Raw genomic sequence first — 70,297 nt, forward strand, 5'->3', positions numbered from 1 at the left:
TAGAATGTGAGGCAGCTTGTCTTTATCGTTACAAATCCAGTAATTAGTCAAAAGACTCGATCATAGCACATGAAAGGAGACCATTATGAGCCACTTACCATGAATATCCTTTAATCATATTTATATGCATATCATTGGATTTGATTGATTTTAAATTTTATAAATAAGGTGGGTAGAATGATTTTTTTTTATTTTAAAACACATTGAAAATATTAATTATAAAATAAAATGTGATTATTGATGTTAGGAATCAGTAAGAGAGGACGTATGGAGGAAGATCTTGTGGTGCTAGTGGAGGCCAATTCACCCAATTTAGGTGGAGAGCCAAAAGAGGAAAATGAGTAAAAAGGTTGATGTTGTGAAGGAGTATGTTAAGGGCAGTAAAGAGACTTGAATACTTGAGGGTCTATCCCTTCTTTATTGTGTTGGAAGTATTTGTAGGGGAGGTTCTATGTTTGATGGTGTTGACATGATGAATTTACTATCATGCCATCATTGCAAGACACATGATTGGATGTTTGTGATGAGACACATTACGTCATTCATTCTGAACTATAGTGCAGAGTGATTAAGCTTACATACAGTTTGGTAGCTTAAAGAATCACATTCTTAAAAAAAAAAAAAAGCGAGTGCATAGTGAAAACCTTCAGTAGGCAAACAAGTAGCTATCTCACAGGGATGGCTAACTAGAATCCTCCTAGAAAGACAAAAGATTAGCAAAAGTCAAATCTTTCAGGTAATTGGTCTTCTAGCCACTGACTGATAGGTAGAAAGCGGAAAATTTCTTCCTTAATATCTTATGGTGTTGCTATATATCTTGAGTCAGGAGAGTATAACAATAATAGAATGAGTAAATATTGTAATTTATCTATTTTTTTTCCCAATAATTTCTAATATTACCATTACAATTTGATATATGATATGGATTAAATTCAATTGTATAAAATCTAGGGACAAGAATAGAACCAAAATAATTAAAGTAAAATAAAAAATCTATCCATGAATACTTGTTTTCGCTGGTCCTCGTCGCTCCACGTGCACAAGCATGTTACCAAATAGTGTGCCCCATTTTCATGCATGATAGCTTCCACATGGTTTTAGCCGCATCATGTATGATGAAGGGCCAATATGACTCTCTCTCCCTCTCTCTCTGAAATCCGAGATTTCGGAATATTGCTAAAACATTGTTTTTATTTAATTTTTTTTTATTGTTATCTATACGTTGGATTCGTTAATAATATAATTCATTTATTGACGAAGACGATTTTATCTTAAGTAAATTACCCTGAAAGTTTACAATATCTTTCTTTTATTTTGGATATTTTAAATATCGATTGTTTTTTTAATTTTGATGAAAATGAAAAGAATTATGATTAGGTGTATTTGGTACGTGTATCAGCTTGGATGTAGATTTTTCCCCTATTTTTCTGCCTTGTTTTGTCACTGATTTCGTCATTTTATAAATTTTACTTAAGAAAAAAAAAAAAATAACGTCTTAAAATTTATTTAAAATATTTCTAAGATTCAATCCAATTTTCTTCGTTGTTTTTATATTTGAAAGGTTTAATTATATCCGATGAAAAAGGTTTAATCATTTTTAAATTCCTTTAAATTAAGTTTCTTCTTATTTTAAACAATATATTTAATTTGTAAAATTTTATAATTATATACTGAAAATAATTTTAAAAATGAAACCAAACTTTCTTACTGAATAGTTTGTATTCACGATTTTAATTTTTTGTGTAGCTGATAGAATTTGTCCAATTTGATTTTGATAAAATTTAACTTCTCAAATTCTTTTTTGATATTATGTCTACAACTACTCATAATTTCTTCCTAACTCATAAACAGGAAGATAATACATTTCAACACACTCAAACACATATTCTCTTATATTGATAATAATGCTCATACTAATTTAATTAAGATTCAATCTACTTAACTTCCCAAATTCTAAATTACCAAGAGGTGGATTTTACATATTCTCTTATATTGATAATAATGCTCATGCTAATTGAATTAAGATTCAATCTACTTAACTTCCCAAATTCTAAATTACCAAGAGGTGGATTTTGTATACGGAAATGTGGAAATATGAATTCTCTATTCTTTTTCTTTATTATGCTTTTGATATTAATCTAATAATATATATATATATATATATATATATATATATATATATATTACAAGGTAAAAAGTATTTAAGAAAAGAATCCTATGTATTGGCAAGTAGCAACTCTTATTATGCAGGGCTGAAGGGAGGGGCAAGCAAGTGTCTAGTTTTAGGGGTGGGCAAAATCCAATTCGATTAAAAAATTTAGATAAAAATTTTAATTTTTGAATCAAATAGTTTGAGTTAATCGAGTTATTCAAATCAATTTGAATAAAAATCAAAATTTTTGGTTTAACTCAAATATAAATTACACAATTTAAGTTATTCGAAAATCCAAATAAGAAATAGCAAAACTACGTCGTTTTGATAAATGTTTACCCATTAAGTAAAAAGTCAAAACCATTATATTGTTTATGTAATTAAATAATCTTATACTTTGTCTACTAGTTAAATAATTGGTCCATGTAAACGTAACATTGAGTATAAATAATAGGATTTGTTAACTCGACTCGACTTAATTTAAATTTTTTTTACTCAATTCAATTTGATTTGAAAAAATTTTAAATTGAGTTTGGTTGCTAAAATAGGATTCGTCAACTCAACTAATTCGAATTTTTTTGATTCGATTCTACTCGACTCGATCAAATGCTCACTGCTACCTAGTTCCCCTAAAAATGGTGCTTTTAATCTTTGAAATTTTATAAAATTTTAAATAAATAAATGATAAATTTATAGTTTGTTCTTTCAAAAATAATAAAATTTTGATTTATTCCTTCTAAAAATTACAAAAATATATACAAATACTGTAATACCGAAAATCTTTACAATAATATATTATCCTTGATATAATAAAATAAGGAAATAAAGTGATAAAAGGGAAGTTTTGAGTTATGGCAACATTGGGAAGTAAATTATGATATCTTGATTCAGGAAAGGACTAAATTGTAAAAGTTAGAAAAGTTTTGTTGCCTAAGAGTAAATACTCAAGACTTAAAGGGTTAAAGTGTAAATATGAAAAGTTGAAGGACCAATAGTGTAAATATTTTAAGGGTAGAATGATCTAGAAACTAAGGAAAATGGATGAATTAGGACCAAATTGAATAAGTGAAGAACTATGAGGGACTAAATTGCAATTTTACCAAATTAAATGATGACTCAAGGATGGAATTCTAAAAGATCATGAAGGGCAAAATGGTCTATTAGTAAGAGAGAGAATTCTAGAATGTAATGATTATGTTAATGATATTTTAAATTAATTAATTAGATAAATATTATTTTATTAATATTTTATGAGATATTTAATATTATTTTATTATTATTTATTTAGTATATAAGGAAAGAAAGATGAAGAATTTTCATCATCTTTCCTTTCCATGCAAACTAACGTGAGAGAAAGAGAGGAAGAAAGAAAGTTTTACTTTCTTTACAATTTGGTCCTTTTACCAAAAATTCACCATTTTCACCCAAAAATCAAATGAATTTCCATAGCTACCAAGAGAGAAAATGTTAAGGAGAACATGGGGAGTTAGAATATCAAGTTGGATTCAAGAAATAGAAGCTGGAGGAGAGAAAATCAAGTTAAAGATTGGTATCAAGAGAATAAGGTAAGTACATCAAGATTTCAATATGTTTTTAAGTTTGTTATTGTTGATAAATCATGGAAATAATGTTATAGTAGAGTTTTATTACATAAGGTCCTATGTTCTTGATATGTTAGTGAAGAGAAAATAAGAGAAAGTGATGAGAAATGGTGTAGAAAAAGAAAATAAGGGTGTTATAACATGGTAATTAATATCTTGCACTAAAACAGTTATGGACAGCAGCAGTAGTTTAACTTTGAAAAATCACCATAAATTTTATAAATTGAATTAGAAGATGAAAAAATATGGAATTAAATCTTAATGAGTCTAGTTTCTCATAGAAGAAACAGTGTAAGCAATGAATTTGTAAATTTTGATATATAATGAATTTTGTGAGACAAGGTCAGAATGAATTTGGGTTCCCTGTTCAGAATTTGAAAAATAATAAAAAATGAATAAAAATAATTAGAGGCTTAAATTTATATTTATAGAATCCTGAATGAGTCTAGTTTTATTAGAAACAAACTAGAACATCATTTGAATTCTGTAAAAGGAGATAACTAATTTTTAGTGAAGAAGGGTCAGAACTGTCAGACAGCAGAACAGGGGTGACTTTAATGAATAAACTGTACTAATTGGCTAAACCAAAAATTCTGAAAATTTTATGATAAGAATACATGTGAGTCTAGTTTCAGGAAAAATTAACGGATCTTAATTTCGAGTTCTGTAGCTTAATATATAAATAATTTAGTGACTATAACGCAAATGGACAGTTTTGAATGTACATATAAGTAAATAGTGAAATTATTGATAATGTTACTTGTTGTATGTTATATAAATTAAGGATGTGGAATGGAGAGGAGGAGGAGGAAAATATGTATGAATATTCATCTAGCATGGCTAATTTGCATGTTTTAGGCTCGGGGACTAAATTGAATAAAAGTAAAATTTTATGGGCAATTTTGTAAAATGTCGAAATGACTAAATTGCATGAAATAGATTATTTTATTATTTAAATTACAAAATTTAACGAAATTATCAATTTAGTTCAAGATCGGGGAAAACATGTTTTAGGGATTAAATTGAAAAGTGTTGAAATTATGGAAAATTTTGATATTTTATAGAATTCATGGACTGTTATCAATATATATGAGAATAATAGTTGGAAATAAGGATTAAATTGCAAGAATTTTACTTTCCTCGTCCCTAAGGATGAAATCGTCATTAATTAAAGTTTAGGGGCAAAATGGTAATTTTGCCTAGAGCATTAATTAAATGTATTAGAATATGAAATGAATGAAAATGATGATCAAATTTATTTATAAAGATCCGGACGACACAAATACGAGACTTGATCATGGAAAAGAAAATATATCAGAATAATGAAATAATAAACACGAGCAATCAATGAGGTAAGTTCGTAACTTGAATTATATTCTTAAATGCTTGAGATTGTATGTTATTGATGTGAATATGATTTGAATGTTCATTGTATGAAAATTTATAAAACATTGATATATTTGATAAAATGGGAAGAAATCCGGTTGAATGAAAGGAAAATTCGATGGATCTCGAAAAGGAATTGACGGTAAAAGGATCTAGCCGGACGGTGATCCTATCTTGATATAGCCCTCCAAGAATATGTGTAAAATGGATTTAGCCGGACGGGTAATTGAATTAGGGTGCGAATTTAGCTCGGACCGTAATTCAGATCCAAGCTCATTAGAGTAATTGTCGTTGCGGGATTTAGCTCGACCGGTAATCCCGACAATACTCTATGAGTTTATATTGCGAGGATTTAGCTTGACTGGTAATCCCGCAGCAAGGTAGTCCCGCTGCAAGGATGAGGTTCGCAGATATGAAATGTGCTCTGGCAACGATATGAAATGTGTAAGACCATGGTTGAAAGATACCATGGCAACTTATGAGTGTAAGACCATGGTTGAAAGATACCATGGCAACCTGATATAAAATGTGTAAGACCATGGTTGAAAGATACCATGGCAACCTGATATGAAATGTGTAAGACCATGGTTGAAAGATACCATGGCAACGTGATATGAAATGAACAAGACCATGGTTGAAAGATACCATGGCAACATGACATGAAAATGAGTAAGACCATAGTTGAAAGACACTATGGCATCATGTCAAAGATAAATAAGACCGTGGATGGGAGACGCTCTAGCATCTGTTGAACAATTGATATTCAAGTAATATGTATCAGATGACGAATGGTTATATGAAATAATTATGAAGATAGATAAACGAAATAAGTATAAGTACATGAAATATAATTTATGTTAAGTTTGATATAAGCTATTACCTAATAAATATACATAAAATATATGGAAATGATGGAGCATGAAATATTGATATAATGAAATGAATGATATATGCTTATGAAGAAACGGTAAGAGCATGATATGTTTCATGACATGTACATATATGATTATCTTTGATATGTTGATACAAGGAAATTATGTAATTGAGACTATTATTAAACTCAAGTGCGATATATCGAGAAAATAGATATATCAGTGTTGAATTTATATGAGATATGTGCAAGTATACTAACAATGTTGCTGTTTGATGCTTATACAACTGTCAAACTGTTGATTGAATGGTAATATATTTATTTATATGATGCATTGAATCGATAAGTATTTAAATTTTTTTTAGTGATCTGTAAATGGTAGTAATGCTCCGAAACCCTGTTCTGGCAGCGGATACGGGTTAGGAGTGTTACATTTAGTGGTATCAGAGCTATGGTTTAGTTGATTCTCGGACCAAACGTAGTACATGTGAAGTCTAAAAACACATGTCATTATAATATGTGATAGTGTGATATTTTTCGACTCTGATGAGATTTGTTTTATTTATAGAAAGAGATGTTTTTCAACCAAGCTAATTCCGATAATGTTAAAAGCGATACTCAAGTATATGAGTAGAAAGTTGATTATGATGAATCGGTATAAAAAAATGGTATGAATAAATGTTTTATAATACATGTCGATGATGAATATGATGCTATATGTATTATTAAAAGCAAATTATATTACTACATGAAATATTGTCTTGATGACTAAATTACAAAATATATAAAAGTAATATATGAAGTACATGATAAGGATTATTAGAGAATTATGAATAAATAGTGAATTTTGAAATATATTACATGTATGGAAGATACGAGAAGATATAAGTATATGAATTATTGGTACAAGGATTAAATTGTAAAGCATGTAAAAGTATCATGCGAAAGGTGTAAAAGTGATATGCGTGCATGAAATAATTTGCCCAAGTAGACAAGATTAGAACTACTAGTATATTAAGGGACCTCAAGATGCTTTACGATTATTAGCACATTCAAGACATTTGTACTTTCAGATAGCACTTCAAGTTTTTCTATTTAATAGTGCATAATAATGCACCTCTATATAAGTCCCATATATCCAAGTGTTCTATCTAGTCTCTTGGGCCTCTGCTAAGTAAAAAGTAAACAATTTTCGATTCTAAGTAAAGGATTATCTCTGAGTAAAAATGTTGGTTATGATGAAGTAGAACTCGTAAAAGTACGAATAAATGTTTTATAGTACTTGAGAAAGATAAATGTTATATGAGTAAATATATGACAATTAAATTATGAGACTTTACGATCTATACCCTTTACTAGTACAATTATATGCAATGAAATTCATGAGATTTATATTGATTAAGTTCGAAGCGGAAAGTGAAAAACTCAATGGTTGAACAATTGATAATGCAATGGGCGAGAATGAGTTAATAAGTAAAGATGGGTTCGAATAAAGATATCGATTTTTCTTAAACTAGTTAAGATATACAGATATCCTTTAAAAGAAAGAAGTTATTTATGGGAAAATCGATTTATTTAAATATGGTATTTACGAAATAGTTAACTGAAAATTTCTTCCGAATTAGTTTTTTTAGTGGAGTAAATGATGTGAAATTATTGATGACTATACTAGTCAATAGATTGGTGAATAGATTGCAAAATATTTGAATATAGCCGTTATAACTGGGTATATTATAGTAAATTTTTGGGATTTTATATGGGTATCTTATATATATTGATATTTTCAGAGGCATATGGAACTGTTCATGTTTGGATGCTATAATCAATATATGAAAAGGTTGGATAAATATGCTAATAGACAGAAATTATCACAAGTCTGATTGATTCACAAGTGGTACTACTCTATCTTTCTTTGGTTTTTCAAGCCAATATATGTGATAGAACACTTGATAATAAGATTCATATGATATTATTTTCTATTTCTATTGGTAGAAGCTCTGAAAGGTAAATGTGAAATATTATATTGAAAATAAATTATGAAATGAAAAGATAGAGAATGGATATAAATGATAAACTGGGTAAATATGTACAGAAAGAAACTATAGAACTATAGAAATAATGAAATTCATGATCAAAAGAAAACAAGAAAATTTCGAGGACGAAATTTATTTTAAGGGGGAGAGAAATGTAATACCGAAAATCTTTATAGTAATATATTATCCTTGATATAATAAAATAAGGAAATAAAGTGATAAAAGGGAAGTTTTGAGTTATGGCAACATTGGGAAGTAAATTATGATATCTTGATTCGGAAAGGACTAAATTGTAAAAGTTAGAAAAGTTTTGTTGCCTAAGAGTAAATACTCAAGACTTAAAGGGTTAAAGTGTAAATATGAAAAGTTGAAGGACCAATAGTGTAAATATTTTAAGGGTAGAATGATCTAGAAACTAAGGAAAATGGATGAATTAGGACCAAATTGAATAAGTGAAGAACTATGAGGGACTAAATTGCAATTTTACCAAATTAAATGATGACTCAAGGATGGAATTCTAAAAGATCATGAAGGGCAAAATGGTCAATTAGTAAGAGAGAGAATTCTAGAATGTAATGATTATGTTAATGATATTTTAAATTAATTAATTAGATAAATATTATTTTATTAATATTTTATGAGATATTTAATATTATTTTATTATTATTTATTTAGTATATATGGAAAGAAAGATGAAGAATTTTCATCATCTTTCCTTTCCATGCAAACTAACGTGAGAGAAAGAGAGGAAGAAAGAAAGTTTTACTTTCTTTACAATTTGGTCCTTTACAAAAATTCACCATTTTCACCCAAAAATCAAATGAATTTCCATAGCTACCAAGAGAGAAAATGTTAAGGAGAACATGGGGAGTTAGAATATCAAGTTGGATTCAAGAAATAGAAGCTGGAGGAGAGAGAAAATCAAGTTAAAGATTGGTATCAAGAGAATAAGGTAAGTACATCAAGATTTCAATATGTTTTTAAGTTTGTTATTGTTGATAAATCATGGAAATAATGTTATAGTAGAGTTTTATTACATAAGGTCCTATGTTCTTGATATGTTAGTGAAGAGAAAATAAGAGAAAGTGATGAGAAATGGTGTAGAAAAAGAAAATAAGGGTGTTATAACATGGTAATTAATATCTTGCACTAAAACAGTTATGGACAGCAGCAGTAGTTTAACTTTGAAAAATCACCATAAATTTTATAAATTGAATTAGAAGATGAAAAAAATATGGAATTAAATCTTAATGAGTCTAGTTTCTCATAGAAGAAACAGTGTAAGCAATGAATTTGTAAATTTTGATATATAATGAATTTTGTGAGACAAGGTCAGAATGAATTTGGGTTCCCCTGTTCAGAATTTGAAAAATAATAAAAAAATGAATAAAAATAATTAGAGGCTTAAATTTATATTTATAGAATCCTGAATGAGTCTAGTTTTATTAGAAACAAACTAGAACATCATTTGAATTCTGTAAAAGGAGATAACTAATTTTTAGTGAAGAAGGGTCAGAACTGTCAGACAGCAGAACAGGGGTGACTTTAATGAATAAACTGTACTAATTGGCTAAACCAAAAATTCTGAAAATTTTATGATAAGAATACATGTGAGTCTAGTTTCAGGAAAAATTAACGGATCTTAATTTCGAGTTCTGTAGCTTAATATATAAATAATTTAGTGACTATAACGCAAATGGACAGTTTTGAATGTACATATAAGTAAATAGTGAAATTATTGATAATGTTACTTGTTGTATGTTATATAAATTAAGGATGTGGAATGGAGAGGAGGAGGAGGAAAATATTTATGAATATTCATCTAGCATGGCTAATTTGCATGTTTTAGGCTCAGGGACTAAATTGAATAAAAGTAAAATTTTATGGGCAATTTTGTAAAATGTCAGAAATGACTAAATTGCATGAAATAGATTATTTTATTATTTAAATTACAAAATTTAACGAAATTATCAATTTAGTTCAAGATCGGGGGAAAACATGTTTTAGGGATTAAATTGAAAAGTGTTGAAATTATGGAAAATTTTGATATTTTATAGAATTCATGGACTGTTATCAATATATATGAGAATAATAGTTGGAAATAAGGATTAAATTGCAAGAATTTTACTTTCCGTCCCTAAGGATGAAATCGTCATTAATTAAAGTTTAGGGGCAAAATGGTAATTTTGCCTAGAGCATTAATTAAATGTATTAGAATATGAAATGAATGAAAATGATGATCAAATTTATTTATAAAGATCCGGACGACACAAATACGAGACTTGATCATGGAAAAGAAAATATATCAGAATAATGAAATAATAAACACGAGCAATCAATGAGGTAAGTTCGTGTAACTTGAATTATATTCTTAAATGCTTGAGATTGTATGTTATTGATGTGAATATGATTTGAATGTTCATTGTATGAAAATTTATAAAACATTGATATATTTGATAAAATGGGAAGAAATCCCGGTTGAATGAAAGGAAAATTCGATGGATCTCTGAAAAGGAATTGACGGTAAAAAGGATCTAGCCCGGACGGGTGATCCTATCCTGATATAGCCCTCCAAAGAATATGTGTAAAATGGATTTAGCCGGACGGGTAATCCAAATTAGGGTCTGAATTTAGCTCGATGGTAATTCGATCCAAGCTCATTAGAGTAATTGTCGTTGCGGGATTTAGCCTGGACCGGTAATCCCGACAATACTCTATGAGTTTATATTGCGGTAATTTAGCTCGAAATGGTAATCCATGGTTGCAAGGATGAGGTTCATACCATGGCAACATGATATGAAATGTGCTCTCGATATGAAATGTGTAAGACCATGGTTGAAAGATACCATGGCAACTGATATGAAATGTATAAGACCATGGTTGAAAGATACCATGGCAACTGATATAAAATGTGTAAGACCATGGTTGAAAGATACCATGGCAACCTGATATAAAATGTGTAAGACCATGGTTGAAAGATACCATGGAAACCTGATATGAAATGTGTAAGACCATGGTTAAAAGATACCATGGCAACGTGATATGAAATGAACAAGACCATGGTTGAAAGATACCATGGCAACATGACAGAAAATGAGTAAGACCATAGTTGAAAGACACTATGGCATCATGTTAAAGATAAATAAGACCGTGGATGGGAGACGCTCTAGCATCTGTTGAACAATTGATATTCAGGTAATATGTATCGATGACGAATGGTTATATGAAATAATTATGAAGATAGATAAACGAAATAAGTATAAGTACATGAAATATAATTTATGTTAAGTTTGATATAAGCTATTACCGAATAAATATACATAAAATATATGGAAATGATGGAGCATGAAATATTGATATAATGAAATGAATGATATATGCTTATGAAGAAACGGTAAGAGCATGATATGTTTCATGACATGTACATATATGATTATCTTTGATATGTTGATACAAGGAAATTATGTAATTGAGACTATTATTAAACTCAAGTGCGATATGTCGAGAAAATAGATATATCGATGTTGAATTTATATGAGATATGTGCAAGTATACTAACAATGTTGTTGTTTGATGCTTATACAACTGCAAAACTGTTGATTGAATGGTAATATATTTATTTATATGATGCATTGAATCGGTAAGTATTTAAATTTTTTAGTGATCGTAAATGGTAGTAATGCTCAAACCCTTACGGCGGCGGATACGGGTTAGGGGTGTTACAAATACAATAGTGAAATTATATTTTAATTCTCATAAAAATATATAACTCAACCTTGACCCTCAAAGAAAAAGTTTCGACTTTGCCCTGCTTTTACATGACACATCATCAAAATATTAATGTTAAATATGTTGGCCATGTTTTTAATATACTTTGTTTTTATTAATTATTATTATTATTTTGTCTTATTTTATGTTATTTTTCAAATGCAATATTTCTATGTTACATAATATAATTTCAAGGGTTTCACAAATTTTATATATTACTACTATATTTATCACACGCTTTATGTATGTGAAAACGTATGTATGTGAAAACCATATATCTAAAATAGAGATATAGTGGTAATAAAGTATGCATAATATAATTAAAATGTAAATATTATGTTAAAATGAAGTTTCGCTCAATAGTAAAATTTAAATTTTATTAATGTCAATAGCATTGATTCAAATTCAAGCATATGCATTTTTTTTTTTTTTAAAATTAAACGATTAAAATACCCTCGAATAATATGACTTATTTCAATTACAGAATATCATTTTCATAATTTCCATAATTGTGCGAGTAGTTGACTCGTAACACCAACTTAGACATGTAAATAATAGTAAATATAGATAGACAAATATATAATGAATATACTTATTAAAGTTTCATATAAAAACTATCAATAAGTGTTGAGCTCAATAGCAAAACACAATGCACTCTCAAAGGAAAAATATGGTTCAAATATTGAAGACAATATTATTAAGAGGGATAGTCATAACCTCGGGCATTGACCCCATAAAGTGAGCATAAAAAATATTGAACAATTGCTTAAAAAAAATATTGGACAAGTTTTTATTGATGTGGCGTGAAAATGGGGTTTTAAAAAGATAGTCGTCCAAAGTGATAGTGTTGAAGCCATTCTATTGTTAAATGGAGAGGAAGGTTTGCAAAAGCCCCATTGCTTTGCTTCGGGACATTAAGGAGCTTATAGGCCGGCAATGAGAAATGCAGTTATCTCACGTTTACAGATCAGCAACTATGGCAGCAGATTTCTTGGCAAATCCAATCTCCTCATGTCCTATGATTTGCAGATTTTTTTGGGTTCTCCATGGGACATTTGGAGTATTTTGGCGCATGATGCGTGCGATAAAGGAGAGGAATATGTACTTGCTCCTTTGATTAATAAACTCTTTTCTATATATATATATATAATCAAATGGTTAGTTTTTTTTTTTCAATAAACTAAAAAGAATTATCAATTACGAAATAATAGTAGCAACAATAGGGTGACAACAGAAAATGTCTATCTAACCGTATTTGGTCAACAACCATTGAAGGAGCTTCATGAAATACTCGGGTACCAAAATGCAGACCTTTCATTAGTCCAACCAAGATATGAGGAGCACAATATTTGCCTCCCTTGGTATCTGCGCTTGATATCTACTCTCTATTTACGTCTACACAATTTTTGAATTTGCAACACCAAATCTCTATTGAATGCCCTCTGATGCCACCATAGATACCTTTGATAGCTAGAGTACTGTCAATTTCAACAATAACATTTTCCCAATTAGCATCTAAGGGTTAGTATTTGCTACACTTACCATATATATTTTTATTCCACAAGTAACCTTAAAAATTACCATGTGTTCCTATTCTTAAAATAATTTATTATATTCTTGTAGAACATTTGTTAATCCCTAACTTTATTTGTCCACTTACAATTTACAAAATATTTTATTCATATATAATTATGAGTTAGTATTGATACATTGGCGATAGAATTTTTTAACTCTACAAGTGAATTTAAAAGACTATCAAGTATTTTTAATTAATATTATAAAACGCCCCTCTAATTATTATTTATTATCTTTTAACAGATTTTTTATACTATATACAAAAGAAAATGCATCATGGTTGAGAAATTTTTAAAGAAATTACCAAATATTCATTCCTCAAGTGTGGCATAAAATTGAAAATATTTATTTGTATGTTTGATTAATAAATGGTTCTTAACAACATTTGCTTCTCAAGTGTTGTATAATTCTTTTTCGAAATTTATCTACCAATTTATATAGTTTTAAAACATTAACAATTCAGGGTAGTATGTATTTCATACCTGCTATTATATAAATTTTATCCTATCTAAATCGTTCCTATACATTTATCAATTTTATCAAATTCACTTTAATTAAAGTTTGATCATTCTTAAATTCATACACCTACCTATGACTATTATGGTTAGAAGATTTATCATTTAAAAATTATAATTTTTTGAGTTTATCGATAAAGAGTTTATAAATATTGAGGTTAAATTTGTTGAATTTTTAATTTTAGAATCAATTGATAGAATATATAAATATTAAATGACTAAATTTGTTATTAGGTCAATAAAAACCCATATTAGAGTTTTATTGCTAAGTTAAAAGACAAGTGTCAGAGAAGTGACAAGAATATTTAATTTAAACAATCTTAAAATATCCCTTGAGTTGAGCTCAAGTTATAAGATAAATAAAATTCAATTCAAATGCATAAATTTAAATATTTAGTTTAAAAAATATATTTCAAACGTTAAAATGGAAAATAAATAAAATAAAGAAATGGTTGTAAAGTTAATTGTAGTTTTATTAAGGTTGATAAATACAAATTCAAATAGCCTCCAAAAAATTCTCCTATAGTTTATGATCCACATCCTGATTGTAGAACTTTGATGTGTGTGTTTGAAACCTACAATAATGCACTCACCGTATGAAAGATGCCCCTTTTGCGTTATGGTTCCACAAACAAAGGGAGTCGCGCTCCATCTTTCGTTTTGGTCCTTTGAATGAATAAAACCCTCGAAATCAAAGCTTCGGTTATTTTTGGAAACATCGGATTGTATATATTTACTCATACTCTCACTTGAGTTTTTCATATACTGTGTTCTACTATTTTACTGAATAAACAAACAAAATACAATACAAAACCTAACCCTAAATATTCTTTTGGGAAACAGAAAGAAAAAGAGTCGTAATTGTTATCAATAAGACGTCAAAAGTGTAGCATCCTTTTGATGTAAACAACCCTACGGGGATTTACTGTGAAAAAAGAAGAGCCACTGGAGATTAAGAAGATTAATACAAGAGGATACAAAGGCTAATAAAACTGTGTTGGGTTTTTTTTTTCTTCGAGGAGAAAAAGAAAAAAGAAAAGATGGTGGACATAGACGACACCTTGCAGGAGATCAAGAACGAGAACGTCGATCTTGTAAGGAAAAAAAAAAACACATGATTTTATCTTTGTTTATCACTTTTTGTTTGATGGTTAGTTTGTGTTTTTTTATGTCTTAGTTTTTTAAGGTACATATTGAGATGACACGATTGTTATGTTAGCAGTCATTGGCATTGCAATGCAAACACCAGATTCAATTTTACTTTTATGTTGCTTAGCCACCTACTGAATTTGTTCGATAGCTGATACTTATTATATGAATCGTTTCCCATGCTGACGATGGCTCTTTTTGCCAGTTGGGATGAAGCATTTTTAAAAAAATAAAATTTAAAGACTGTTTAATTGTTTGATGATAGAATTGATAACTTTGGTGTGTGTGTGTGGGGTTGTAGGAGCGTATACCCGTTGAAGAAGTATTTCTGCAGTTGAAATGCACCAAGGAAGGGTTGACAACCGAGGAGGGGCTGAAGAGATTGCAAATCTTTGGCCCAAACAAACTCGAAGAGAAGAGTGTAAAGATTTGCTAATCTTACTCCCACTGTTTCCTCATTTTCTGTTATTATATATAACGAGGACAGAAGCTGACTAGGGTTGAACGAATTTTAAACAGGAAAGCAAGGTTTTGAAGTTCTTGGGATTTATGTGGAATCCTTTATCATGGGTGATGGAGATTGCAGCAATTATGGCCATTGCTTTGGCCAATGGAGGAGTATTAATCCTTCTCTTTCATCACGCTTTCTTGCTACACCTGCATTGCAATTAGGTAAACCATCTTTTTTAACTGGATAAACCAAAAATGCAGGGCAAGCCCCCAGATTGGCAAGATTTCGTTGGTATCACGGTTTTGCTTATTATCAACTCCACTATCAGTTTCATTGAAGAAAACAATGCAGGCAATGCAGCAGCGGCACTTATGGCTGGTCTTGCTCCCAAAACCAAGGTGCTTTATATGGGACATCAATAATTGGCCAACACAAACAATACATGCATATGTGATAGTAGAAAACTGATGTTTCCTTTGCATGTTTGAATAATTGATTAACTAATAGGTCCTAAGAGATGGAAAATGGTGCGAGCAAGAAGCTGCAATTTTGGTTCCAGGAGATATCATCAGCATCAAGTTGGGAGATATTATCCCAGCAGATGCACGTCTCCTAGAGGGCGATGCGCTCAAGGTTGATCAATCTGCCTTAACTGGTGAGTCTTTGCCAGTAAACAAGAACCCCGGTGATGGGGTTTACTCGGGTTCTACCGTCAAGCAAGGTGAGCTCGAGGCCGTTGTTATCGCTACTGGTGTTCACACCTTCTTTGGTAAAGCAGCTCACCTGGTCGATAGCACCAACAACGTAGGCCACTTCCAGAAGGTAATCTCACAAGCTTATGACAAGCATCATTTGTGGTATATTCTTAACTTGTATCTGATGTGTGCACTGGGATGGGAACTGATTGATCAGGTGCTGACCGCAATTGGGAACTTCTGCATATGCTCAATTGCAGTGGGCATGCTAGTTGAGATTGTGGTGATGTATCCGATCCAGCGTCGAAAGTATAGAGATGGAATTGATAATCTCTTGGTGCTTCTCATCGGAGGGATTCCTATCGCCATGCCAACAGTTTTGTCTGTGACAATGGCTATCGGGTCTCACCGGCTTTCTCAACAAGGAGCTATTACAAAGAGAATGACAGCCATCGAGGAAATGGCAGGAATGGATGTACTCTGCAGTGACAAGACTGGGACACTTACTCTAAACAAGCTTACTGTAGACAAGAGCATGGTTGAGGTTGGTCCATGAATTGGGTTCAACAGGCAGCCATTAACATACCGTAAACTATGAGAGTCAAATCGTTTATTGTGGAAACCATAACTCATTGATCATGCAACTGAAATTTCAGGTATTCACAAAGGATGTTGACAAGGAAATGCTTCTGTTACTCGCGGCAAGGGCCTCAAGGGTTGAAAATCAAGATGCTATTGATGCCTGCATTGTTGGAATGCTAGGTGACCCCAAGGAGGTGAACTCTTCTTGCTTGTGCTTTCTCAATCCATTTCCATTATTTCCTCATCCACTTCATCTTATGCAAATAAATCTTACATTTAATATTTGGTTTACAGGCACGAGAGGGTATCACAGAGGTCCATTTCTTCCCTTTTAACCCAGTTGACAAGCGTACAGCCATGACATACATCGAGTCCGATGGCAGTTGGCATCGAGTCAGCAAAGGTGCACCAGAGCAGGTAAAATATCAGCAGGAGCTTTATACCACATTTTTCTTTTCCTGGCAGTGTTTTTGGCTTCTTATTTTTACCTGAAATCTCTATCAGATCATTTCTCTCTGCGACCTTCGAGATGATGTGAAGAAGAAGGCTCATGATATTATTGATAAATTTGCTGATCGTGGACTTCGTTCTCTTGGTGTGGCTAGACAGGTGAGTTTGCAACCCACTTTTCTTGATAGCTATGCTTTCTTTTAAGAAGCAAATGGAAGAAAAGCTTATTGTGGAATAAACTTAATTGTATTTTTAGACTGTTCCTGAGAAAACCAAGGACAGCCCGGGGAGTCCATGGGAATTTGTGGGCCTTTTACCTCTTTTTGATCCTCCTAGACACGACAGCGCGGAGACGATTCGTCGCGCACTCCATCTTGGTGTGAATGTCAAGATGATTACCGGTGATCAGTTGGCCATTGGTAAGGAAACCGGTAGGAGGCTGGGCATGGGAACCAACATGTATCCATCATCTGCTCTCCTGGGCCACAATAAAGATGAAAAAGTTGAAACAATCGATGTGGATGAGCTTATTGAAAAGGCTGATGGCTTTGCAGGAGTTTTCCCAGGTAACCGAGTTGATATATTTCGTAGCTAGTGTTGTAGCTGTCATGTTGTCCTAACTCCTAACTAATGAACTACCATTCAGAGCACAAATATGAGATTGTGAAGAGGCTACAAGAAAGGAACCACATTTGTGGCATGACTGGAGATGGTGTGAATGATGCACCAGCCCTTAAGAAGGCAGACATTGGAATTGCAGTGGATGATGCAACCGATGCAGCTCGAAGTGCATCGGATATAGTATTAACAGAGCCTGGACTAAGTGTGATTGTTAGTGCTGTTCTAACAAGCAGAGCCATTTTTCAGAGAATGAAAAACTATACCATCTATGCCGTTTCCATCACTATCCGTATCGTGCTGGGTTTCATGCTCCTTGCTCTTATTTGGAAGTTCGATTTCTCCCCCTTCATGGTTTTGATCATTGCTATACTCAATGACGGAACTATTATGACCATCTCCAAGGACAGGGTTAAGCCATCTCCTATGCCTGACTCATGGAAGCTCAAGGAGATCTTTGCCACCGGCATTGTTCTCGGAACCTATCTTGCTTGCATGACTGTTGTTTTTTTCTGGGCTGCGAACGATTCCGACTTCTTTTCGGTAAAATAAAAAAGAAACACCATTTACATTCTCCTTAAGAACCATACTTATGAAGTATGAACCACAAAGCATGTTGATCCATAATTGCAGGATAAGTTTGGGGTAAAATCCATCCGGTATAGTCAAGATGAGCTTACAGCCGCTGTGTATCTCCAAGTGAGTATTGTGAGTCAGGCACTCATCTTTGTGACTCGTTCTCGGAGCTGGTCTTTTATCGAACGTCCCGGTCTCCTTCTAGTGGTTGCCTTCATTCTAGCACAACTAGTGAGTTGGTGTAAAATTTCACATCAATTGCAGAATTTGATATACAAAAGAACCAACTTATATTTCATTTTTTGGTGTGTTGTTCTACTTTGTAAGGTGGCTACTGTCCTTGCCGTTTATGCAAACTGGGGATTCGCTAGAATTAAAGGCATCGGATGGCCTTGGGCTGGTGTTATTTGGCTCTACAGTATAGTTTTCTACATCCCACTTGATGTTCTCAAGTTCTTAATCCGGTATGCCTTAAGTGGAAAGGCCTGGGATAATCTCCTTCAGAATAAGGTATGCAAATCATTATCCTTGAATGACAACTGAGACAATGCTCTGTTTCTCTCTTCTTGATATTCACACTTTCATATTGCACACAGACTGCTTTCACAACAAAGAAGGACTATGGAAGGGAAGAGAGGGAGGCACAATGGGCCACGGCACAACGAACCCTTCATGGATTGCAGGCTCCCGGAGCTGAAGAAATCTTGAATGAGAAGAGCAGCTACCGAGAGTTGTCGGAGATTGCCGAACAAGCCAAGAAGCGTGCTGAAGTTGCAAGGTATAATATGATATGATCACTGGTAATTGTGAATATGTTCGTTGTTTCACTAGTTTTATTTCATGAGATGAACATGTTATGTATGGTTTACCAGGTTGAGGGAGCTTCATACGCTGAAAGGGCATGTTGACTCAGTTGTGAAACTCAAAGGACTTGACATTGAGACCATCAACCAAAACTACACTGTATGAGAAATGCAGGGCTGAACATTGCAAATTAACGATATCCAATTTTTTTTCTTTATTAGTTGTTTCTGTAATAACAGAGTGGCAATATAAAAGACTGGCTTCATTCAGCTGGTTCTTGTTGTCCGTATCAATGTAATAAAGAAAAAAATTTCTTCCATTTAATGATTGAAGGAATATTTCATTAACTCCTTATAGATTTCCTCGTTTCTTTGACTCGTGATATAAATTCATGAATTAAAAAATTAAGTTAAACTTGTGAATTGAATCTTAAATTAAATTGTTATCGGTGTAATCAATAAATTAAAAAGCTAAATTGATATATATATATATTAATTTTTTTCAGAAATTTTGAATATTTGAGCATTTTATGTTTATCAAGCAGATATAGAGAGAATCTTCAACAAGAATATATACATATACTCTTCTTTCAAAAGGTAAGAACATATACGTATGTGTGTGTGATTTCCCTATTCTTCAGTTTCAGTAATGCTTGCTAGACTTGGTTGCCATTGGTCAAATGATGCGCGTCTCTTGGGTGACCCTTTTGCATGGCCTCTGGCTTTCTTCCTCGTATGCAGCCTTGTCTGATCATCATGATCAACTGATACCACGTTCCCAGGCAATCTGGTTTTCTCAGCAGAATCATCGCCATCACAGGCTTTATGATGATCGTGACTGCTCTTAGCACCTGTCATCAAGCAAGCGAAGCAACTTTTGTCATCGAAACATGATCCATCCTCTTCCTCCAAACCTTTGGGAACACCTTTTTCCGCACTGGAATCTGCGCTCGAATGTTCACCCTCCAAACTATGGTTCAGGCTGGAATATGGAATTTTATTATTCTTGTTCGTAAAGAACCAACACCTAGTACTGGAATCATCGTTGACAGGACCCTGTGATTCCTCGCTTTGCTGGTAGTTGCTTCTTCTTGGTGTAGGACTAGGCGAATACTTGTTGGAGAGTCGTTGAAGCTTTCGGATAGTGCTTATAGGCACCACATAGAACTTTTGACCCAGCATTAGCTCAGTCTCAGGTGCAACAATGGCGCATGGTTGCTGGAAAACATGCGGGTAAGCCACCACACATCTTGGGTTCCGGTAGATTATCTCCGCCGCAAGGATAGGCCGGTCATGGAGCTCCACGTGACCTCCTGGATGAACAATCTTCACAAAGAGGTTCTTGGCGTTTTTACTGCAAATCCAACTTGAAAACACCATGTTCTTTTTTTTTTTGGGGGAAGGATGAGAATGATTATGATTATAATCGGAGAAGTATTTCAAGGCACTGCCGTTTCCTAGAGACGGTCGAGAATATCCTTCCAATTTAAACTGCTATGAAAATTTCTTTCATTAGTTTGCTTCTTGTTTTGGTTTGTTTCATTGATAATATCGTGGCAATGATGTTAAAATTCAAGCACACGCATTACTCATAATTTTGTCTTCATTAACAAGGACAAACATGTCATGCCATTGGAATCTAATATTAATGAGCACTTCTTATTCCTACGGGGAACTATACTTATTTTTTGGCTCATCACGTGGCATATTCCTTTTTTTCACATAAAAACATTTCTAATTGTTGGACCCATTTCATTTCATTTGGATATAAATTAATTTAAATATGATTATTTTTTCACTCCAATTTTATTTTAAAAAATTATTTTAACTCATCGTTTAATTTTTATTTTTTTAATTCTTAAATTTATATCTTTTAAATCATCTCGAAGTAATAAAAAATTAACATCTTTTAACTTTATTGATGTGGTATACACGTAGATGACACGTCAATGTTTAATTAATTTTTAAAATTTTAAAATTCAATTAAATATATAAAAATTATTTTTAAATTTATTAAAATGTATAAAATTATAAAAGAATATTTTTATATTTTTTAAATCTTAAGAAATTAATTAAATGTCGACATGTCATTCACATAGTAATTCATGTGTATGTCACATCAACAAAGATAATAAAAGTTAATTTTTTATCTATTTTAGGATGATTTGACAAAATTATAAATTAAAGAACTAAAAGAGAAAAAAATCAAATAAAAACTAAAATAATTTTTTATATAAATTCTTAAATATAGTCGAAATTAATGTTATTTTTGTGTAGGGGTGTTATTAGCAAAGCCTGAAACCATTTCATAAGGTCAACACCGACCGTCGAATACTTCAAGATACATTGGCATTGCCTGCAAAGCTTTATCATTCCATTCTTATTTGGAAATATTCCGCATAGGGGAAGTAGACAAAATTCAATGCTTCGGCTTTGGTTTGGCTTAGGCTTAGGCTTAGGCAATTCCCCTTTTTCAAGTGAATCTAATTCTAGTTGCTAACTAATTTTATAAACCACATTGGAAAATACGAAAATTATTTTGTTTATATACAAGACTTTGCAAAAATACCAAATTAGAAAAGATTTAAGTAAGATTATCATATCATAATTCTAATTATTCTGTTACATTTATTAAATTTAGACTGCCCAACAAAGAATTTGTCCCTTTTAATCATTTTAAGTTGTCTTAAGTTGTTTGTTTAAATAAAATGGACTTGAATATTTGACAATAAATGAATAGAAATCAAAGTAGATTTGAATATCAAAGATTAAAAAATTCTTATCCATCTTCAAAAAAAAAAAAACATTCTTATCCAAATTCGTTAAATATCCTAATCCACAAAATTGATCAAACTGAATAATGTTTTAACAATTAAGTGCCATCCTTAATCGAGAATTTCATTTTCTATTCCCTTTTTTTTTTTTTTTTCAGTACAAGGATCAGAGTAATAAACAGATGATGTTAAATATCTGTATTTGGAATATAAATTCTACGTTGTAACATCAGAAAATCACCAAAAAGACACTTCCATGGCATGATGAAATTGCATCAGATCCTCGAAGAAAAGGTTCATTTGGAAAAGAATGAGGGAAAACTAGTCTACCAAATGCAGTGTTGTATCAAAGAAGGGTAGATGCAAAATCAAAATTCAAGACATCATGGTCACAAGTTCAGAATTTGTATAATCGGCACGAAAGAGATGGAAGAGAGGAGGCACCGACCGGCTATGTAAGTCTTAACGAACCTCCAAGTTCTATCGGTACAAGAGGGATGAGAGAATGCAGGACATCAGTTATGAGTGGCCTATAACTTGGTTCGGGCTGTATGCACAGCACCGCAACAGCAGCGACCTGTTCACAAATGACATAATTTGATGCTTATAAAGAGAACATGGGCATATGACGATGCGAATAAAATAATTTTCCATGTACCTGATATAAGTGCTTTAAATCCATTGTGTCTTTTATTACTGGATCAACTAACTTCGGAAGTTTCAATCTGTCGGTAAGCTGGGGCATGACCTATAAAAATAGTATATAAATGAAGTATTAAGCCATGGCTGAAAGAAATTCAAAATGTATGGTCCAAAGAAATTACCCATGTAACAAGAGATTGGTGCTGAGTTGGTGACATTTTCTCTAGCGGTTTCTTTCCGATTAGCAGCTCCAAAAGTACAACTCCGAAAGCATATACATCACTTTTATCGGTCAATTTACCTGAGAAACAATCAGGTTTTTACTCTATCAAAGAGTGAGATTACATCTGGTACTAAAATCTCTCTTTTATGGAGCCATTTAGGAAGGAAGAACAACTATGTCTCCTGCATCTTTCTGTAGATTCGTAATTGCTCAAGGATTTCATGAACTAGAAAACGCATTTCTGTATGTTGTGTTTGCAAAAAGACGTATTGAACTAGAAAACGCAGCGGATCTCATTCGTAATTTCTTACTTATTGAAGCATAAAGAGCTTTGGCTTACCCTCTAAGAGGTACTCTGGAGCTACATAGCCCAATGTTCCGGACAACTTAACGTTTTTGTTCTGAGATCCAGTAGTCACAGCAAGGCCAAAGTCCGATAGCTGAATCAATGAAAAGATAGTTAAGGGAACCATTCAAAGTTGACATTTCAAGAAAGATCCGTAAAGACACGAGCTTTCATGTCTGTCATGCATAATGTTACCTTAGCATTGAAGTTGGAATCGAGAAGGATATTAGATGACTTTATATCTCTATGGACGACTGGTGGATTGCAGTTCTCGTGAAGATACTCTAACGCTCTATCAGACATTTCAAACCAAATTAACAACCGATAAGCAATGAATCAGAGTAAGAGATTAGAACAGAATCGGATATGGAGAATTCACCTAGCAACATCAATTGCAATTTTCATTCGTAAATGCCAGGTTAAAGCTGATCCTTGAGAAGGTCCTATAATGTCCAAACCAATAAAATTAGATCAAAAGACAAACTTTAGCCATCTTCAACTAACTTTCACTATTCTTTGTGACTTTGGGATCAAGAAAAGGAGTTCATATACCGTGTAACTGACTCTCCAAAGAACCATTTTGCATCATTTCATATACAAGTAACTTTGTTTCACCATGGATACAGTAACCTAAAAGCGATACAACATTCTGATGCCGAATTTTGACCAGCCAGTCCACCTCATTCTGCACATTGCAATAAACCCAGGAAGGATGTATCAGATGCACACAAACTAGATATCAAAAATCTATTTCAGTCGGGCACAAAATGTTACCTCGAACTCCCTTTCAGCATCCACTCCTCCATTATCTAATTTTTTCACAGCAGCAAGAAATTTGTCATCGAAGCGAGCTTTATAGACACGTCCACGACCGCCCTCACCCAAAACATTACTTTCCCCGAAACAGTTTGTTGCAGCTTCCAATAACCGATACTCGATGACAGCTACTGACCCCTTTTTCCCAGCCATCCATAAGGAATTAAAACGATCCACAATTGGACTCAATGAAAGTGCTTTTGTAGGTTCTGCAGATTGCGTAGCGAAAACCAAAACAAAGAACAGAGTTGAAATTGGAAGACAAGAAGCGTAAGCAAGCCATAATCTTAACCTCGAGGTGAAAACTTGAAAGCCAAAAACATAAGGTGATTAAGTGAGACAAAAAAAAAAAAAAAAAGATACCTAGGTTTTTTTGTTTGCTTTTCCCATTGGAGTTGTTCAAGATTTTCTGTCTACATATCCAGAAACATAACAAAAAGAGCAATATTCCAGCAAGAAGAGTGGAGGCAACAATTAGAGCTATAAGAATTCTCTTGTTTAGATCCTGGTGGTGCACTACTCGAACAACAGCCACCCCTGCTTTACCATTAACATGATTATTTAAATTAGCATATCTGTAGGTAAACGGAAGGAAAAGATCCTTCATTCTTGTTTGCATAAAGAACTATACTTTCAAAAATAAATAAAAGAAATGGGGCACTTAAATGGACACAAACAAATTGTTGTTTACTATTCCAAACAAGTTAACTTTGGCCACTTTAATGGAATTAGCAATTATTCCTAACAGCCAAACTACTGAAAAATCATAAGCCTATAGGTACAGTGCACAATATGTGCTAAATCCTGGGAAATAAGAGAAAAACGTAATAATAACAGTAGAGTAATGCAGAAATCTAGACCACCTGAAGCAAGCAAACGAAACAACCCCATTTAGGAGAAATGAAGAACAGATTGCATACTCAAAGCCAAAAAAAAAAACGTAGAGTTGAAAAACCTGGAGAAACAGCTTCCATCTGTGAAGAAAACTGAGAAATGGGTTCTTGTTCAGAAGGAAGAACAGAAGCGGATGTGAAGGGAACAGTTGACTGTGGTCGGGCATGAATTAAGAGTGAAAACAAAGAGAAGGAACATGCCCACATGGGAAATAGTAGACACAGAAGATTCATCGTGTCTCCGCTACGACAGAAGGACGATAGAGAGAAATTTTTTTTTTAAAAAAAAAAATCAAAATGTAGGAACTAATGAATGAAACTTCTTTTCCTGTTCAAAGATCTTGCTGTTTCACATTTGAATCTATCTATGGTTAACTCTCCTTTTGAGGGGGAAAAATTGCAGGAAACTAAGAAAAAGAAAAAGAACTCTTATCTTTTGTTTATTTATCTTAAATTTAATCAGTTAAATTATGTGTGGGGGAGTTGATGGACATAGTGCATCATGTGTGACAGTTAAAAAAAGAGAGAGTTTCATTTAAGTTTTATGAGTTTAGAGGGTTTAGACAGTTGGGATGTAGATAGACAAAGTTGATTAGTCTCAGAATACAGTTATTACTTAACTGCTGAATTTAAGATCTTTTATGGATAGTGGCTCTTCTTCAACATTACGATATAATTAATTTGACAAATTAATTTTTCTTTTCCAGAGGACCCTAAATACTGTTTAAACCTTTCATGCATTTCTCATTTGTAAACATGGATTAATTAAATCCTTAAGTAACTTTTGAAGCTTGTTTTTGTTTTGGATGGAGAAAATTTGTATGTATGTTGGTAGTAACTTTTACAAAGTTGATAGCAGAATAGAGAAATGTTTCTTCACATAGTTTTAGTGGGCCCCGTTAAGGATGATTTAGAGAAGTTGCCTTAGGTTTTACTTGGATCCAATTCTTTTAAGGTGCAGGCATGAACCCGCCTAAACCAACAAAGGTATTATTCTATTATTACTAACTTTCAACTTTTATGTCTTCCCAAACCTTTTACTCCTTTTTCAACTCTTATTTATATTATTATTTATTTTCAAATAAAAATATTTATATTACTTACCAATCTCAATTTCCTAAACTCCTCTAATTAAATTTAAATCTAATAAAGTAGAGGATATTCTCAAATAAATAAATAAATAAAGGATGAGACATTATGAGATGGGGCAGCAAACTTCAAGTGGCCGTCGCAAAGGGACACCTACCCAACCTTTAAAATCCAACGTCCCAATCAGAGTTTCTTTTATTTTTATATATATTAAACACTAAATTGAATTTGGATGTTGAAGTTTCCACCTTAACCATCATATTAATTTCATTTATTGCCGGGTTAAGTAGGAGACTGTTTTCTTCCATTCCCAATCAAAGTTAAAGAAGCAAAATTCTATTTATGCTAGCAAATTTTTAATCTCTAGTTTTAAGTATCCAACATTTAATACAAGTATGCAACTTAATCTGCGATATATATAAAAATGATTTCCTCATAATTTGGTGAAAAGCTCTTCACATTCACATGAGAGAAGTGATTTATGTTATTTATATAGGTCACATGTGGCGATGGTAGTCAGCTAACCCTAACAGCTGAATTAATTATTTCTTCTTATCTTCTTTTATTTTTTATTTCCAAATTTCTTTACACTTGAGGATTTTATAAAACAATGCTAAATATTAAAATGCTTTTTGTAATGGGATTTCTTAATTTAATTTATTGTAGGGCTAAGTAAGAATCTATTTTCTTTGATTTTTCATATGAATAATTTCACTATTGTGGAAATGTTGTAAATTTAAAGTTAAGATTGTGTTTGATAATTTTTTCCTAAAAACTGTTGATGTTTAAATAATAATAAATATGACTCTTACCACCTGCGTTTCTGTTGGTTTAATTTGTCTTTTTAGATCAAAATAGAGTGAAAATTTGAAACTCATGATATTTGCAAAGTCCTCACAGTACTCTTCATATATTTTAAATTTAATCCCCATATTTTTAATTTTAGAAATTTAATTCACTACAGAAAAATAGACTTTTAGCGGCGCTCTTATAAAAACGCCGCTAAAGACCAGGACCTTTAGCGGCAATTTTATAAAAACGCCGCTATAGACCTGTACTTTTAGCGGCGCTTTTATAAAAAACGCCGCTAATGACCAGGACCTTTAGCGACGCTTTTTTAAAAAACGCCGCTATAGACCTGTACTTTTAGTGGCGCTTTTTTAAAAACGCCGCTAATTTGCCTAGTTTTGCAATATGTATTTTTACACCTATATCCAACCCTCCTGCAAGAAATTCAATAAAAAACAACAAATATATCATGAAATCCAACCTAACCAAAACACGCAAATTTAAATAATACAAAATTATACGAAAAATATATTATATAAATTGTAAATGAATATTCAAAATATTCTTAAAATAATGTTAAAAGTTACAAGAAAACAAATGTCTATGATGGCGAATTTTGAAATTGGTGGAACATAGTCATCATAGACTGAAGCTGCTGCTGGAGTTCATTGTATTTCCTGTTCTGCTCCGCCTCCCTCGCTGCTGCCTCCGCTCTAAGTTGAGAAATTTGCTCATCTGTGTTAGCTTGTATCTGAACTATCTGATCTTTTAACCTCTGAACTTTAGCTTGACTTTGACTCCCGGAAGGCATGTATTGGTGCGAGGTGGATCCAAAATATTGGGTCGGTTTAACACCGGATCCTTGAAATCTAACCCGACCATACCTTTCAGGACCCAAAACTTCATTAATAATTCATTATCAATATCCTCAAAATTAACAGAACTATCGATCAAGCGATTCGCTTCATACTACGCCTTCTTATCTTTTAGTTTCTCCTAATAAATCGGTTAAAGAGTTAGAAACGAAATATACAATAAAAGGAATACAACATAACATTATTTAAATTACACTAATAAAAGCGATTTAATTAAAACATTATAATTAAATATTATAAATATTTATAATGAATCAATTTTTATTCAAGAAATATACCATAATTTCTGCACCTCGATGACATCGGAGTTCCATCTTTTTTCACATAATAATGTCAAAAAGTTGAAGGCGTCCAACTTTTGACCGACGAGGCTTCCTACAATATAGTAGTAAAAATATTATTTAATAGTAAAAGTTATTAATACTTGATAGATTTAATAAATCCATAGTACATCGGCTGAGCTACACAAGCAAAACTTTTCGACCTCTGGTAATACGTAAATTTTTGTTTTTGCCTGCTGCTTGTTCCAACTCGCTCACAGTCCTACATAATGAAATTATTATTACGTATATAGTAAATACTATAAACCGAAAATTTTATAAGAGTTTGCAAGTACATAATACCTCTCCTTTCTTCGAATTCCAAAATCGAACCGCATCTTCCCATTGGTACCTCAGCATTCCCAGTGGGACATTTTGCAATTTTTCTTCGAGGCTTATGGGTTTTTTAAAATATTATTTTTTCAAAATGCTTTTATTGTCTCTCCATTTTTTACCCAATGCCTTCTTGATATAGGCATCAGAGACCTCTAAAGCAAACCTATCCTAAAAAACACAAGTTTAGGAAGTAAATATAAATGAAACTTAAAACAAAAGTATTATAATTACATTAACGTTTTGTTACCTTAATATTAGAGAGAGCTTGATTTTTATTGCTATCAGGCATGTTATGCCATGATTCGTAGTTGATGGGCAACATATTGGCATTTCGTGCTATAATGCCCAAATAGCCTCGCTAAAAGTCGAGCTTCTTGTCCAACAGTGACCATGGTCAAGTTTCTAGTTACTTTGACACGCTCGATGAATTTAAGTTATATAAATCATTAGGAGCGTCGTCCTCAACCTCTGCAAGGCCCCACCATTTTTAGCTGAAAAATAATAAATTATTACTATATTGAAATTTAAAATAAATCAAGAATAAAATTTAATACAATTTGTAAAATAAACTTAACATTACTTTGAATTTCCACAGACTCGTCAAGTGTCTCCGGCACGCTTGAAGATCCAACAACTGTCTGCTGTTCAGTACTTACTTCTTCCGAATTTGTAGTATTCTGTACAATACTAAGATCTCTTAATCTTCTAATAGGCATTTTTCCTGCAACACATAAAATAGATAAAATTTTAGTAAGAAATAACAACAATAGTAAATATAAAATAGTTAAATTATATAACATGACCAATGTTAATATTGTAACATTATATATAAATAAAAAATTATAAAATCTTACTACATCATAAATCGTAAATATCTTCGTCTACATCCTGATGAACCCATTGAAATTGTGTACTAGTACTAGGGATATTTTCATCTAAGTCTTGTTCTGGAAAAGGCAAAGTTCCTGATCTTTCACCGATGTCATCTCTACTTCCATTCCCCATGTCAAACAAGTCTCTAGGGGTGTTTCGGAGTACAACGTACCAACCCTCATCAATTGGATCTTTCGAGTAAAAAACTTGTTTAACTTGAGAAGAAAATACATACCGCTCGTCTTTCAAATGTTCTCCAGTGTGAATCAATCGAGAGAAATTCACCATTGTAAAACCAAACTGATCATTTTTAATTATGAAATATTAGCATCAGCCCAATCACATCGAAATAAGACAACTTTTCATTTTCCATAATAATCCAACTCAATAATGTCGGTTAGAAGTCCATAATACTCCACATTTCCCTCGACAGGATTACTGTCCCTAGCACTAGCGTAACTTGTAATTAAAGAATTAACAACTACTCCACAATTTTGAGTTCTCCTCAATCTCTCGCGATATTTGGTATGAAATCTGAATCCATTCATGATGAAGCCACTATATCTTTTTACTACTCGATTCGGACCTTGGGAAAGCCATTTAACTTCGTCATTAACGATATTCCCACTCCAAACCTATTGAATCGAAAGTAAATTGAGTAATTATAAATGTTATGAGAAAACATTATTATTTGTCAACAAAATGTTGAGTTGCATACCGTTTGGCTTAACCATTCATGAAAAGATTCTGCGAATAACCTATTAATCTCGCGATGTTGTAATCTTCGTGAGCGTGGACGAGATCTTAAGATTTGTTTGTACTCACTATGTTAAACACATGTTTAATTCGTTAAAAAATAAACAAATAAAAAAAAGAAGAATATTTATCATATTCTAGAACTTACTTGCGTAATTGTTCAAGTGCATCGTGGTGGAAAAGAACATATCTATGTGCTTGTATCCAAGATCGGTCATCTAATTTTACAATTTCAACTTTGCCCATTGGTTCTCCATAACTTTGAAATAAATAAGTTTTGTCATCATTGAGTCTGCCATTTCTACTTGGTCTATTCAATCTTGTTTCAACATCTAAATATCTAGAACAGAATGTCATACACTCCTCTGCCAAGTAGCCTTCAGCAATTGATCCTTCCGGATAACGCTTGTTACGGCAATAAGACTTCAATTTGCTTAGGAACCTAAACACCATATACAACATTATCAAAACTAGTAACAATAGGTATAAAGGTGAATGCCTTTGAAATAAATTAGCACCTTTCAATTGGATACATCCAACGATAGAAAACCGGCCCACCAATTATTGCTTCACAAGGGAGATGAATGACAAGGTGCACCATAATAGTGAAGAAGGAAGGTGGAAAGATCTTCTCCAAATTGCATAATGTCAAAGAGGCTCGATCTTGTACTTTTTCAAGTTCTTCAACATTCAGAACTTTGCCACAAATTGCTTTCATTATATTGGACAGCTCAATTATACAGACGTTACCTTCTTTGACATACAAAGACCGTAAAGCAACTGGAAGTAGATCTTGCATCAGGATGTGATAGTCATGTGATTTTAATGAATATTGTCTTCGATCTTTAAGACTTACACATCGAGATATATTTGATGAATATGCATCCGGAACCTTTATATCCTTCAACACCGTGCAGAACATTTCTTTCTCTTCCTTTGACATTGCAAAAATTGTAGGCGGCAACCAATATTTTCCATTAGGAAGTACTTGGGGATGAAGATCACGCCTAATTCCCATGTGAACTAAATCAAGTCTACTTTGAAGATTATCTTTTGATTTACCATCGACGTTCAAAATTGTCCGGATGATGTTCTCGCAGACATTCTTCTCAATATGCATCACATCAAGATTGTGGCGTAATATGTGATGCTCCCAATAAGGCAACTCAAAAAAAATACTTCTTTTCTTCCACAAGTCCGCCTCATTAGGGTCATCCTCCTCGTCAGATTCATCATCAGATTCATCCATCGATCGTCTATTTGTTTGCCTGTTAGATGGTTGATTCAGCTTCCCGTAACTGAAATCCATATCTTTTAACATGAATAAGATTTCAGATCCAATGGACTACTATAGCAACTGAACAAATCAGAGCAAAGGTAATGTGCTAAAAATGAGTTGCAAGTTCTCCATGAATAACATTTAATTACACGAATGACAGAGAAGTCTACAAGAGAAGAAGACGTAAGAAAATTCAAGCATACACTACATATCAAGAAAGGAAATGGTTGTTCAAAATAGCAAGTTCAGTCAATTAAGCTTAATTCCAAAAAAAAATAAAAGGCAAGTAATACAGTAACTACACATTAATCTAAAGGGGACTAAAAAACTAACCATTTCAAACCCATGAAGCATCTGACCGTCGACGAGAGGAAAGGGAAAATAGTTAGGGATTTCGAGTATGGGGGAACAGATTAAGGGAAAAAAAGGGAACTTGGGGAAAATGTTAGGGATTTCGGGTTTGGGGAATTAGGGGATGATTTGGGGAAAAAGAAAGAGGTGTTTGTTTTAGGGATTTGGGGAAGGAAGACGAGATGGGGGAAAATGACTTAGCAAAAAAATGAAACCGATTTCGGGTAAAGGGCATAAACCTCAAGAGAGAAAAAACGACGCCATTTCAAATAAGGAAAATTTGTGGCGTTTTCATCAACGCGCCGCTAATAAGACCTTTTGTAGCGTTTTCAGCAAAGCGCCAGTAACACCTATTTTATCTACACTATAAAACGACGCCGTTCTAATACGCGTTGTGGCGTTTATTATAGAAACGCCGCTAAAGCCACTACTATTCAGAGGAAACGACGCCATTTTACTCTAATGTATAATGAAATATTGTATGCTTTTCTAAAAAACGCTATTTTCTATCTTTTTGCGCGTTTATGTATAAAACGCCGCTAATACTGAATATTTTATAGAAATTGATCAAAATTTAAAACTATATATTTAAAATTTCTTTTAAATTATATATAAACCCTAAAACCCTAACTATAGTTGAAACTTTAATTTTGATTTAATACACATTTTAAAATACATATTATGTATGCATATAAATTAATTAAATAAAAACATGATCTTGTTTATTATATCAATAACGTAAATATTTTACAAGATCTAGATCAAATTACAGTTCATGTACACAATTGCACACTAAACCACTTTTCATATATATATTTATATATATTTTAAAATAATATTTTATATATATTTATCTTATATACATTTATCTTCTAAATTAAAATCCAAAATTATACTCTAAATTTAAAACCCTAAACCTGATACTCTAAACCCTAAACCTTAGACCACGAACACAAAACCCCTCACCCCAAACTTTAAACCCCAAAACCACTCGGTAACCCCTAAACCAACCATAACTCCTAGACCATAAAGCCCAAACTATAAAGTACTCTAAAAAACTGTTAACCCTAAATCATAATAAACATATTTTTGGGAATTCGTGTGGCCAATATTAGTGTAGTACAAATTAAAACACACACATATATATATATATATATTTTATATTCTTATATTAAATAATATTATGAGTACGTATATACAAAATAACATGAATCTTAGTAAAATCCAAATGTTCTTGATTAATTTCTAGCTAATAGTATCATTAATTTCCTTAAACCCTTAACCTAAACTTAATTTTTAACATATTTTATTTCAGACATTCTATTAATTTAATCTAAATATATTTAAACAAAAAAAATAGATAATTAAAAATACACAATAGCATTATTATTTATACAAAGTTCATAACTTTAATAAAACAATTAATTCTCTATTGGAACACTCTAGTTATAATGTCCACTTTGTAAGATATTTCTATGTTATATAAGCTTGGAATTTATACATAGTTCAACAAATGCTAATTCCACATTCAAAATCACCCTTTCTTAATAGCATCCTGGTAAGAATCTGGAAAGGAAATTATCTCTTAAGAAGTTAATAATTGTCCCATTGATCTAAACTTTAACCCTAACCTTTAAACCCTAAATCATAATCCATAAACCCCGAATTCATCATAAACCTTCAAATACTAGTTAACTCCTAAACCTTAAATCATAGTTAACTCATAATTAAACCTGCTTAAACCATATATCTTAAACCATAAACCTTAAACTATAATGATAATTAATTCAATATTTTAAATTCAATACTATCTCTTTTATGATTATATAAGAAAATATTTAATATATTGTATAATCATAAATTTTAATAATTATTGTTTTAGAGGTTATGATTCTTTTTGAGGTTTAGGGGTTATGGGATTTTTAGCGGCGTTTTAGAAAAAGCGTCGTTAATGCTCTGGTTTTTAACGGCGTTTTAGCAAAAGCGCCGCTAATGCTTTGGTTTTTAGAGGTGTTTTAGCAAAAGCGCCGCTAATGCTCTGGTTTTTAGAGGCGTTTTACCGAAAGCGCCGCTAATGCTCTAGTTTTTAGCTGCGTTTTACCAAAAGCCCCGCTAATGCTCTGGTTTTTAGCGGCGTTTTACTGAAAGCGCCGCTAATGCTCTGGTTTTAGCGGCATTTTTTACTAAAACGCCACTGTTGCTCTATTTTTACCGGCATTTTTTTAGAACGCCGCTATTGCTCTGAATTTTAAAATTTTGGCGGCGTTTTTTAATAAAACGCTGCTAAAGTCCTATTTTCCTGTAGTGATTTTTTTACTTTTTAAATTTAAAAAATTTAAGTTTAATTGTTAACACCATTAAACTTATTTTATTCAATTCACCAGTGTAAAACATTGAAATTAAAAAAAATATTTAATAGCCACATAAAAAATACATAACAACAAGCTTTAAATATAACAAAAAAATTAATTGTGTTATCAACTCTTAAAATTTATTAAACCTTTTAATCGAATAAAATATTTAAGCTAACTAATAATATTATAAAGTTGAGATATCAAATTATATCAATAATTAAAGTATAGAACTCAAATATAAGAACTAAAATTTAATCATTAATATATAATTAAAAACAGTAATCATATATGTATTTAGATACATGTCATAAATTTAAAATTAAAAGAAAAATTGCTTACATTTTTTTTTCATTTTTAAGATCGTGAAGAGTGGTAATTGAGAATATATATATATAAAGGCAAAGCAAAGAAAATTTGTGTTAATAGGCTATGATAAAATTATAATTTTTTGAAGATTCAGGCTAAAATTTTGTATTTAAAGAATTTAAATTGAATTATTAATTTACGAGAGATTATAATATAATTTTAGCATATAAACCAAAATGGGTAAAGGTTTTTGCTTGTCTCTTGGACCGGTCTGAATATAAATAAAATATTATTGATAATATTCGAAACATTTATGTACAAAGACCATTAGGCCCCAATATTTAGAGTTGAAAAGTCTAAAAAGAAATACGAGTTCCTCCATTACAAAAAATAAAAACCCTTTGAATCATTCTCTATTTTTCTGAACATTCATTGGCTCAAGATTTTGGTGTGCACAGCCACAGGGGACAGAGTCAGTAAATTTAGATTGTGGACAATCTTCTAAAAGGGATAAGTATTTTTGTGTTTTAATGTGTGGAAACAAATTTATTTATTTTATATAAAATAATTATTCTTCAAAAATTTTTGTGAACCCTTTTTTTCTTTTGTGAAAATACTTCATAGTGGTTTGTTGAGTGTGTTACAACTGAAATGATGTTTTTATCCCCCCTCTCTCTCTCTATATATATATTTTTTTGATAGATTATCCTCTCTCCTTTCATTAGTGTTGGGAGGAGATTTTTAAAGAGGAAGGTGAATTGGGCATGAATTGTGGTGATCAAGCACTCTACTCCACAAGTGCAAGGGTAGTGTGGCAGACTATATATCAACTAGAAGTATAGTAGCTGATGGAACTTGAAGAAATGATATCTTGACGTGTATTGATAAGATTTCTTTTTATCTTTAAAAAGTGAATAAATTAACTTTATATGAAGTGGTAAGATAAGATTACAAAATAAAATTTCGTTAAATTTTACTCTTAAATATAAATATTAAACAATTTAACGATGAATGATAATATTAAAAATATTACAATATTGAATTTAACTACTTACTATTCATATACCTCTCATTAAAAGAAAATAATTTCTTACATAAAAGTTTTGCTTCTAGTTCAATATGAATTTTTGGACTGAATCTATTTTATTTAATAATTCGTATTCAATTGATGGATGCAGCTTAAAAATATTGATGGATGCTGTTCGTTATCCAACGGCTCCTCTGCTAGGTTTTTACGTTTCTTTGTCGAAAAGCAATCGCAAACTAAATTAATGCTGCGAAAACATTGGCCTCAGAATTGCACGTGAAGCGGTAATGTGAGTTAACAAATATGCAGCTCTAGACTTGTTCACATTGATTTTTTTTCATAATCAAAACTACATTTTGGACACCTATAAAACACAACTAGCCTTATAATAAAAGAATATCATATAAAATAATATTTCTACACTTATCAAAAAGTAATAAAAATTACAATTTTGTTGAATGAAATGAGAGAAAAGTATTGAAAAAATTGTTGAGTCGTTGAATTTGGGAAAGTCAGGGTTTTTTTTTTCGTATTAGTATTTTTTCCTTTAATTTTGTTTAAGAGTTGAGTAGTTGGCAGTTTTATAACTTTATATGAATTTTTTTTTGGTAGAAAATATTTAAATTTTATTTAATTACCTCTTAATCACATTTTCAATTATCTAGTGATAATGTAACACCCCTAACCCGTTTCCATCGCTGGAATGGGTTACGAGATATTACCGAACCAAATACTTATTCGTAAAATTTTCATGCATCTTCTTCTATCATCTTCATTTCGTTAAGTTCATCTTTAATAATGCATAATTCATTATACTACCATATACGATCCTTATTCATACATAGCCGGAACACATAATTAATCATTATCAAGTTCAATCAAAACCATTACATAAGTTTACATCATATAACAACCATATCATACGATTTTATGTTATGTTCAGACATAACCAGACGACCCATTACGCTATCTCAATTTAAATACTAAGATCATATACAATAGCCAAATTGCAATTAATCACCTATATAAATGTGTCATAATCGAACTACCCCAAAAACACATAATCAATATTTCTTAGCATTTTCAACACTCAAAAATATGTATAGATTTATATATATATATATATATATATATATATATATTCATTAATAGCATTACACATTATAACCTAGACGATTTATACCATGATTAAACATAACCAAATTCAAACTTAGTATTTAAGCCATATTCACATGGCTGGAAGTATACATATCAAAGTTCAAACAAAATACATATTAGCCTATACATGTCAAAATGTTCATTTAGATCAACTAAGAAGAGGGTACCAAAATGTTGCAAGCTGGTGTGATGACTTCGACGATGATTCCAAGCACGCAAAATGGGTCAAGGAAATCTAAATAGGAGACAAGCAAACACACCAAATGAGTATTCAACTCAGTAAGTCATAAGCAATATTAAACAGACCATTAAAATGAGATCATAAGAGAAATGATGTAAGATCAACTATTTCAGCCATACTGATCTATGCTACAATTAACTAGATTATCGATCCAACCACAAGCCAAATATTGCTATCCGATCGACTATCAAACAACCAAATGGTTTAAATTTTTTTTTTTCAAAGTATGAAACAATGATGAACTAGATGTACCCATGCATATACGTTTCATGTCTCAACTTCGATATTTCAGGTAATAGCTCTAGCATTTTATTCTTTCCCTATACTTCTTATATCATCAACCGATTTCGCACACATAGTGCTAAACAAATTCGCACACATAGTGCCATGCTACACCGCAAACATAGTGCCTTGAAGATTCATTCATGTATTGACATCCAAATCAGCACACATAGTGCCATTCAATTCCGCACACATAGTGCCATTCAAATTCGCACACTTAGTGCCAATGTTGACCCATTATAATAAGACAATTTACTTAATTCAATTGGCATATATGGCCACAATTATAAATATGTATATCACTCCAAAAGAATACCTAACAAAAGAAATTCTCTCATGATACGCTAGAGTCATTTATGTATAAATTAATCAACCTTAGAAATGCTTATGGAATTACCTTGTGTTGGATAAAACGGTTCCAAATCGGCTACTCGATGCTCCTCGCTTTGCCCTTGCTTGATTCCCCTCCTTTAAGTTCTTGAGCTTGATTAAATAAATTAACTAGTTTAACCGCCTTGCTAGTTATTTGTATCCAAATTTTAATGATTTTATATCATAAGGAACATATGGTAAAATTTGATCTTTCTACCTTATGCTTTTGAGTTATTCGGCTAATAACCACATAATATCACATTACTATCAATAATCCAATCAATATTTTAATTATACATACATATATAACACATATATATATATATATATATATATATATTTGTATATACTGGCGACCACCCTTGCTAATTACTCACATATATAATCTAATAATTTTGATTACATTTTACAACCGTAATTGTTCAAGACATTAAAACTTCAACAAATATTCATCTATTACCTCAAGGCCGGATGCATCATCACTTCCAAACATAACATTATCTCAAATATGTTTACATTCAAATATATATATAATCATGAATCAAACTCAACTTATAAGCCAACATCACTCATTTAGTCGATTATATACAATCAAAGATAATATCACAAATGTGTATACCTATATAGCCGAATGTGCAAGATTAAATTCAACATCACCTATATACTTAATTATAAGTACGAATATACAGTTTCAAATGTAATATCATTTTTATTTCATTTAAACATTTAGTTCCTCCACATAACAATTTGACCGAATGTTTCTAACTAAAAAAAAATAAAAACTCCACATCTATTCATAAGTTCATACCAATGTTCATATATCTATTAACTAGATCATTCTTCATCTTTCTAATATTCCATCCAAAGTATCAAACACTATCCTTGTGACAGCCCAAAATTGACCCTAGTCGGGAGGTGGTTTCGGGACCACAAAACCGAGGCATAAAAATAATTTATAATTTATTTTGATACCTATAATATGTGTTAATTCATGTGTGACATTTTGATGTTTCGATTTAGAGTTATAAATGTGAATTTCATTAGAAAGGACCTAGTAGTAAACTTTGAAAGTATGATGGGGAAAGGTGTGATGACTAGTTGAACATGCATGCAAAAATAAGGGATTTGCATGTCAATTTCCCCCCCAACATGAAGTGGCCGCCATGGCAAGAGTGGATGGGCAAAACTTGTCATGAAACATGTTTTGTTGGTGCATTAGGGTGAAATAATAAAATAAAGAGCATGGGCAAAGAAAGAAAAAAAAAATGGTCTCATCCATGCTTCCCCCCTTGGCCGTGAGTTGAGAGAAAGGAAAAGAAAAAAATTTGGTTCATCCATTCTCATTTTCTTTGGGCTGAAAATTCTAAGAAGGAAGGAAATTTTGCTCCATTTTTAGTTTAGAAGAGATCTAGAAGGAGATTTGGCTATACTTGCATCAAGATTAAGGTATGTTGAGGTTGTGTCATGAGATTCATGCTTGTTTTGGTTGCTAACTTGATGTGCATGTTAGCCATGGTTCAAATCCTTGCTATGCCATGAAAAATGGTATTTGGCCAAGGTTGATATTGTGTTAAAGCCATTGCATGCTAAATGTGAAGCTTGTTGATGATGCATGTAATGATGGATTGACTACTCTTGAAATTTCTTTTTAGTATTCTTGAGTAGGACATTGGATTCTTTGTTTAACCATGACCGAAGTTGAAAGAGTATGGTTGTGATGTATTCGGCCATGGTGCATTCATGAGCATGATTTATGCTTGTTACTTGATTGGTAAAAATTTGTGTTTGGATGGGTATGAACCCCTTGAGATTCGGCCTTGCACCTATATGTGTATACATGTTTGCACATGATGTATTGGCATGACATATATACTATTTCAAGGTATATATTTGCTTGTGATGATCATTCGGTTATGAAGTACATGAGAGATGTGTATTGAGCTACAATATGTAATGCGTTAGTTAGTAAAATGCATGCTGTTTTTGTGTGGTATTAAGTGCATAATTGGCCTCAACATGGACATGCATATTCGGCCACATGAGGGGAAATTGGTGTGCATGCATTCGGTTAGAGGCAAGCATATTGATGCCTATTCTTGGCTTAGAAAATTCGGCTAAGAGGAATATTAACTAATGTGTTGAGTTCGATTCGTGATTTCGTACATATGCGACTTTGATGCCTAATGAGCATATATATTGGCTAGGTATCTTGAATTCCTCTTTCGATGCTCAAATGATAAAACCAATTTATTTGTTAAATTAAGCTCAAGAGCAAAGGAGAGATAAATCCGATAAGGGGAAGGAAAAAGTCGTCGAATAGCCGTTGAAATCGTTCGACCACGTCCGAGGTAAGTTTTCGAGTATCGAAACTTAGATTTTGATTAGATTGAATGAAGTAATAAGCAATCGAAATTGTGCCTTTGTATGTGGCCATTGAGCCGAAATGATATTTTTGCTAAGTGAATTGTGCATAAAAGTTGTGTTATGAAATTGAAACAAAGATGTGTATGAATGTTCGAGTGATATCCGGGCTAAGCCCGAAGGCAATTGTGCGAGTTATGATATCCAGGCTAAGCCCGAAGGCAATTGGGCGAGTTATGATATCCGGGCTAAGCCCGAAGGCAATTGTGCAAATTGTGATATCCGGTTAAGTCCCAAGGCCTTTGTGCGGGTTACCATAACCGGCTATGTCCCAGGCGTTTGAACGAGTAGCTATATCCGGATAAACTCGAAGGTATGTGATTCGAGAACTTTGAACTTGCTGGAAAATTTTCAGTTAATGCACTTGTGAAATTCCCAACAACAAGGTATGTTTTGTGTGTGCTTCACACACTATGAGTAAGTCGTATGAATATTCGCTCTAATGATAAATGAGTGTCGGCATTAACTAGGCCGTTATTTGTGTATGAATATAAGAGTTGGGATTGTGAAGTAAGCATGTCTTTGAGAAATTGTGCATATGAATTATTGTTTAGCTACTTGAATGCTATGCTTTGGTTGTGTGTATATTATGGCTCAAAACTTACTAAGCATAAATTGCTTACTCCGTTTCTTTGTTTCTCTGTTTATAGATTTTGCTCGTTAGCGATCGGATTCGGGATCATAGAAGTTGAAGTCAACCACACTATCAAAGCCCTTTTGGTACTCCTTTAGTTGAGTTTTGGATATGGCATGTATAGGACTACCCTCGGTTGTTTTAAGTACTTTGTGATGTATATGTGTGCGGCCATGCGAAAATGGTTCGTAAAAGTGGAGTATGGAATTTGACCATATATGGTTTGTAATTATATTTGGTTTCATGATGTGATTATGGTTTGGAATGAGAGAGTTGGTCACATGATCAGCCATTGGAATGGCTAAATATGATCATATGTGGACCTAAGTATGACTAGACTATAGTTGGTCCATGGGAACTACAATATAGGTAAAGCCTACCTTAAAACAGATGCTGCCAGCTGCAGTGACGTGGATGTGAAAATCACCAAAATTTGTAGGAATGGTGTTAAATAGTGAATAAATTATGCGATCGAACCTTGACGAGTCTATTTTCATATGAAAGTAACGAAACGATCATATGAACAGTATACCGAGAGATATTAAAGTTCTCGTGAGACAGGATCAGAACGGTTTCTGGGTCCCCTGTCGCGACTTTGAAAATTTACCATAAATTATCCAGAATGAATTAGAAGTAATGCCTTATATGTGCAGATTCCTTTTTGAGTCTAGTTTCATTAGAAACAAACGGCATCAGTATTGAAACCCTGTACAGAGAGATATTCAAGTTGTAACGCACGAAGGTCAGTGTAGTCGACCCCTGTAACATGGGTGACTTTAACTAATAAACTGTACCAATTGGCCCAACCAAAAATTCTAGAAATAAATCCATGGATGGATATATGAGTCTAAATTCAGGAAAAATTTATGGAATCAGTTTCCGAGTTGTGAAACTCGAGATATGCTTTTTAAGGCGACAGTGATACAGTTTTCCAGCTTGCCTGGGAATGTCAAATTGGTCGGTGCCATAAGTGGTTTTGGCTTGTTAACCCCTCGTGTCCGACACCGACAACGGTCTCGGGTTCGGGGTGTTACAATCCTCATAACATCTAAACATCACAACCGAATGCACATTTTGTCACCAAATAGAAAAATCAACCTATGGGTTATAATATAGATTTGTCTACTAACTAAATTTCATAAAATTTAATGAAAAAAAACATGAAATCTTACCTTGATTAACCCTTAAATTGACCGAATGCTTTTAACAATTTTTCTTTCTTTCTTCACTTAGGTTCGGCTTTGCAAGAAGAAGACGAACACTTCTCTCTCCTTCCATTTCTCTTTTATTCATCTTTTTCTTATTAATCTATTTTTCTATTTAGATTATTTTGTCATTTACCATTATAATATATATTTAATTAGACTTCGTGGAGGAACATCATCACATGGCCGGCCACTTCATGCATTAAGGGTATTTTGACATGCAAATCCATGCTTTCTCACCTTGTTGTTATTTGATCCTTACAATTTACATATCATATTTTCTAAGTTTCTCAACTAAGTCCTTTCAAGAAAATTCACATTCCTAAGACTAATTTTTAAACATTTAATTAATTTTTTTCACACATACACTATCACACATAAATATATGCAATTAAAATAAAAATAAATTTTTGTGACTCGGTTTTGTGATCCCGAAACCACATTCCGACTAGAGTCTAATTAGGGCTGTCACAGATAATTTAACTGAATTTTTTATATTATTTTTTCAATTAAACTAGCATCGATTAATTTGTAACATCAATTCAATTAATAGCTTAAATAATAGTATAAATATATTAATTTTTTCATTTCTCCAACCAAATTAATACTCAATTAACTTATGAAACTATCTCAATTAAGAATTTAGATATATAAATTTAAAAATAAATTAAAGAGAATTATATATAATATAATCGGCTTTTTTAAGATCAGTAGATAAATAAGAAAAAAGAGTAAGTAAATGATTCAAATATTTTTAACTTAAAATTGTTAATATTTTTATGTTCCAATTTTTTAATTAAATTGGTGTAATTTTATTTATAGTAATTTTAGGGTTTTTTTATTGGTAGAAGTAAAGGATCCAGTTCGAAACCACCGGATAGGTACATCAGAAAAATCTACTAAAATACTTTCAAGACTTTTAACATAAAATATAAAAAAAAACTGTCTAAAAGGATTATAATTTAACACAAATTAATTAAAATAGATCATTAGTTGAAAACATCTTAATGATTGAAACATGAACAATTAGTAAAAAGGATTTAACTACTAAAAACAGGGAATTATGGCACATTTAAAGGATTTAACTATCAAAATCAATCACTAGATGAAACCATCCTCAAAGGGTTTTTCGTTTTATATGAAAGTGGGGACAAATTATGAGATGGTGTCTCATTCTTGGGTAAAAGTATAATAAAATAATTGAATCAAGAGTTGAATTGTATTTTATTATTTTCTATTAAAAAATAGAAAAATTTATTATTGTACTTTAAATCAAAAGTAAATTGGTCTTATTAAAATTCCATTTTTTACTATTAAAAATTGGTTCCTATACATTAGAATGAGGTATATGTGGTATGCCATATACTATTATTTGATAATTTTGTCAACCACGCCAATTTTTAACAGTAAAAATAAATGAAATTTTAATAAGATCAATTTACTCTTTAATCTAACTACAATGATCAATTTACTCATTTTTTGAGTAAAAGAGACAAAATGCAATATAATTATTAGTACAAAGGTCTTCATTGTACTTTTTTCATAAGCTTTTACAGTTTATTACTCGTACTAAATTATGATACACTTATAATATGAGTACGAAAATTATATAAAATGATAATAAAACTTTAATTACAATGAAATCTAATTTTAAAATTTTAAGATTTAAGTTTGGATTCTATGTCTATTATATATGTTATATTTTGAGTATAAATATTTTTTTTAAATTTTATATGAAAACAAAACATTGTATTATTACAAAATTAAATTTAACATAATTTTTAATATCAATTGTAACACTCCTAACTCGTGTCTGTTGCCGGAATAGGGTTACAGAGCATTACCGGAGTTTACAGATCAATAAACAAATATTTCATATAATATAACATTCATGTCAGAAACCAATTGAAGTTAAACATATTGTCCCTTAAACGAGCCTTCAAGAACCAAAATACATATTGGAAACAAGTCAGGACTAAATTAGGAACTCAGCAAAATTTTCAGAAATATTTAAAATTTTCAAAATTGCAGAGGTCACATGGGCGTGTGACTCACACGGTCAGGAGACACGCCCGTGTCTCAGGTCGTGTGAGCATTCAAAATAGGGACACAAGGCCGTGTTCGTACCCATGTAACTCTCTGACTTGGGTCACACAGCCAAATCACACGCCCGTGTGCTAGGCCGTGTGAGCATACTGACTTGTATTTTTAAAAGATACAGGGGACACACAACCGTGTCACCTAGTTGTGTGTGATACACAGCCCTGTCTCTACTCGTGTGAATGAAAATAGGCCATTTTCTAAGTCACATTTCTCACCTAAATTGATACCAACCTAGCCTCAACAATTTACGCATCAACAGGCATCACAAGGCATTCAACACAAGCTAAAATCAAATCTTAAACATATATTTTTATCACATACAACTAATATACAGATAGGTACCCCTAATGACAATTTAAAAATATGTCCACCAATATTTAAACTTACCTATCTAATTTATCTAACCAAGTTACCAAAGTTCACTATAACTCAATTACATACATACATATATCACTTATACTAACATCACGCTCATATATTAATTTCATATCAATATATATATTGGTTATATAAACAAAATATTATTCATAATATTTACATAAGCTAAATTTTGATCAAAATCGAACAAAATCCTATACATGCCATTTAAAATGTATTTAACACTTCAAAAACTACCAAGATATGCTGGATAGTGTAACTTGAGTGCTGATCTGATCGTCCAACCTTCCGAAAATCTACAAAGACATTAAACAACACATATAAGCTTAATGAAACTTAGTAAGTTCGACGAGTTAAACAAAAAGCCTAGTAAGTTTGACAGGTTAAACAAAATCTTACTGAACCTACTATAACAAGTCAAATAAAGAAAATCATTCATGTTAATTCCGTGTCATTCATTGACAATTTTCCGTCATTCATAACTTCTATTGATAAATACATATGTATTCAAATCAATATAAAAATGAATAACATGTCTTTCAAATTCATTTAATTAATCACCTCACTGAAAATTTCCATTTGAAGAACTACTTACAGATAAGAGTACATCATCAACAAAAGCTCATAAGAGTTAGTCCTCCCGAATACATCAACAGAAGCTCGAAAGCTGAACAGATGTAATGACCCAAAATTCACGGGCACCGGAAAAGTGAGTTATAGGGCCTTCGTCTTAGTGAAATAAGTTCGAAAATAATTATTAGAAATATTTATGAGTTTAGTGGTGTGTCTAATTAGGTTTTAATTAGGTGAAATTAGCTTCATTTAGAGTAATTAATAAAAAGGACTAAATTGAATAAGGGGTAAAAGTTTAATTATAAAGTAATAGAAAGTAGAAAGGCTAAAATGGCAATTGAGCCATTTGCAAAAGATGAGGCGGCATATGTGTTAAAAAAATCTAAAATTTTATTATTATTAATTATTAGTATGGTTTTATATTAAATTATTATTATTATTATTATTATTATTATTATGGTTTCATATTAAGTTATAATTATTTAATCGGTATTATTGTTAAATAAATTAAATAGTAGACAATTGTATGGTAACAAAAATATACATGTGTAATAATATGTATGTGTACAAATGTAATATATTTAATTGATATTAAAATAGATATTTATTATCATTTTTATATTAAGTTAAATATATTTATTAATTAAATAATTAATTTATGAGATTTTTGTTTGACAAACAAATTGAATAATGACAATTGTAATAAAAATATTGGTACATTTGTAATAAATAGATATGTACACTTGTAATAAAATAACTAATTTACTTAATATTAAAGTAAAAGATATTTGTTAATTAAATAATTAAATTATTAGATTTTTGTGTGAAAAATAAAATAAATGATGACAAATATATGGTATTGATGGTGTACACTTGTGTGTATATGATTAAATACTTAATAGATATTTAAAATAAATATATTATAATATATGTTAATTAAATAAACAAAGTAAATAAAAGAATAAAAGAATGAAATAAAAAGAAACAAAGAAAAGAAAGAAACAGAGACATTCGAAACAGAGCAGGAAGAAAAGGGGAAAGAAAAGAAAAAGGAAAAACTAAGAGTTTAAGGTTTACAACTTTGATTGGTAAGTCATTTAAGTCTTTTCTATTTAATTTTGATGTTCTAGAAGCTTTAAAACAAGATTTGGATGAAATTAAGTTGGTAGTTCAAGAGTTCACATGTTTCCAAATAGGGTTCATGCTGGACAATTTATGGAATTAGGGATTTAATTAAATGAATTCTAAGTTAGAATCAATTAAGGGATTAAATTGAAAACTAGGCTATAAGTTTTATGTTGTAGGGACTAAATTAAAGAAATTTCGAAATTAGGAAAATATGCTGGAAATTTTATAGTTAAATATGAGTTTAGACAAAATTTGAATAGAAAAAAAGAGAGTGAATTGGATTAAGAAAATAAGTAAGTTTAGTTAGGATTAAATTGGGAATAAGGTAGGAATTGTTTAGAAATTTAATTATTTATTTTAAATAATGCTGTAAATAATAATGTAAATTACTATTATTTTCGTAGCCAACAAAGAACCTGAAGCATTGGCACGAAAAGGGAAGGAGAAAGTTATAGAAGAGTAATCGCAAAATTCGGGTTTGTATTACTATAACTCAAATTATTTATTTATTCATTAAATGTTTGATTTAATTTATGTATATGGTAAGTAAATTATAAGGTAAGTATATTTGTTGAATTGTATAAAAATTTAATTGAATGATGAATATGTATTGAAATTGAATTGAGTTGAAATTGAAATTGAAAAGTGATATGAAATACCCTATTAACTAGTCGGGCTGAGTCGGATATAATTGGCATGCCATAGGATTTGGAAAAGTACGGGAATTATCGGCTTTGCCGATCAGACACATTATGTGTCGTATTTTAGGCACCTCGTGTGTCGTTTTAGGCACTTTATGTGTCGTATTCTGATCAGGTACTATGTACCGTTTTAGGCACAATGTGCCGTACCGGTGTGTTTGGGTTGGAATCCGTGTATCCGTCAAAGTCTGAGTCTGTTAATAGGGTGAACATCTAAAATGAGAAATTTAAAATAAATTGATTGATTATATTATTGAAATATTGAAAGAAATGAGAAAGTTGAATTATGAATTGAAATGAATATTGAAAATGAAAGACATGAATTTAATATTCATGTAGTGATTGAAATTATTACACGTGATATGTGATGGAAATTGAAGCTGTGATGGAAATTGAAGCATAGTTAAAAATTGTATTGTTATTATTAATTAATGAAGTTTAAGAATGAATTGATATTTGATAAATTGGATAGTTACATGTTCGGTAATTATAATTCTTTATTGCTATTATAATTTGAATTATGGTAGTACCACTGAGTATATTCATGCTCAGCGTACGGTTGTTTCTATGCGCAGGTTAGTAAAAGTCAAGTGTCTCGGCTCAGCATCCAGAGCATTCCTGACTCCAACACAACTTGGTGATGTATTTTTTGTTCTTCTGGGTAAAGGTGGCATGTACATAGGTGTTGTGTGATCACTTGAATATGTATATTATTTTGGTTGTGAAGGATGAATTATAAGATTTAGATTGTTAAATGAAATGGTAGAAAGGTATATGATATTTTGACACATGAACATTAAATTGTTAAATGAACGAAGTTTTCAATCAATTTTGAATGATACTATGATAGTTATTTAAGTTAAAATTATGTTAATGATATAAATATTAGTTAGGTGAATTTGAAACATTGGTATTGGTTGTTTTTGGTTTGAAATTGCAGGGGGTTTTAGGTAAGAATAAGCAGAAATATTGTCGAAATTTTTATAAAAAAAAATATTTACGAAATTTTTTTAGAATACTCGAACAAATCCCGTTCTACTTTTAATACGTGTTTTGGGCTTCGAGAGTCCAATATAGGGACTTATTTATTAAATTATACTATGAAAGTTATATTAATTGTAAATTATTCGTAAACTATTCGATATATTCGGTAATGCCTCGTAAACCCATTCCGGCGACGGTTTAGGGTTAAGAGGTGTTACAATATAAGCTCATAACTTAACATAAAGTAAAACATAAGAATTCGTAATAAATGTTGAACCCTGATTTACTTGGAAAAAATGTTGTTGTCTATTTCTAATACCATCATATACCAAAATACAAATGTACTCAAATCCGGTGTTTCATTCAAACTGAAATCCAATTCAATTCAATTCAATATTATAATCCCAACAATAGAATAAATAAATAATTTCATTTATCAATTTGTACAAAATATTAAATTTTAACAGATCGAACTTACTTGGATTGAATTGTAGTAATTATAGAAGTTTAAGAACTATTTTACTATTTTTATTTTTCACAGTATCTACGGGATCTTGATCTAAAATATAAAATTACTCATTTATTAGCATATATTTCATTTCCAATTCATTTCACAATTAATATCCTTTTATTTTTAAATTTACACAATTAACTCAACTTTTACAATTTTTATAATTTAATCCCTTAATTAGTTAATCTATCAAAATATTCTAGGCCATCACACAACCTCTAATATCCTAAAATTCACTATCAAACCCTAATATTTTGATATTTTCACAATTTAATCCTAGAATCAATATTTGACAAAATCACTTTATAAAATCATCATACAATACAATTAAAGTTCTAAATATATTTATTTCTCAAAAACATCTAATGTCCATCAATGAAAACTTCCAAAATTTTAATAAAGTCCATCAATGAAAACTTTCAAAATTTTTAATAAAGTCAAAAATAAAGGTAAGGTTTAATTGAGCCTAATTGTAACAATTTCAAAAATATAATAATTAAAAGAAACGGATAGAAATTGAACTTATATGAAGTAAAATTATAAAAAAACTAGCTTAAACTCTCTTTTATGTCTGTTTTGGCCAAAATTAGAAGATGAATTGTCTAGAAAACTTTAAATTCAATTTATTTCATTTTAATTTCCTAAAATTTACAATTTTGCCATTAAAGGCTTTATTTTATTATTTCTTTCATATGCCGCCTCAACTCTTCATTTAAGTTTATTTATTCTTTATGGCCTTCTTTATTTATTAATTAAACCATTTAATCACTTAATTATTATAATTAACAAGTTTTTGCACATTTCTCAATTTAGTTCTTTTTAATTAATTAGCTATTGAAATATTAAAATTTTTAACAAAATTTTAATACTATTTTAATGACACGCCGTAAATACTTATAAAAATATTTACGGTTCGATTTATAGAAACTAGATTTCGATACCTTATTTTTAAAACTACTTGACTTCATAAATCATTATAAAACACAAATTACTAATTCAAAAATATTTTAAAATCACATTTTACTCATAAATATTATTAATATTTACGAACTTATTAAGATAGCTTCAAACTACTATTTTTGATATCATTAAAAATAGAGCTATTATATCAACTCCATCATCTATTCCACGAGACTTAAAATAAATCTATTTGTTTTTCCAAATTCCAAGGGAGAAGGGGTCTGCTTCGACTTCTAGATTAGTAAAGTACAGTGCAACATGTGGCAGACTTAACTAAATATGCGGGGTATCATTTATTAATTATCTTTCTTCTCACTTCTTCTCATCTATATGATCCAAATTTGTTTGAGATTTTTACCTTCTCTCTTTAGGGTTTGTGATAATCTATACATTTATAAAGGTACTTGGGAATGAATCTGGTGTCAATTAATCCAGTAGTAAAATTATTAAACAATTAAAATTTTATTATAATCTATTTACGAAGTAAAGATGAAGTATGGTATTTTTTTAAAAAGAATTATTTATTATTTTTATTTTTCAATATATTTATCGAGTAGGCTCAATAACTAATTTTCTATATTCGTAAGTTTATATTAAAACTAATATAATATAAAATATCCGAGTAAGAAAATTATTTAGCAAATATATTAATAAAATTTAATGTACAATTAAATAAGTTTTAGTTAAACGGGTAGAGTTAAAATATTAAAAATCATGTTATTTTATGTTTAAATCTTATTATATAAGTAATTTTTAGATTTTATATAAAATATAAAAATAAAACATAAATACCTTAGAGTAATATATCTTACTTTGTAAAAATGAAATAAATTTTGATAATTTTAAAATTAAATTGGAACTCAATTAATGAATAACTTAATTAAATATTTAAATAATTGTATAAATAATAGTAGTAACCATGATGTGAGTGACAAATGAAATTATATAAAATATATTTATTAAAAGTTTACATAAATACTTGACTTTAGTTGAAATGATAAAATTTAAAAAATTAAATATTATAGATATGTGACTTAGATTAAATATTAAATTATTTTGATTATTATGTGTGAATTTTTATTAATTATAAAAATATTAAAACTTCATTATAATAATATAACTTAATTACTAAAATATATTTTTAATATTTTTCGAACTCAAATGACTTGTTATACGGAACAATCAAATATTTAATATATATATATATATATATGAAACTTTATCCTCATAATAAATTAAAAATATCATTTATTTAATATATAACCTAAATCCTCTAGAAGGTGCTGAACAAATTATTCGCAAGGATGCACAGGGCGTGGGGCGTCTTCGCCTAGTCACTGTTTCTTACGCTGTAGGCGATAGGAATCCTAATGAGCTTTAAATGACTACTTGGGCCTTCAAGAGGAATTAGTAAACTTTTAGGATCAAATTCCTTCCAATTTAGTAGTGTTCTTCAATTTGGGTTCATGACGCTTTGTGTTTACATTTTCTTTTGAACCATATTTTTATAAAATTTTGACCGACGGAAAATATTTAACCACTAAATGCTCGAATAAAAGTCAATTATGAATTTCTTTTATACAAATCTTATTTTACTATAATTCTTTCTCAATTTTTAAATGCTCAAATCTATATATTCTTAATTGCTGCGATAGCAATTGTTTAAGTGTTGAAATAATGATTAATTTTTATTTATTTATTTGAGGAGCACACATTTAAATAATGTTTAGGTGTCAATAGTTGACTTCTTTTTTTGTCTTGCAGATGATGAGAGTGCAATCACCCAAAAGCAGTAGAGATGCTTTGAAAGAAATTGGCGTAGAAAAGAATCTCCTGCTTCCATAAGCAATAGAAACCTGGATGATTTGTAGGGTTGGTAATGCATTTTAGAGAAGGCCCCGGGACGATACCTTTCAAGCACGCTAGTGCCACACACTTGTATGTCACGCTGTTAATGAAAATTAATTAAACAAGAAAGTAAAAGTGAAAAAAAGAAAATGAATGATATAACTTTTGTAAAAATTTCAAAAATATTTAAATCAAGATTTTAACAACTTTTATTTTTAAAATTTATATTTTTTAATTTTTTTAAATTGAAGGACCAATTTAAAATAGGATGTCTAATTGAATTAATTGAGTCGTTTAATTAGTTTTTATGAACAAAACTATTTTAAACTAAACAAAGTTTAGATCAACAGTGGGTTTTTTGATATGTAAATGAATGAAATTTGAAACTCAAAATACCGAATAAATTCAATAGCATTTGTGTTAACAAAAACAAAAATTTATCTCCATCCAAAATCTAAAATATTCTAAATTTTTATTGATTTTTTATATACTCTACTTTTAATAAAGTTTCGTCCACTGCATTTAAGGTTACATTAGCCTTTTTAACAATTACATTAGCCTTTTTAACCCTCCATTAGAAAAGGTTACTCATTTAAGTTCTTCGTCCATCAAAGCGTTTTAATCCATAGATTAAACACAATTCTGAAAAAGGCATGAAATTGTGGAGGAAGATAAATAAGTGATACGTAGACTGAAGTTCCAAAGGGAGAATCATTTTGTGTCAACTAAAATACTGGCAGTAAAGCGGGGCGATTTTATAGTTTCTATTCGTTTTGCATTTAAAAGAGAATCATTACGTTTTGTCTCACTCTGTGATATTCACATCAGTTTGCACATGTAGTGATGGTATCGTTATATCTATTGAAAACCCTAATTCTAATTAGCTGGCCCGCCCTTCTCCTTTCCATCTTATGATCTTATCCACTCTCTTAATTCACTACAAATTAAATGCAGTATGCAATGCAGGTTCCTTGCAAGACTTTGCCACCTTGAAGTAATTCAATAAATTGTGAAAATAAGCAGACTGAAAAGTAAGCACCAATTGTCAATTGAGAGAAGCACTGAAAGCGAATCTAAGGATGGCAAATTTATTAGTGGTGCAGCGAAGGCATGCATGCATGCCTGTACTTGGAACACACCCGTATTAAAATCTTGATTTCCAAATTCCAAAACAGACCATAATGTTGTGAAGTTCAAGGCGGTTTCTTTTATTGCACGCGAAAGAAAAGTCAAGTAAACCATACTTGTAATCAGCACTAGTGTAAAATGACACCTCACTTTCATGCATTCTTATATAGAGAGAGAAATAATAAGCGACGGGATACAGGAAGCAGAAATGAAAGCAAGCAGATTAGTGGTTTTGGTAGTGTTAGCTTTGCTTTTGTTCACCCAAATTGCAACAGAGGCCAGGTCACATTCCCACCACAGAGGACAACAACAACAACTTAGAAGAAGAAGAAGCGGCGGCGGTGAAAGAACATCTTCAAACTGCGACCCTTTGTTTCAGTTCCTGTTTGGAACCTGCGGTCAATGGCCTTTCTCAACATCTCCCTCTCCCGACAATCCTTTTCTTCCTAGAAGGCCTCCCGCTCCTTTAATATCTCCACCGTTGCCTCCGCCTTTACCACCTCCTGCTCAACCAATTGTTCAACCATCCCCACCACCTGTTGTCTCTTCTCCTCCACCTTCATCACCACCCCCCTCCCCTCCACCTTCATCACCACCCCCCTCCCCTCCACCTCAATCCCCACCACCACCACCTCCACCATTAGTGCCTTCACCACCACCACCATCAATCCCACCACCACCGCTAGTTCTTTCACCTCCTCCGCCTGATGTTATTCCCTCTCCAGTATTCCCATGGCTAAGTCCTCCAGACACCCCATCCCTTCCAGATCTCTCACCACCACCAAACGTTTTCCTTCCACCACCAGAGGAAATTACACCCCCACAACCTGAGTTGACACCAGCACCACCTCTAATCCCTACATTTTCTCCGCCGGCTGATGAATTTACACCAGTTCAGCCCATATTTGCTCCTCCAACCAACCCGAACTTACCACCAGGCGATGAATTTACACCAACAACGCCATTTCTGCCCATATTCGCTCCTCCAACAGATGAGTTTCAACCAGCACCGCCATTTATGCCTATAGTATTTCCACCGCCAGCACAAGATCTGCCGCCTGATGTGACTATTCCATCACCTCTAGTCCCAATATTTTCTTCACCACCTGACCCTCCACAACTTCCATTGTTACCACCAGAACAGCCCTTTACAGATGCACCACCCATTGAGTCAACTGGTCCACCAAATGTCTTTCTGCCACCACAGGTGGTTCCCACAATCCCTGAGATTCCTCAGCAGCCGCTTCCATTTTCATCGATTCCAGCAGCACCAGATACGGGTTTCGTTGATCCAGTGCAGCCAATGTTGTCGCCTCCACAATCTTTCTTGCCACCGTTCCAGCTTCCCCCATCGTTTGATTCGCCACCTTTTAAAAATTAAACTTCCGTCTTATATTACACAGCATTAAATATATGTTTTTAGAATAAGGAGAAGGTAGTTGATGGATGCTCTTCCCTTGTTGAAAAGTTTGACTTGTTTTGATTAGGTTTGCTTTATGCATCGTTTTTCCTGTTTCATGTATAATATTTTGTTTACGTTCAATGGATATAACAATGCACGGAAAGTTTGATTTAAAGAAGGAAGAACATGAAATCAAGTCCAAGACCTAATAAATTGGTCTAATTTTATTGAACTAGTTTGTATATTTTATAATTCAACATTAAATTCTATTTATATATTCAGATTGATTATTTCATTAAAAAGCTCAGTTGAATGGTGTAATCTGTTTTTTATTGATAAATCATCCATCCTTACTAGATTATTTTTAAAAAATTGACTTGATTATTTATCGAAAATTGATGAAAAATAAATAAGGTTTTAGTCAAGGTGGGAGATAATGTCTTAAAGTTCTAAGTTTTATGAGCAATTCTAGGTTTAAAAATCATAAACTTTCTATAAAAATTAAAATTTTAATTATTTTCTAACTAAGCTTATGTCATTAATTTAGTTAACTACTTAAAACTAGTATCAATTAATTAAATTGATTTGATTTGTTGACTAAGTCTTATGATTCAAATCATCTTACATTTGCCGATTGAGTCTTAGCTTATTTGGCATTGGTATTGGTTTTCAAAAAGCTCATTTTTGGAGTTGTATTGCTAAATGAGACAGTTAAGTTTGAAAGTGAAAATGCATGTGTCATTTACAATAATGATAGATTAAATTATTTAGTAAAATTAGAATGAAATGATTGATAATTATAGTATCGGGATTAAATTGCAAACTGTCAGAAATGAATAAAAATTGAATAATAGAATAATGGAGGATTAATTTGACAAATAAAACGTGGTGATAAAAACAATTTAACCGATGTTTTATTAGCAAATGAGAAAAAGATTTTGGTTCTTGATGCTTTTGCCAATCCAAAATTAACAATCTAGGTGAGTTTTTCCTTTGAAATTTTTGTAGATTTTGCACGTGAGAATCCTACTCTAGCCGACTCATTAATTCATTTTTACTATTATGTAATTTAGTTTAAGATATCATTGTTGAAACTAAGATGAAATAGAAGTTAAATATCATGGATTATTGAGAATTATGTGGGTTAGATTAAGATTTGGTAAGTTAAGTAATAAAAATGTTGAATTTAGCTAGAAATTTAGTTAAAATTAATAATAGCGACCAAATTGAGAATTGAAAACTGTTAAAAAGATTATGTTATGAGTTGAAAGCTTGAGGTCCTTGTATTATATTTATTAAGTCAGATCTAAATTTGATTGGATAGATTGTGTGATATAAATGTTTCGAGTATTAGAGTAGTAAATGACTAAATTGAATTAAATGCATTCATGTTTGATTTCATTGAACTATGTTGAAGTACGGGATTAGCGATGTGTCCGTAATTGTATTATCAAATGTAGCCAAAGATGATGTCGGAACATCAAAGGCGAAGGAAAGGAAAAGATGAATGTTGTATAGTTTTTGCGATTTGTGTTTTTATAATTCAATTTCAATTTGCTTTTGTAGATTAATTAGTCATTATAATCAATATGATTATGCATCAAGGTAATTGTATATTTCTCTTATGAATTTTGAATAATAGATTCGATTGGTGGTATTTGAAATAAATAATGAATTGTTTGGAATTGTTTTGGATATGATTATGAATATTTAAACATTGATATTATAATGATATATATAACAATGACGATTATGATGTTAATGCCCCATTAAATGATGTTAGACGTACTTCTAGTATAGTTAGTATGTCATAAGGTCACTGTTCTAGTGATTTGCTAACCATCGTTGTCAGGCAACCTGAGATGGTAGAATAATCACATATTAAAACTCATCGTTGTTGGGCAACTAGGGATGACGGAATAAAATAGTCCTAATTTTAAAGGGACATGGACTTATTCAATATATATAGATTCGAGTATTCATTCTATTGTTAATCGTCAAATAATACCAAAACGAATAAGCACGAGAATTGATATTGAAATGTGAATTTAATAAGAAAGTTGGAAAAAAATCATATGTTGAGTTAAAATAGTAAATATTAATGTAATTGATACTTGTTATATATAATTACTTTAGTTTATTTTGAATAAAATACATTTGAATTATATTAGCAGCACCGAGTATTCAATACTCAACGTACGTTTTTGTTTATTTCTGTGTGCAGGTCTTGGACGAGGTTTTCTGTAAGCTAGAAATGTCAAAGCATTCATTCTCAACAGCTCATCTCAAGAATAATTTTGCTACCTCTTTTGTATGTATATAAGTGTTTAAGTTGGAATGACATGTACCTAGGTTGTTTTAGTCATGTTGTTTAAATTGCCATTTTGGTATATTGATATTTGGTTTATGAAGTTTTATAAGTTGAACTTTAATCTTTAATTATTAGATAACTATACTAGTTTATATAAGTTTGATTATGAGAAATAGATGGTTAAATGTCGGTGCATTGGTGATTATGATTTGATGAAGTTTGATTATTTTTTTACATGTTAGATTATGGTGTTACTTTGATTTGAAGATTAGGTACACTTAAGGTGCCATTTGGTTTAGTTTGGACCCTTGAAATGTGCATTTAGGACAAATTTTACCATTGTGTCTCGTGACCATAAGAACAAAATTTACCTTATATTTTGACATTCATGCTTAGTGTCTCGAGACTAGAAAATTCTATTTAAGCCTCGAGATAAGCGGTATTCGTCTCTAGACAAGTAAACTTTGAAGCTAAATTAGTTTTGCCTTGATTCCAAGTTTTGAGATAAGAACCTTTTGTCTCGAGATATTCAAACATTAAAGCTAAATTAAGAAAATAAGGGAAACTAGTCTCAAGACCTAAAATAAAATAAGGCCTTTTTCTCGAGACAAAATATTGAAATTTGGTAGTCAAGTTTGGATTTGAGTCTTAAATCTATGAATGATAATAATTTGAATCCTAAATACTATGAATGCATAAGTGTTTGGGTATGATTGATGATTTAAATTGGTTTGAATGATGATTAAGATTTAAATTTTGTGATTATATAAATGAGATAGCTTGAGTTGCTTTGGTAACTTAATTTAACATCCTGTATTTAGATCGACAATCAGGTTAGATTTGAGATTTTACATTGCCAATGCAGGAAGACGTAGGTTTGAGCGTGTTGAAACATGTTTTCCTCCTATTTAAATATTAGATAGGGATTATGAATAATTTTAGGCGTTATATTTTGACATAACATTTGATTAGTAAAAGTTTCTTTAATTATCAATCTTTATTTTATAAACATTTTTACATTTTTTATCAAATTTGTCACTTCTTTTTATGACACCTTATATATTAGATAAATATATGATATATTTTAAAATTATAAAAACACAATAAATCAACTCAATACATCAATAAAATTTTTAAAAATATCAATTATTAAATTCAATATTACAAATATTACATTAACCAAATTCAAAACTTATTTATGATAATTTTTAATAAAAATAACATATACCAAAAAGAAATAGAGTTTGATTTATCCAAAGAGCAGGATAAAATACAAAACATTTTCTTAATATTTTTAATTTTAAAATTTTAATTAATTTGTTAATGCTGATGTTGGGCCACGCCACTACTGCTGTCCCACTTGTTCGTGTTTCGGCCTAAATAGAGCCATCAAAATTTGTTTTCACTTGGTAACCTTTCCAGGGTTTTTTACTAAAAAATATAAAAAAATTAAAAAATTTGAAAATAATACACCTAAAAAACTAATTACGAAAATGGTATGGTCAGGGTGGTCAAGCCACTCTGACAGGTGGCACCACCCTGACGTGACGGCCGCAACAATAAAAAAAGAACTGAAAAAGAAAAAAAACACTGAAAACGAAAAAAAATAAAAATAAAAAATGGGTCATGTTGGTGCCAGAGGCGGCACCAGTTGTGTGGGTCCCACAGGCGGCACCTAAGCACTATAAAACTAAGCAGAGCCAGTAACTCCGAGAGCAAGAATCAGCAGCAAGGAGAAGAAAATAAAGGGAAAGAAAGGAGAAGAGAAGGAAGAAAAAGAAGGAGAAGGAAAACAGAATGAAAAGAAAAAAGAAGGTATAAATTTTTTTAAATAATGAATTTTTATATTGTTAATGTGTTTTTGCCGTTATTATTATTGTTGATTTTATTATTTTTGTTGTTAGTTATTAATATTGTTAGTAAAAATCCTTGTTATTATTGTTAGTAAAAACCATAATTATTGTTAGTTATTATTATTGTAAAAAAAACCTAAAAAGCCTATTTATGTTATGTAAAGAATGTATTATTTTGTTATATGTGTTTTAGGTAGATCTTTTACCCTTATTATTTAAAAATAAAATAAAATAGCGAAATAAGTTGTTTGAAAGATTAAGTACCATTTTGGCACTTTTGGCACTTAATCTTTCAAACAACCTATTTTGGTATTTTATTTTATTTTATATTATTAGGTAAAAACTCGCTTTAGGTTGATTAGATAATATTTATGAAATTTATTTGGCATGTTATAGATATTGTTAGAAATGGCAACATATTTGGTATTACCTGATGAAATAACAACTTCAGCACAAAGGGAGAAAGTTGATAAGATAATGAGAGAAGTGCAAGATTACAGAATGAAACCAGAAGAAGACATTGTTCAACACGTTATGACAGTAAATAAAAAGATGCAAGAAGTGTTGTGGAAAGGTTATGAAATGATTAGAAAGAATAAAGTTCAATACTTAACCCTTAGAGGGACATTAATAGAACGAGAACATCAAATCGTTTTAGACCAACTTTGGAAGACATTGGTACCACGAACCTATTGGAATCTAGTTATATGCTTCGTAAAGTTTATAATCTCTTATGGAGCAAGGAAAATAGCGAGACAAAGTATAGGTTCACGAAAGTTGACTGGGAAGCAAAATGTGATTGACATACCATGGATGAATAAATTAGATGTTAGGAAATTACCAAGAGAATTTCTAATTTCAATACCCGTTTTAAAAATTGAAGAGGAAGAAAATCCCGAGGAATTTCCAAATTGGATTGTAGAAGATGAATATGAAGAGAATCAAGAATATCTAAATTGGATTGTATAGTATTTCCCAAAGAAAGATACAGGGTCGGAGATGGAAGAAAACATAGAACTGAATTTAAATGGTTAAATGTAAGGATAAATGTTGCTTATGTATAAAATGAGAACTGAAAAACTATGAGCTTATGAATGAAAAAAATTGCATATTGAGTAATTAAATTTTTTATTTAAGTAGTTTATTTGGTGATCGAAATTATTTTGAGAAAGTTTGTTTATTTTTTAACAGATTGAGCATTGAAGATGGATAATCAGTTTTTTGTATGCGTTTATTTCGATGGAATTATCTTGACAACAACCGTTGGATGCATATTTGAATATCGGCAACAAATAGCAATGAGATTTAATAGAAATGTCTCGTCGGATGATATGAAGGGAAGAATTAACGTAAAAATTGTTAGACGTTATGGGAGAAGGATCTCGAAACTTTTCTACAAGTTTTCAGTTTCGACAGATCCAATCAAATTCACTAAAATAGAACTTGTAGATGACGAAGACGTGGAGACAATGATCGCTCTTTACTATGGGAATGGGAGTGACAAAAATACACCGATTCACTTATATCTTAAGTTAGCTGGTATGAAGGAAAATGAAAATCTCACTGCATATGGTAAAGAACATAGAGCTCAAGAACCGTGCATGGTGGCTCCAATATCGTACGTTGATAGTGAATCGACTATATGTGGGATCGATATCAATCTTAATGTTACATCCGATATGGATGTGGTTGGTGATGATGGTTACAATAGTAGTGATCCTTGTTATGAAGAAGTCGATAGTGATAGTGATCCAGATGTGGACGATGTCCCCGATGATATTGATGATGAAGACCTGAATGACGATGGAAACATTAACGCATCTTCGGTCGAGAATCAAATGCGACGTGTTGTGATTCACAATAATCCTGGGCCACACATGTCGCTCATAGACCCCGACGCGGCGCATGTAGTTGAGTTCCCAGAGTACCCTGAAATACTTCCTGCTCACGGACTGGCCGTAAATTCTAATCCTGAGGAGTTATTCGTCGGCCAGAGATCCGAAAGTAAAGAAAAGTGCGTATTTGCTATTAAGCGGTATGGCATGAATATATCAGTACATTATAAAGTTGCAGTGTCTAAACCGAAATTATATATTGGAGAGTGTTGGAAGTCGGCGGAAGGTTGCAATTGGTGTGTACGAGCTGCATTTATTCAAAATTCGCAGATGTGGGAGATACGCAAATTTGTTGGGCCTCACACATACACAATAACGCTATGACAGAAGATCATCGAAAACTTGATTCTAAAACTATCTGTACGTGTATCATGCCAATGGTGAAGGACATGCCGACCATTAAAGTTTCGGTACTGATTGCCGAAATACAAAGCAGAATTTCAGTATCGAGTGTCATATCGAAAGGCATGGATAGCAAAACAGATGGCAATGGAGCAATTGTATGGGGATTTCGATGCGTCGTATAACGAGCTACAGGGATGGATAGCCGCTATGCGGGAGTACGTACCAGGGACCGTCATTGAGTTACAGACATGACCTTATTACGGCCCGGATGACCAACTACAGTCGGGAAAACAAATTTTTCATCGGATGTTCTGGACGTTTGATCCATGTGTGCGCGCATTTCCCCATTGCAAGCAATTTGTGCAAGTGGATGGGACCTGGCTATATGGAAAATATACATAGATCTTACTTATTCCGGTTGCTCAAAACGGTAACAGGAACGTCCTCCCGATAGCATTTGCCATTGTAGATAAGGAGAACATAGAATCGTGGGAATTCTTCCTTGCCAAGCTGCGGAGGTATGTTATTAGCAATGATAATATTTGCATTATCTCTAATAGAGGGAAATGATTAATTGCTGCCATTAGACGTTCCGGTGTACCATGGAGATCCGTTTACTGCATCCGTCACATCACAGCTAACTTCATTAGAGATTATAAAAATGCAGATTGGAAAAGACAATTTGTGAAAATAGGTAAACGATTGCCTTATCTTTTCAATATAAGTTTTTAAGGCAATACTGTAACTTATCTTTTCTTAATACATATATATCGTATGAGCTAGAGCCATACATTTTTCGCCAAAGAATGACTCGACTTGAGAGTGACATGGAGGGTCAAACGAATACATCTTTCCGAAAGTGGTTGGGTACTATGGAGCCGTGGCAATGGGCTCAAAGTTTCGACGAGGGCTTTCGTTATGGTCAAATGACCACAAACTTAGTGGAGGGGGTCAACACTGTATTGTTGAAAATACGACATCTTCCGATTTCAACAGTCTTCTCAACTACATTCTACAGGTTGGCTACCTTGATGCCAAGAATGGGTCAGCAACAAGTTAACCAGATTGAGGCGGGACACATGTTTGTCGAAGATATTAGGGATGCAATGGTTGCAAACCGTCAGATGGCGAGGTCGATGAATGTAGAAATAAGCTTTAATTCCATATTTCATCCAGCCTTTAATTCAATTTTTACAATTTTTATTGAATTTTCAAATTCGGACTACTGCTACTGTCCAAACAGTTTTTGTACAATATACTGATATTTATCATAATATCATTTTCAACTAATCATGAACTCACCATTTCATGGATCCCATGGTCAATTACACAATAAAACTTAATATAATCATCATTCAATTCTCATGAAGCACACATAACCAAACATTTTTACCAATTACCTACACTCAATCAACGAATTAGTCACATATACAAACAAGGAAATGGTTGAGTTTACATTTACTCAACTTGCATATACAAATAAGGAAATGGTTTGTGGATATGATTATGCATGCTTTGTGATGGACATGAGGTTTGATGACATGTTGATAACTATAGCATTAATATGGTAAAGATGAAAGAAAAACTTATTGTAATGGTTGCATGTGAAATTACCATGGTCATGTCATGTTAAGAAGGTTTAAGTGCCTAATTTTGTCATGTTGTATGCTATTGTATAAGTATGCGTGCATGTATTGTGAGTGTGACAAAATGGCTTGGAAAATAGCCTTGTATTTGTCCAGGTTTTTGGACATGGGTTCGGGACACGGGTGTGTCCTTAGCACCCGGGCGTGTGCTCTATACCTACACGGGCATGTGGAGCCTTCATGCAAGAGATTTTCTAACTTTTTCATGAGTTCTCGGTTGAGTCCCGAACCACCCCGAATGCATGTATTGGGCCTCGTAAGCTCGCATAAGGGACAAATTACATGTGAAAAGAAAAGTTTTTAATTATTTGAGATTTCATGGCCTTGTTTAGTATGGAAGTATTAGTAAAAGTCAAGTAGCATCTCGAACCGCGTCCCAACGTAGGATGCAGGCGAGGGGTGTTACATTTAATGGTATCAGAGCATGGTTTAGTCGGTTCTCGGACTAACCTAGCGTAATAGAGTCTAGCTATACATGCCATAGTATTACTCATGATAGTGTGATATCTTTCAGCCCTAACAAAACTGTTGGTTAAGACAAGAATGAGTTCCAACCGAGCAAATCTTGATAAAGATAATAGTAAAGTTGAGATTATTGAATCATGCTTATGATATGCTGAAAATTGGGAAAGGTATGAAAAGAAATTCATGATTTTTACATGACCTAGTATTCATTATATGATACTCTTGAATTAAAGAATGTGAAATAGTGGAGCAAAACACAGTTAAGTTGTGAAAAACGCTTTTATGCATGCTAGTATTCATACGATGTTAAATGTCCAACTTGATTGGCCAAGTGTTTATGAAAAGAAAGAAATTTGCTTGAAGTGACAGAATGTATGTATGAATGCTTTTATTGCATGATTAATAATCAGTATATATATGAGGTTGACATTTATGTCTAGATTAAGAAGTCAAGATGCAGTAATGTTATGCTTTATAATCTCAGTTAGAGAATCATAAATGTCACAATAACATGAAAGTTGTAATGAAAGATCAAATTGGGTGGAACGCAGGGAATGAGTACGATCGTTCACTAATGAATTGACAGAAAAGACCATGGTTGGACCATGGCAATACATGAGATTTGTGTGCCAGTGTAAGACCATGTATGGGACATGGCATCGGCATTGAGACGAGGGCTAGTGTAAGACATGTTTGGGACATGCATCAGCCACAGTATGAGAGCCAGCGTAAGACATGTCTGGGACATGCATCGGCCTCGAGATGTTAGCTAGTGTCAGACATGTCTAGGACATGCGTCGGCTACGAGATGTGCTAGTGTAAGACATGTCTGGAACATGCGTCAGCACGGTTACATGTGTCAGTGTAAGACCTGTCTGGGACAGGGCATCGACATAGATGGATGAGGGCTAGTACAAGACCATAGTTGAACTATGGCATTAAGCAAACGATGTACTCAAAACCGTAAGACGTTCTCCAATTTGATAAATATTGGAAAGTGATTAAGACTAAATGTGGAAACTTGATAAGACATTAAGGGTAATTTGAGAAAAAAGAAATGAAAGTTTGAGTTATGATAAATTCACTTATGTTTAGCTAATATTCGCATGAAATAAAGTTGCATGTATTACTGAGATAAGTGAAAATGTGTTTATAACAAGTTGGAAACTTGAAATGTTTGAATCAATATGCGTAAAGCTATGTTGTTGTTGAATATGTATTTGCTTGAGAGTCAAAAGTTTAGAGGCTTTACAATCTTCCCTCTTACCAGAATAGAGTTATACATGAGATTCTCGAGAGATATGTTGCATAAGCTTGCAAAAGTGAAACTGAAGAGTACAATAATGGAATAGTATGAGATTAGCGAAAACAGAATTAGTTAGAGGAATAACATCAGACTCACACAGATGTCTGAGTATAACGGATTCAATTAAACAAAAGTGATGGCTATCTTTCTCTTCTGAGTATTCTATGTTTTCCTCAATTCTGGGGAATATGTATGGTTATCCCTTTCGAATGGAAATTCTATCATACGAGGATGCTAGTGACTGTGATATTAGATGAAAAGCTCTATTGGTCCAGTTAGTTATGATTGACATTTTCCACATCTCTTCAGATTTCTATTCTGATATATTGGAATGAAGTTGATAGTAAAAAAAAAAAAATCTATGTGAGATTATTCTGATGTTCTATTGATTATGGTTTATATATGTGAGAATTATATTATCTCTGTTACGAGAAATTCTAGAGCGTATAGACAGTAGTTTCCTTCTGGTTTTCTCTGAGGGATTTTCCGGATCATCTTTATTATTTTCTTTTGGATTATATTCTTGAATTTCTAATATAGTCTTTATATCTTGGAATTTCTTATATGGGCTTTTTTCTCGTTCTTGTTTCGAGAATTATCAAGCTTGGCTTATCTTTACGAGTAATCTTTGACTTGCGATATTAGAATCTGTTATGATTAAGCTTCTGGCTCGACCATAGAAGTGTGGGAATTTCAGTGTCGAGATTTCTTTAAAATTCCTGGGGTAAAGAATGGTTATTTTGCAAAAGTAAATCTGAGTTATATGTATTTAAGTTTATTCTCTGGTTCGAGAATACTGTTACGTGTTATTTGGTAAGTAGTCGTATAGTCAGAAATGATGGGGTTTTATTCTTGAAAGTATGTTATGGAAACATATTAGTTGGATTTCTCTTGTTCGAGAGATGTTATAAGTATAGTTATCCTGATTAATAAAGAGACCACATCTATGAAGTTGGAATAATTTGATTCATGTTAGCAAAGTTTCTAAATAGTTGATGATCAGAGTATAAAAATGTGGCTATAAGTGGTAAATTAAACAAGTAAAGCATGATTCGACTTTTAATTTGGAATTTCAGGGAGGATTTGATTTCTGGTTTCTATTACTATTAATTCAGAGTAAGATTTCAGTACTGAGAAACTCTGGGTATACAGAGAATTGAGTACAGAGTTCACAGTAGTATCTTGTCTATTCATTCAAAGGATGTCGAATTGTCTATAGGGTAAAGCCGAATATCAAATGTATTCGAGATTATTATTGTCAGTGATGACAGTGGGAAGAAAATGAGAAAGGACTGTTATGAATTTCGTATCGGGATGTCTCTCATTCCTAGGAAAAAGGAGGGATGCAAGTTGAATTGTGATAGATCGATGATGGAAGTCCGCATGATTATTTTAGTATGTACAGATATATTATTCAACAGATGTGACTAAGTTGTATGTTTCTGAGTTTATAGTTCCAAGAATGTCAGTCTCCAGTGTTTCAAATTGAGCTCCGAGGTTTATACCTCAACTATGGAAAAGCTATAGGAAATCTTGAGTATGAGCTTCTGCTGAGTTGTTTTGTAAGTTGTGAGAAAAAGATATAAGTGACTCGTGAAAGTAGAGAACAACTTTTTCTGGTAAGATTTTCGGGACGAAAATCCGTAAAGGGGAAAAGAAATGTAACAGCCCGATTTTGGGCTTAGTCGGAACAGTAGTTTTGGGACCACTATTTCGAGGCCAGAGAAAATTATTTTAGTATTATTTTGTGTTATAATATAATTTTATAAGTGCATGTAAATTTTGGTAAGTTAATTTTAGCGATTTCTAGTCAAATTTCAAAAAAGGACTAAATCGCGTAAAAGGTAAAAGTTGTGTGTTAATGCCTAAATGTGTTAATAGAATAGAGAACTAAAATTGGAGGCATTTAAAGGGCAATTAGACCCTTTTTAAGTGTGTGGCCGGCCAAGCGGAGACCAATTGGTCAAAAGGCCAAAATTTGTGGCTTTTATGTGTTTTAATTAACTAATTAGTAATAAAATAAAGAAAAGAAAATATCATCTTTTCTTCATCTTCTCTCCACCGAAAAATGGCAGCAAAGAAAGGGTTTAGAAGCTGGAAACTTTCAGCAAAGAAACTCCCTTTATAGTAAGTGATTTTAATGTCTTTGCTTGATGATTTTTACATTTTTGAAACCCCTAAAGCATGAGCTTTCATAAAGGGGATTATTTTGCAAAATGATGAAGAGTCTAGGGTTTTATCATGAGAGTAAATGTGTTGTTTTCTGTGTTTTTATGGAAGATTATGAGTCCTAGTTGTCTAATAAACAACTTTTGTGAAAGAAATTGCATGAAAATACCTTAAAAAGGGCTAAATTGCTAAGTTGTAAAATGAGTTGTAAATGTGTAAAATAGTTGAAATTATGAGTTGCTATAGTTATGAAAATGGTTCATCTAGACTCAAGGAGTAAAGAAATGTGATAAAAATTAATTTACGAGCATTAGGGAAAAAGTGCAAATATACAAAAGTTTAGGGGTCAAAATGAAAATTTGTAAAAATATGATTTTTAGACCCATATGAATATTGTGACTGATTGTTAGGCTAAATTGATGTTATAGATGATGAAAATTGAGATTTGGACCTAGAACAGAAAGAAATCAATTTATGGACGAGTATGTCTTTTCACCTTTGTGGTATCGAGGTAAGTTCGTATGTAAACAATACCATGCTATACATGTATTTAAATGTTATCATTACATGAATTGTACAGATATTAATGTGTATGTGATTAATAGAAATATGATAAGACAAAGCCTTAATAGGCAAGGAAAAATCCCGTTTGAACCTTAGGAATAAATTAGGATACGAGTGACATTATGAGTCTAGATGACTAGCTCGATAGTGAGCATTGAAATGTCATGAGATATGAGATAGCTTTAGCTACAATTGAGGCACTTATGTGCAAAGGCTTTTCCGAGTATCCAATTAGTATTCCAAGTGTTCAACGGGCAATCCAAGGAAAGAGTTGATGATGGTCCCAATGAGGTAAGTCATTGGTAAGTATGCACTCGAGTTATGTTACGAGTTGTGCAAGTATGTATACTAAGCCTATGAGAATGCCTTGATATGTGATGATCTATGATGTATAATATGTGTTCTTACCATGATGGATAAAATGGTGTTGTATTAATATTATGAACAATGACCATGAATAAGTAACTTAGCCTTGACAGATTTGAGTTACTGCAGTAGTGTAACTTTGAAAATACACTAAAAATAGTTGAAAATGAATTAGAGGTAGAATAAAATATGGGATTAAAGCTTAATGAGTCTATTTTCACATGAAAGAAATAGAGGAAGAAAAAGAATTCTATATTGTGTGATATTTAAATTCTCGTGAAACAGGGTCTGAATGAATTCGAGATCCTTTGTTCTGATTTTATAAATTCACCATAAATTGTAAAAAAATTATTAAGAGTCATACCTTACATGCATGGATTCCTTATTTAGTCTATATTTAAGGGAAACAAACGGCATGATCATTGGAATTATGTACAGGGATAAATTTGGTTCGTAGTGCATAGGGGTCAGAGTAGTCATACCCTGAAACAGGGGAAATTTTAACTAATAAACTGTACTAAATGGCTTGACCAAAAATTCTAGAAAACAATTAGTAAGTAGACTATGAGATAATTGAACTTTAGTACAGAAGGGTTGAAACTGTCAGATAGTGAATCAGGAGCAAACTTGAGAAATAAACTGTACTAATTGGCTAAGTCAAAAATTCTGAAAATTTTATGGAAGAAAGATAAATGAGTCTAGTTTCAGGGAAAATTAACGTAACTTAATTTGGAGTTTTGTAGCTCCAGATATAAATAATTTAGTGACTTCTGCTCAAGAAGACAGCTTGTAGTGAACTTGAGAATATGTTGTAAACATTGATAAAACAAGTTAATGAGTTGCTTATTGTTTTCATATGAACTTACTAAGCGAAAGCTTACCGTCTTCTTTCCCATGTTTTCTAGAGTTTCCAGGTTAGCTCGGGTTGGAGGCCGTCAGAGATATTATCACACTGTCGAGTTAACACTATCGGCGTAAGTAAACTCAAGTGATTCTAGTCTATGGCATGTATAGGGTTTTAATGTGAGTATGTAATATTATGATTTAGCCAAAGGCATTGGCTTGTTATTAAGGTAGTATTGTAATATTATGATTTAGCCAAAGGCATTGGCTTGTTATTAAGGTAGTATTAGTCATGTAAACTGGCCTATGTCGGCTAATATCGTTATGGGCCCATATGATTATTCTTATGCATGTATGTTATTATCTCTTGTGATGTGGCTTACAACATGTATGCTTAGAGATTGAATTGAGATTCATTGATGAGCTAATAACTAATGTAGGATTAAGTTATTGGTAAATAATTAATAATGCTTTATGAATGGTTTGTGGATATGATTATGCATGCTTTGTGATGGACATGAGGTTTGATGACATGTTGATAGCTATAGCATTAATATGGTAAAGATGAAAGAAAAACTTATTGTAATGGTTGCATGTGAAATTTCCATGGTCATGTCATGTTAGGAAGGTTTAAGTGCCTAATTTTGTCATGTTGTATGCTATTGTATAAGTATGCGTGCATGTGTTGTGAGTGTGACAAAATGGCTTGGAAAATAGCCTTGTATTTGTCCAGGTTTTTGGACATGGGTTCGGGACACGGGCGTGTGCTCTATACCTACACGAGCGTGTGGAGCCTTGATGCAAGAGATTTCCTAAGTTTTTCATGAGTTCTCGGTTGAGTCCCGAACCACCCCAAATGCATGTATTGGGCCTCGTAAGCTCGCATAAGGGACAAATTACATGTGAAAAGAAATTTTTTTAATTATTTGAGATTTCATGGCCTTGTTTAGTATGGAAGTGTTAGTAAAAGTCAGGTAGCACCTCGAACTGCGTCCCGACGTAGGATGCGGGCGAGGGGTGTTACATAGTATCATTAGAATAGTATCATTATAAATAAATTGTCAATTACTAACAAGTTAAAATTTATCACATGTTAACTAGCGGATATACGTATGGTTGGTGACTAACCGATGCCAAGAATGGCATCCGATAAAGAGCCCATGATTGCAACAATATAAGGCATCCGCCCATGTCTACAGCATTAGGCTTTGTCGTCCGACAAAGCTCACGAGACAACATAGCCAGAACTGCGAAACCCCAACTATAGTAGCGAACACTACACAGATCAGCTAACAGAGGAAAATACTGGATATGAACCTTGTTGTTGTTCGAATTGGGCATCAATACACCCCATATGATATGCATAATGTACGCTCGAGCTACGCACACCAACTCTTCTTCGGTGGCATTATCTGATAAATGCTGAAAATTGGCTTTTAGCTATGTAAATTTCAACTCCGAAAAAGTAGACTCAGCATCGCCGGGCGAGGCTACTAGTAGGCTATAACAAAGTGCAGTCGGCTCAGCTATCGCACTTACACCCATGACGGCATCCCCGTCGATTGGGAGCCCAAACTGTAATGCAACATCCTCCAGAATGACTGTGCACTCCGCACACGGCAAATGAAAAGTGTGGGTCTCCGGTCGCCAACGCTTGACTAATGCAAATATTAAATCGTACCGCAAATCAAACGTCCGAGTCAATGCTGTTGACCCGAATCTAGCTAGCTCTAAGTAGGGCATCAGTCGTGCATCCGGGGAATATCCTACACCATTCACCCGGCCCCTGACAGTGTTAAATTACAAAAAATAGTTATAATAACATAATTTATTTTCTTAAATTACGTAGATCTTTTTTTAATGGAACCCTTGCTTAACAAATAACAATATATTACCGTATTATTAATTGTGTCACATATGTGAGAAAGTTCCGTATTGATCAATGAAGCCATTGGGATGCCTGCAATTCAAAATAAATTTCGGTTATTAATTTTAATGTTTGATAGATTTTAAATATTTATTAGAATAACTTATAAAAAAATAGCAAACAATTTTTTCGACAACATATTTTTTTCTATATTACATTAAAAATTAAATATATCAAACTTAAATACAAATATTATTATTTTAAAATGATAATAAGTAAAATATTTTCAGATATTATTTTTATATTATTTTAGCAAAAATGTTTCAAATGTATTATGTAAGTATTTTTTTATATTAATTTAATAAATAACCTCGATTTTGGCACTTTTTTCGTATTTTTTCATATCTTATTTTTAAAATATATTATTTTCAGTATTTTATTTCTTTATATCATTTTAGTACATAATGTTTCAAATGTATTATTTAAGTTTTTTATATTTTTTAATAAATAACCCTGATTTTAGCACTTTATTTGTATTTTTTCAGATCTTATTTTTTAAAATATATTATTTTCGTATTTTATTTCTTTATATTATTTTAGTACATAATATTTTAAATATATTATTTAAGTATTTTTATATTTTTTAATAAATAACCCTGATTTTAGCACTTTATTCGTATTTTTTTCAGATATTATTTTTTAAAATATATTATTTTTGTATTTTATTTTTTATATTATTTTAGCAAAAATATTTTAAATGTATTATGTAAGTGTTTTTTATATTAATTTAATAAATAACCCTGATTTTGACACTTTTTTCGTCTTTTTATTTTCGTAACTTATTTTTAAAATATATTATTTTCGTATTTTATTTCTTCATATTATTTTAGTGCGTAATGTTTCAAATATATTATTTAAGTATTTTTTATATTTTTCAATAAATAACCCTGATTTTAGCACTTTATTCGTATTTTTTCAGATATTATTTTTTAAAATATATTATTTTCGTATTTTATTTTTATATTATTTTAGCAAAAATGTTTCAAATGTATTACTTAAGTGTTTCTTTATATTAATTTAATAAATAACCCTGATTTTGACACTTTCTTCGTAATTTTTATTTTCGTATCTTATTTTTTAAAATATATTATTTTCAGTATTTTATTTCTTTATATTATTTTAGTCCATAATATTTCAAATGTATTATTTAAGTGTTTTTATATTTTTAATAAATAACCCTGATTTTAGCACTTTATTCATATTTTTTTGTATATTATTTTTAAAATATATTATTTTCGTATTTTATTTTAGCATAAAATCTTTCAAATGTATTATTTAAGTTTTTTATATTAATTTAATAAATA

At 31.6% G+C, this 70,297-nt stretch overlaps 3 protein-coding genes and 3 long non-coding RNA genes across 7 annotated transcripts; 4 read left to right on the forward strand and 2 right to left on the reverse strand.

Moving 5' to 3' along the window:
• Positions 1–14,661: 14,661 nt before the first annotated feature.
• Positions 14,662–19,573, forward strand: LOC108451810 (ATPase 9, plasma membrane-type). The gene is made up of 15 exons (XM_017749498.2): positions 14,662–14,995; positions 15,352–15,471; positions 15,570–15,668; positions 15,762–15,899; positions 16,009–16,323; positions 16,414–16,740; positions 16,853–16,972; positions 17,073–17,195; positions 17,283–17,387; positions 17,485–17,794; positions 17,875–18,389; positions 18,480–18,653; positions 18,750–18,932; positions 19,019–19,200; positions 19,295–19,573. The coding sequence occupies exons 1-15, from the start codon at positions 14,942–14,944 to the stop codon at positions 19,389–19,391; spliced, it is 2,862 nt and encodes a 953-aa protein (XP_017604987.1). The 5' UTR covers positions 14,662–14,941; the 3' UTR covers positions 19,392–19,573.
• A 2,458-nt stretch (positions 19,574–22,031) lies between these two features.
• On the reverse strand, positions 22,032–25,490 carry LOC108450728 (probable receptor-like protein kinase At1g80640). Its single transcript, XM_017748478.2, has 10 exons — positions 24,982–25,490; positions 24,390–24,563; positions 23,985–24,235; positions 23,763–23,895; positions 23,590–23,653; positions 23,406–23,502; positions 23,205–23,304; positions 22,824–22,942; positions 22,658–22,747; positions 22,032–22,576 (listed from the first exon to the last, which is right to left on the reverse strand). The coding sequence occupies exons 1-10, from the start codon at positions 25,151–25,153 to the stop codon at positions 22,451–22,453; spliced, it is 1,326 nt and encodes a 441-aa protein (XP_017603967.1). The 5' UTR covers positions 25,154–25,490; the 3' UTR covers positions 22,032–22,450.
• A 10,983-nt stretch (positions 25,491–36,473) lies between these two features.
• LOC128292995 (uncharacterized) lies at positions 36,474–41,779 on the reverse strand. Of its 2 annotated transcripts, none has more exons than XR_008283006.1 (3): positions 41,555–41,779; positions 37,353–37,432; positions 36,474–36,667 (listed from the first exon to the last, which is right to left on the reverse strand). It is a non-coding gene; the product is annotated as an uncharacterized LOC128292995 (long non-coding RNA). The 2 variants fall into 2 exon arrangements; XR_008283005.1 differs by having other exon boundaries at positions 37,353–37,438.
• Positions 41,780–45,593: 3,814 nt separating this feature from the next.
• On the forward strand, positions 45,594–47,335 carry LOC128292695 (uncharacterized). Its single transcript, XR_008282636.1, has 3 exons — positions 45,594–45,729; positions 46,174–46,245; positions 47,046–47,335. It is a non-coding gene; the product is annotated as an uncharacterized LOC128292695 (long non-coding RNA).
• A 4,774-nt stretch (positions 47,336–52,109) lies between these two features.
• Positions 52,110–53,282, forward strand: LOC108451518 (pollen-specific leucine-rich repeat extensin-like protein 3). The gene has a single exon (XM_017749199.2). The coding sequence runs from the start codon at positions 52,110–52,112 to the stop codon at positions 53,280–53,282; it is 1,173 nt and encodes a 390-aa protein (XP_017604688.2).
• Positions 53,283–65,740: 12,458 nt separating this feature from the next.
• Positions 65,741–67,534, forward strand: LOC128293357 (uncharacterized). Its single transcript, XR_008283542.1, has 2 exons — positions 65,741–65,804; positions 67,129–67,534. It is a non-coding gene; the product is annotated as an uncharacterized LOC128293357 (long non-coding RNA).
• Positions 67,535–70,297: the final 2,763 nt, after the last annotated feature.

The sequence above is a fragment of the Gossypium arboreum genome, chromosome 5 (genome assembly GCF_025698485.1).
Source record: "Gossypium arboreum isolate Shixiya-1 chromosome 5, ASM2569848v2, whole genome shotgun sequence".
NCBI lineage: Eukaryota > Viridiplantae > Streptophyta > Magnoliopsida > Malvales > Malvaceae > Gossypium > Gossypium arboreum.

What these genes read in the sequence shown, in the direction of transcription:
- LOC108451518 (XM_017749199.2), top strand. Translation starts at nt 52,110, where the DNA reads ATGAAAGCAAGCAGATTAGTGGTTTTGGTAGTGTTAGCTTTGCTTTTG.
- LOC108451810 (XM_017749498.2), top strand. Translation starts at nt 14,942, where the DNA reads ATGGTGGACATAGACGACACCTTGCAGGAGATCAAGAACGAGAACGTC. An exon ending in GTCTTGCTCCCAAAACCAAG is followed by an intron (nt 15,900 to 16,008) that starts GTGCTTTATATG and finishes ATTAACTAATAG; the next exon opens with GTCCTAAGAGATGGAAAATG. An exon ending in GCAAAGGTGCACCAGAGCAG is followed by an intron (nt 17,196 to 17,282) that starts GTAAAATATCAG and finishes AATCTCTATCAG; the next exon opens with ATCATTTCTCTCTGCGACCT.
- LOC108450728 (XM_017748478.2), bottom strand. Translation starts at nt 25,153, where the DNA reads ATGAATCTTCTGTGTCTACTATTTCCCATGTGGGCATGTTCCTTCTCT. An exon ending in AAGCAAACAAAAAAACCTAG is followed by an intron (nt 24,236 to 24,389) that starts GTATCTTTTTTT and finishes CGCAATCTGCAG; the next exon opens with AACCTACAAAAGCACTTTCA. An exon ending in ATTTAAAGCACTTATATCAG is followed by an intron (nt 22,577 to 22,657) that starts GTACATGGAAAA and finishes ATTTGTGAACAG; the next exon opens with GTCGCTGCTGTTGCGGTGCT.